At 57.3% G+C, this 66314-nt stretch overlaps 6 protein-coding genes and 1 long non-coding RNA gene across 12 annotated transcripts; 2 read left to right on the forward strand and 5 right to left on the reverse strand.

Moving 5' to 3' along the window:
• Positions 1 to 815: 815 nt before the first annotated feature.
• On the forward strand, positions 816 to 6120 carry LOC113244473 (cytochrome b-245 chaperone 1). Of its 2 annotated transcripts, XM_026483818.4 has the most exons (7): positions 816 to 917; positions 1724 to 1849; positions 2646 to 2687; positions 3290 to 3363; positions 3983 to 4079; positions 4513 to 4657; positions 5047 to 6120. In XM_026483818.4, exons 2-7 carry the CDS (start codon positions 1765 to 1767, stop codon positions 5165 to 5167), a joined length of 564 nt encoding a protein of 187 aa, XP_026339603.1. In that variant the 5' UTR covers positions 816 to 917; positions 1724 to 1764; the 3' UTR covers positions 5168 to 6120. The 2 variants fall into 2 exon arrangements, with proteins under 2 accessions (XP_026339603.1, XP_026339604.1); XM_026483819.4 differs by lacking the exons at positions 816 to 917; positions 1724 to 1849; positions 2646 to 2687 and adding an exon at positions 2890 to 3168.
• Positions 6121 to 6291: 171 nt separating this feature from the next.
• HEXD (hexosaminidase D) lies at positions 6292 to 23426 on the reverse strand. 5 transcript variants are annotated; one of them, XM_048211744.2, is made up of 16 exons: positions 23304 to 23423; positions 22729 to 22838; positions 22492 to 22553; positions 21248 to 21386; positions 16869 to 17348; positions 16627 to 16736; positions 14681 to 14768; positions 11070 to 11234; positions 10298 to 10481; positions 9348 to 9419; positions 8759 to 8954; positions 7984 to 8066; positions 7744 to 7822; positions 7567 to 7668; positions 7267 to 7356; positions 6292 to 6713 (listed from the first exon to the last, which is right to left on the reverse strand). In XM_048211744.2, the coding sequence occupies exons 6-16, from the start codon at positions 16677 to 16679 to the stop codon at positions 6527 to 6529; spliced, it is 1299 nt and encodes a 432-aa protein (XP_048067701.1). In that variant the 5' UTR covers positions 16680 to 16736; positions 16869 to 17348; positions 21248 to 21386; positions 22492 to 22553; positions 22729 to 22838; positions 23304 to 23423; the 3' UTR covers positions 6292 to 6526. The 5 variants fall into 5 exon arrangements, with proteins under 5 accessions (XP_048067701.1, XP_048067698.1, XP_048067696.1 ...); XM_048211741.2 differs by having other exon boundaries at positions 16869 to 17415; XM_048211739.2 differs by lacking the exon at positions 16869 to 17348 and having other exon boundaries at positions 23205 to 23426.
• A 58-nt stretch (positions 23427 to 23484) lies between these two features.
• On the forward strand, positions 23485 to 44086 carry OGFOD3 (2-oxoglutarate and iron dependent oxygenase domain containing 3). The gene is made up of 9 exons (XM_026483817.4): positions 23485 to 23667; positions 25388 to 25605; positions 28918 to 28993; positions 30362 to 30404; positions 31731 to 31795; positions 32281 to 32337; positions 36746 to 36899; positions 40167 to 40290; positions 43772 to 44086. The coding sequence occupies exons 1-9, from the start codon at positions 23594 to 23596 to the stop codon at positions 43906 to 43908; spliced, it is 948 nt and encodes a 315-aa protein (XP_026339602.1). The 5' UTR covers positions 23485 to 23593; the 3' UTR covers positions 43909 to 44086.
• Positions 31084 to 43930, reverse strand: LOC130544717 (uncharacterized). Its single transcript, XR_008961234.1, has 3 exons — positions 43653 to 43930; positions 34553 to 43450; positions 31084 to 34448 (listed from the first exon to the last, which is right to left on the reverse strand). It is a non-coding gene; the product is annotated as an uncharacterized LOC130544717 (long non-coding RNA).
• A 17-nt stretch (positions 44087 to 44103) lies between the features above and the next one.
• Positions 44104 to 47940, reverse strand: LOC123000282 (uncharacterized). Its single transcript, XM_057318199.1, has 7 exons — positions 47875 to 47940; positions 47192 to 47290; positions 46862 to 47011; positions 46466 to 46636; positions 45002 to 45168; positions 44507 to 44629; positions 44104 to 44179 (listed from the first exon to the last, which is right to left on the reverse strand). Exons 1-7 carry the CDS (start codon positions 47938 to 47940, stop codon positions 44104 to 44106), a joined length of 852 nt encoding a protein of 283 aa, XP_057174182.1.
• Positions 47941 to 51974: 4034 nt separating this feature from the next.
• On the reverse strand, positions 51975 to 55751 carry UTS2R (urotensin 2 receptor). The gene is made up of 2 exons (XM_026484231.4): positions 55587 to 55751; positions 51975 to 53668 (listed from the first exon to the last, which is right to left on the reverse strand). The coding sequence occupies exon 2, from the start codon at positions 53593 to 53595 to the stop codon at positions 52459 to 52461; it is 1137 nt and encodes a 378-aa protein (XP_026340016.1). The 5' UTR covers positions 53596 to 53668; positions 55587 to 55751; the 3' UTR covers positions 51975 to 52458.
• A 5775-nt stretch (positions 55752 to 61526) lies between these two features.
• On the reverse strand, positions 61527 to 63202 carry TEX19 (testis expressed 19). Its single transcript, XM_048211733.2, has one exon. It carries the CDS (start codon positions 63162 to 63164, stop codon positions 62073 to 62075), a length of 1092 nt encoding a protein of 363 aa, XP_048067690.1. The 5' UTR covers positions 63165 to 63202; the 3' UTR covers positions 61527 to 62072.
• Between the last annotated feature and the right edge of the window lie 3112 nt (positions 63203 to 66314).

Genomic DNA, 66314 nt, shown 5'->3' on the forward strand with positions numbered 1-66314 from the left:
CTGCCTGCATCCTTGTGGAGTCCTTAGTGTAGCTTTGTTCTCTGAATCACCAGTAAAGAGTGGTTAGAATGTTCTCATGCCTTGATCCCAGGTTAAATATTTGGGCAAGACTAGTTCATAGATGTTGTGTAATTCCATCAGGAGGTTACACGAACTCCTTTCTGTGACATTAATTAGCGCCCATTGATAAAAATGTATAGATCCATTCATTCATGATAGCAACGTTTTAATCTTACTATTTGTTCTGAATTACCAGCACGAATATATTTTTTTAAGATTTTATTTATTTATTTGAGACAGAGAGCAAGCACAAGCAGGGGGAGAGGGAGAAGCAGACTCCCCGCTGAGCAGGGAGCCTGTGGATCCCAGTACCCTGGGATCATAACCTGAGCTGAAGGAAGACGCCTAACCGACTGAGCCACCCAGGCGCCCTTCTACCAACATTTTAAGCGGGAGTTTTTTGAGACGTAATTAACCTTTACAGACTTTCTAGGGTTGTTAACCGCAGACGTTCTCAGGTGGCGGCCGTCACCAGCACAGCGCACCTGCTTCCTGCCCGCATTTGCTAGCTGACGCCCCCACAACGCCCAGTATACTCAGGAGCCACTAACTCTCCCGCCTTGAGGTCCCGCCCCAGCCCCGCCCCAGCCCCGCCCCAGCCCCGCCCCAGCCCCGCCCCAGCCCCGCCCCAGCCCCGGAAGTTGGCCCCGCTCGCCCCCTGGAGCCCGGAAGTCAGCCACGGCTCCGCCCTAACCCCCCGGAAGTCGGCCCCGCCCACCCCGCAGAGCCCGGAAGTCAGCCGTCCCGCCCCCGGTAGTCCGGAAGTCAGCCGTCCCGCCCCCAACCCCGGAAGTCGGCGGCCGGCCGCCTGCCACAGGTACCGGCTCTGCGCCCGCGTCCGCCGGATCGAGTGCTCGGTAGGCGCGGGGTCGGGGCTCCGTCGCGGATGGGCGGCGGGTGGCCCGGGCGGACGACGCGTCGGTGGCGGGGCGTCCCAGAGCCGCGGGAAGCGGGCCGGGCGCGCGGGGCCTGGCTGAGGGGTCGGGCGGGTCCAGCCGCCGCGGAGCCGCTCATCTGCGTGACCCCGCCCGCCTCCGTCGGGGGTAGCCGGGTGGTGGACCAAGACCCGGGACTCGTGTGTATCAATGGAACCCGCCCTTTATTGTCATCCGTTTGCTTTGACTGCACGGCAGTATCTGAGAGCTCCCCAGAGCTGGGTGCCCCCGCCGCGTTCTGCGTGTGCTGCTGTCCGTGGGGCAGCGTGCGTTCGGCAGGTGCTGTGCGCCCCCGGACCCTCCGCCGCGCGTAGCCTGTTGTCCCAGCGGCGGGAGGAGACTCAAACCACGATGAAACTTTCAGTTCCTTTTCTTGGTGGAGGCCAGCACAAGGAAATGAGGGCATTGTGATAGGTTCTGCTAGGGTGTCGGAAGCTTGAATGCCGCTGAGGGCTAACGGCTTCCGAGGACTGCGGTTTCCAGGTAGGAGGGGACAGTTGATGGTCAAGTGCTCGTTGACGCTTTGCGAGTACTGAGCTGGGCAAGTAGCCCCCGTGCAATCAGCATAACTGAGCAGAGAAGGGCCTTGCAGAGGAAAGGGCCCCGGGGGGACTGCAGACACCCCGGTGGACACAAGCTGCCTGGCTCGCAGGATGGTGAGGAGCTGGGCGCTTGTGTGCAGGCACTGGCGTGAGGACTCCATTGTGGTGTGTTCTGCCCTTCCTCAGCCCCTGTCTCTCGCGGAGAGTGGTGCACGCTCAGTCCAGGGATGTACATGCAGGTGGAGTCACGCACCAGCTCCTGCCTCCATCTGAAGAGGGCTCCGGGCATCAGGTCCTGGTCTTTGCTTGTTGGTAAGGATTTCCATATTTCCCCCCAGATTAGAAATCTAATTCAAAAGAAGATGAAAATGAAACTGTTCTCTGTTCTGTTACCCCCAAGTATAGCAATTGTTTTGTTACTTTGTATCGTTTTGGTTTTTATCCTATCTGCACAGCTTTTGCTCTACCTGCGTGTTTTTACAGAGGATCTGTCCTTTTTTTCACTATTTAACATCTTGACATTAATATTGTGCACGTTCTTCTGAGGTCCTGGTATTCCCCTTTTACTTGCTCTCATACACCTGGTTGCAGGTGGATGTTAGCAGCTCACGTGATGGGCCACAGTTCATTCACATTTTTCCTCTGTCCCTTTCACTGCCCATCGGAGGGTCCTGCACTGGAGGGGCAGAGGTGCTGATGGGATCGGACGAGTGAAGAGTGGTGTGGCTGTGCCTTCAGCAGCCCGTCTCTGGTCCATCTTTCCAGTGACCCTGCACGTGGCCGCCTGCCTGTTCTGCCACGTTGTGATTCTTTACGTACCTCTTGTGTTCATGCCACACCACGTGCTGTTGGGAGTAAAACCCTTGCTGTCTGGCTCCCCAGTCAGCTCTGGAGCCTTGGGTAGAGGAACATATTCAGGGAATCCTGTGAATGGTTTGCCATGTTTCTGAGTGCACTTGCTGGCGGTTTCCCCCTTCTCTGAGCCTGGTGGTTTTCTGTCCCCTGCTCCCCGCCCCCAGCCATCCCTGGCACCGGGAAGGGCCTGCTGGCCTGTGGCTCCTGGGAGGAAGGGCCCAATAGGGAGGCACTTGCTCTTTTGTCTTTGCAGGAATCTTGTCGATCGGCCTGGCTGCTGCCTACTACAGTGGAGGTGAGGTGCACCATCTCCTCCCCCCACAGTAACTTCCTGGGCCGCTTGGGAAATAGAGAAGAGAGGGAACCTGCCGTTTGTGGAGCTCACCGAGGCCCAACCTGTGGGGCCACAGGTGCCTCTGCCTCTTGGCTTGTGGGTGCAGCCCCAGCTCCGTGCACTGGTGTGTCCTTTCTAATATGCCTGTCCCATGCAGCCTGTTCTTTTCCCTGCTTGTATCTGAGGCACTTTCCCATGTCAGGACACATTCTTCAAAAAGGTGCTCTCTTGTATTTGCCTGAGACTCTGTTGCAGGCTGAGCCACACTTCCAGACACCCCTGCAAGTTCCTCCCCGTTCACTGTCACAGGGTCAGCCCTGACTCCTGTCTCCAACAGACACTGGAGGAAGAACAGAGGGCATGCAGAGCTGGCCGGGCATTTCACACATGGTTCTGCGTGACAGGCAGGGCCAGCAGTGTTGGGTGGCCCCTCCGAGCCAGGGTCAGCCAGCCCCAGAGGCCACCCTGCCCAGGGTCAGTGGGGAGGGCGCCCCCATGGCATGTCGTCCTTTGCCCCTCTGCTGCTGACCCTCACCTGGCTGCATGCTGTGTTTGCTCTTCAGATAGTCTGGGCTGGAAGCTCTTCTACGTCACGGGCTGCCTGTTCGTGGCCGTGCAGAACCTGGAGGACTGGGAGGTAAGGCAGCACAGGCGAGGACGTGAGGGTGCAGTGGGAATCAGAATCATGTGAGGCTCTGGGGCCTCACATGCCCCTTGTCCTAAACTTTAGCTTAGTGGTTTCTGGGCAGAGGAATCTTCTGAAGCTGTTTTTCTCCTGGAAACTCTTCATGACTGTTTCCACTAAAATTTTTTACTCCCTAGTGTTGCCATAGCACAGAATAGAATGAGGGCCAGTCTGTCTCGCTTGGTGACCAGCACTCCTCCCTGTGCATTGGTCGCCCTCATGGTGCTCCCGCAGGACCCTGGTGCTCTCTGACCTGCCAACTCTTGACCTCCATTCCTGTTTGATGACCTTAGCTGCCGTACTTCTCTTTTGCTTGGGGAGACCACCTGCTTTGCCGCTCCTCTTTCTCTCTATACCCCCTGGCCCCGTGCTCCCAACAGACAGGAGCCTGAGAGGGTCAGACGGCTGTAGTTGTTTGGCTCTGGCAGAGCAGCACTTGGCCGTCAGGGCTGGGGGTCTTCCAGAGTGTCTGCTCTGGCGAGTCCCGGCCCCCCTCTGGAAGTTCCGTGTGTGGCTGGCTTGCACACACAGAGGCCGGCAGCCGGGTGATCCCCTCTGGCCGGTTTTCTAGGAAGCTGTCTTCAACAAGAGCACCGGACAGGTTGTTCTGAAGACGTTCAGCTTGTACAGGAAGCTGCTGACTCTTTTCAGAGCTGGCCACGACCAAGGTGAGGTGTGCAGTGTACGGGACATAGGGTGTGGCAGGAGGCTGGTCATTCCAGACTTGGTGGAGGGTGGTGAGTGAGACTGCAGAGACCAGGCCTGAGGCCTAGAAATGCGGTGGGTCCGAGCTGGCCCCTGGGTGACACAGGGTGCCCCTTGGACACTGCCAGGCAGCCTCTAGCTCAGTGTCCAGCCATTAGGCACCAGGAAGCAGAAAGAGCTGAGAGCACGGGTAGGCCTTCCAAGGTGACCACGGGTGTGCCGGAGGCCCCTCCTCACCCAGACGGCGCTCCCTGCACCAGCCTGTGCTGTGGTAACTGACCCGTGATGCCGTCCTCTGGAGAGTGGCCCCAACGTGGCTGTGCCCAGCACGTAGGCGGGAGGGGCAGGCAAGGAGTGGGGGTGGGGCGGGCACCACTGACCAGCCCCCACCTGCAGTGGTGGTCCTGCTGAATGACATCCGGGATGTGAATGTGGAGGAGGAGAAAATCCGGTATTTCGGGAAGGGCTACGTGGTGGTGCTGCGGTTTGTGACCGGCTTCTCCCATCCCCTCACCCAGAATGGTGTCATGGGCCACCGCAGGTAAGCTCGGGCAGGTGACTTGATTGGCACAGCTGGCTGTGCCCCGCACCCCCCATCAGGCGGCCTCCACAGTGGGCTGCATGGCTGGGCCCAGGGAGGACTTGGGAGGAATGTGGCTGACTCCTTCCGCTAGGGGAATGTTGGGCGTCCCCACAGGGACAGAGGGGATGGGGACATGAGAGGTCTCCGTGAGGACAGAGGGCCGGGCAAGGGTCAGGTGAGGTGGGGACCAGAACAGGAGGCACTGTGTCCTGGAGGGGAACCCTGGGGGTGCTGGAGGTGGGTGGGTGGTCCAGCAGGAGAATGGTGTGGTCTTTCTGGCTGCCTCAGGGCAGCGGGCACCTCTTCCATGGTAACCTGCCCTTCCTCCTATTGTCGGCCTGGCCCAGTGACGTGGAAGCCATCGCCAAGCTTATTGCCACCTTCCTGGAACTGCACGGCTTGGAGAGTCCCGTGGAGCTGTCTCAGAGCAGTGACAGCGAGGCTGATGGCCCAGGAAGCCAGAGCTAATGCCCACAGAGCCCATGGCGCCCTGGTGGGCCTGATGGACCACCAGCAAATCTTCCTGCAGCACCTGGCTATGTCCGTGGCAGCCCCAGGGTGGGACCCTCAGCTATGCCGGCTGCTTACTTCCGCCCTCCGAGCAAAACCACAGGCTGGACCTTCTCTGCAGGCTCTGAGTGGCTTCCTCCTGGCATCAGATGGTTGGCCCCAGACTGGGCAGTGTGGGTGGGATGTGAAGACACACGCACCCCACTGCCCACCAGCTGTGTAGGGATTAGGTCTCTGAAATGGAAGGGATGCCCAGGTTCCCCAGGATGGGCAGCGATGGAAGGGATGGCCAGGTTCCTCCTGCAGTTGGACACCCCAGTGAGAGCAAGGCTTCAGCACGTATGTGCAGGGCCAGCAGCTGGGTCAGGCTCCAAGGATGCCAGAAGGATGCCCACACTGGTGTGTTGTCCCTGGGAATCCCAGTGGGCCCCGCCCCACATGCTGCAGCCCTTCCCTGGCTCAGCGTCCTCAGTGGTTAGAGTGTGGTGCTTGTCCAGGGTCTGCAGGGCCCAGGGTGGATGCTGAGGGTCCCACCTGGTCTGTGAACTGCAGCCACTCCCAAGGCCTCCCCAACCCACAGATAGCCCCTGTCCAGCTGGGCCTGCAGCTGGGCTTTCACGGGGTGGGGGAGGCCTCATGCAGGGCCTAGACCAGGGCGGCTCTCTTAGGAACCCAGGCAGGCTGTGGGGCCCAGGGCTGCTGCAGCAGCCCCCACACAGGTGGGGCAGCGAGGGTACCTCTGAGCGGGTGCTCAGGAGCTGTGCCTAGGAATGGCTGGGGAGCAGGGAGCACTGCGTGAGGAGGGCAGCCCCCTTCTTAGCAGAGGGGGATGCAGTCATCTACACATGCCAAAGTTGGGTTTTTAAGTGGTAAAATCTGAACCTTTTTCTAAAATAAAGTATGAAATGCTGTAACTGGTTCCTGGGGTGATCATTCCGACTGGAGGATGCCCTGGGTTGTGGAGGGATTGGTTTGGCCGGTTCCCCTCCACCTTTGCTGGGCCCCCAGGGTGAGGAGTGTCTCGAGACCACAATGTGGGCCTGACTGTTGCTGGCTGGACCCACGGTAGTAGCAACGTCTGATTCCCACTAGCATGAGCTCTAGCTCCCACTCTCCTTTTTATTTCAAGCCAACAAGTTCTACGTGCGGGTCAGTAAGCAGGCCTCGGTGTGTGTCTTCCTTGGACATTTCCCACTCGTCTTTCCCAGCGAGAACCGTCTGCCCCGTGGGTGCGGCCTGTAGCAGGTGGTGCCAGGTACAGTGGGAGGCAGGCACTGGGCCGGACGCAGCTGGACAGGGGTGTCTGGCCACCCCTGCTCAGGGGTCCTGACCCACGTATGGGCTGGGGCTGGCTGCCTCTCTCAGGTCCTGCAGCAAACCCTGTAGCCGCCTCAGGCTGGGCTGCACATTCTCCTCCAGCCACTCCTCCACGGCGTCGGGGTAGAAGACGCGATGCAGGGCGGCCTCCAGCTCCTGCACCACGGTGCTCCACCTGGCCAGGAGGCTGAGCACCACAGCCAGCGGTGAGCCCGGCGGGTGGGCACCCCTGGGTGGCAGCTCACAGCCTAGGCACTACACTCATATCCTGAACGACCCCACGGGTAGTACGGTTCTGTGCCTCAGTTTACCCATGCATAAAACAGGGCTGTGCGTGCCCACCTCACAGGATGGCTGGGAATAAGTGGGTCATTATGTTTTAACATCTGAAACTGGAGTGTTCTTTACAACTGGCTGGCAGGGTTTGTCTTTGTGCGTGAAGCTGTCACTGTCTGACAGCGTCTTCCACTCAGTGGGGAGCTGTGAGCCAGGAGAGCAGCAGGGAGGGCCGGCCAGCCAGGATGAGCCCCGGGCCCTGCCCGAGGCATTCGGTGACCCCTCACACTTTTAGGCTAGGAATGGCCTGGCTTCTCTAATGCTTACAGCTCAACTGATTCAGTGAAGTTGATCACCTAGGAATTCATGGCTGCACTACCTAGAAAGCTTGTCTGGGTTCAAAGCCAGTAGCCACAGAGAACGTACGGCCCCGGGGTTGGCACCGCCAGGAGGGGCCAACTAACCTGAGCGCCTGGGGCTGGATGTGCTGGACCATGACCGGGTGGATGAGCCTCCGCCTGCGGTGGTAGGGGCTGAACCAGCCGGTCACGTACCTGGGGCGGGGGGAGACCACGCACACGGTGGGCCCACTGCTGCTAGCAGGGCAGCCTCCGCGTGGTTTTAAGACGATGCCTTTGAAAAAACTTAGTCTGGTAGAAATTTTTAAAAGTTGGTTCCCCCCAGAAAGTCTTTGTATAGGACAGGCCACCCTCACCCTGTCCTGTTGGGAGTGCGGGGTGGGGCGCAGCCCCGTGCCCACTCACCTGTCCCTCTCCAGCAGCGCGTCCACGGAGCTGCGCAGGTGGAGGCCGACGTGAGTGACGAGGGCCAGGATGTCGCTGCCAGGGAAGGTGCCGGCCCCCTCACTGCACAGAGAGCCGCTGTGCTGAGATGGGGGTCCAAATGTGAGGGGAGAGGCAGGGCTGGGGGTGGGGAGTTACCTTATGAAATCAGTTATTTCTAGGTTTGAAATCCCGAGAAAGTTCTCCACTTTTGCTTTAACATCTTCAGCAAAACCTCCTGCAACCAAACGCAGACGGAGGTGGTCAGAGGGCCTCTGGAGAGAGAGGCCTGGTGAGCAAGACCAGCGTCCAGCTTCAAGGAGGTGCCGTCGGGGGCATCAGGTGCTCGGCTCCGTGCCGCCTGCCCTCCTGCCGCCTGAGAAGAGCAGGGGACCGTACCGTGTAGGAGTGACTGCAGGCAGACGGCCAGGGACGGGATTCCCACGGGCAGCAACTCGCACAGCACGGAGAAGTGGTCGTACCTAAGTCCACGGGAGAGGGCCACTCAGCTCCGTGCACAGCAGATGCTCGCACGCTCTCCCGGGTACACAGGACAGGCCTCGACACACTCCTGCAGAGCTGGCTGCTGCCGCTGGAAATGTCCCACCCAGAGGCCCTGCCTGGGGCTTACTGCTCTGTGCTCGGCACCGTGAAATCCTTAGTAAGTTCTCTGACTCTGCTTTGGGAGACCTGAGGGTCAGCAGGGCCTGGGCAGGGGCTTCCAGCTGCCTTCCCCTCTGCTCTCCCAATCGCAGGCATGGACCTGTGGCTAGGACTTGGCCAGGAGCAGGGGTTCACTTGCAGCTCTACTTTTCAAATGGTGTGAAATCCCAACAGACGAAATCTGTCCTCATGACCGCCGTACGTGAGACAAGTTATCTGTGGCTCTGCAGGCGAGGCTGCTGACGGTGCAGAGGTGCACGGGGGCCGGGAGGACCAGAGTGTGTCGTGGCCCTGGACACCCTGAGTGGCGTCCCCTCTGCAGAGTTTGGGGGACGGGGATGTTAGGAACCCAGGCTCTTCCCCTCTTAGGAGCACCGGCCCCTTCCCAGGGAGGGCTGAGGCCCAGAGTGGACAAACCAAGGAGGGGTGGTCTGTCCCGGACAGCCAGAGCTGCTGGGACACTCCTGGGCCGGTCGGCCCGAGAGCTGCCCCGGGGCCTGCGTGGCCTTACCTCTGCCAGCCAGTGAGGACGATGCCCTGCAGCATGTCCGAGGGCCCGCTGGCCGCCACCCGCAGCCACTGCATGTTGTTTCTGAGGTGGTGCTCAGTGGGGGTCAGGGCCTGGCTCGCCCCTGTGGCCCCCTTGAAGGCGCTGGCAGCCCACAGACGGAGAAAACCACACTTCCGGTACTTTTCCATGAGAAGAGCTAGGCAAGAAAGTGAGCGGTGTGATGGGCCTGGGTTGTCCCAGACGGACACTGCGCTTGTCCAGACAAGACAGCAGGGGCCCACAGCCGCTGGGGCTAGTCCGGGCAGACTGAAATCCCAGGAGAGAAGGGATGCCTGCCGTGTGCAGGTGGCCCGTAGCCCACCTGCTCGTTACGAAACTAGCAGACAGAACGGGACATCTCGTGAGTGACCCGGGACAGGATGTGTGCTGGGGGGCTCCGCGGTTGGCCACGGCTCACTCAGGGAGGGGCCTACAGGGAAGCTGAGGCAGCCGGCAGGATCCTGATGAACCAAGGGACTGAGACCCCTGCACACCTCCAGCTGCGCAGTCAGGGCTCCAGGGTCTCAGGGGCCGTGGCCAGGGTACTGACCTTTGCCGTGGATGTCCAGGTCGGCCCCGTAGTCCCAGAGCACAGGCTCCACCAGCTGCGGCACCCCCGATGCTGGGGGCGGAGAGCGGCTGTGAGCCGAGAGCCGTCTGGACACCCCCCCGCAGCCCCCAGTCCTGGCGTTACGACAGAGCGCGGCTGACTTGTTTAGGGCGCCTGGGCTTTAAGTACAGACTCGACACAGCTGTGTTTTTGATGGTAATGTTGCAACCATGAAATCGGCCAACTTTGAGAGTGCTGTGAAAAGTGAGCCCCCAGGCCAGGGGTCTCAGCGCTTCCCGTGAGGGGAAACGCTCTGCATGCCTGCTGCGGTGGGACTGCCGGGGCCGCGTGTGGCAGGGGCACACTACTACTTGTATTTGATTCTAACTAATCTTAGGAGAACCAAATGGCCACATGTGGGTTGGGGCTGCCTCGAGGACACCCCAGCCTTGCAGAGGCTGGGACAGTGGCCAGACTCTGGGCTGGGGCTCTGAGTGGACCATGGGGTATGTCTCTGGTCTCACCCCAGAGCCTCAGACAGGGTGAGCCCTGGGGGAGGCTAGAGGGGCTACTACTTTCCTTGGCCAGCAGCCAGCATGAGCTTCAGCCACGGCCCCTGCAGGACTGGCCACAGGGTCCTGTGGGGCCAAGGCGGCCAGAAGCACCGACACTCAAGGCCCGGTAAGACCCTTTCACCCCCATCCCCCTCCTCCTGCTGGCCATCACGGTCCCGTGGCTACTCTCGGGTTCAGACCTACCACTTTGCGCTCCTCTAAGACTCACAAATGCCTTCTGGGGGAATGGCGTTTTTGTGTGAGAAAGTTTGGAGACTGGCTCTAAGGGGGTAGCTTGGAGTGAGAGCTCTGGGGCAGGGATCCCAGGGTCTGCCCCCAGCAGCCGCTCGCCTCCTCACTCCCGGCACCAGAGGCCTGGGGGGTGCACCTGCCGACCTGAGAGCTGGTCCTCGGGGATGGCCCGCAGCATGTCATCCCACACCAGGGGCCTCGTGGTGGGGTGCCGGGCCAGCACGTGGCAGGCCACCGCCTTTATGTGGGACAGACACAGCCTTGCTTTGGTGTTATGCTCCTGCTGCAGCCACTGTCTTGAGGCCTCGCCCTCTCCAAGGTAATAGACCTGGAAGAAAGCACAGGACAGGTTTGCCCCTGGATTGCCCGGCCTCACCGTGGACACACTTGGGAGAGACCTGGCTCCGGCCGTGTCCGCCAGGATGTCAGTGGCAGCTGCCCGTGCGGAGGAGCTGGTGAAGGGGGTCTGCCTTCTTCACCGGGACCTAACTTCCACTCCAGGCTTCCTTTGAGGGTTCACAGCAGCCCAAGGGCAGAAATAACCAAGGTGTCCACCAGCCAGCGAGCAGATAAACAATGTGGGAGCTGGCTCTGCTGCTGCTGGGGTGAGGACAGCACGGCCATCTGGGTCACAGCCCAGCCCTCATCCGTCCCGCAGGGTGCGCCTTGCTGTGCTAGGCCCCATGGCTTTGCCCGGACGAGGTCACGGGTCAGCTGGGACGGACGCCCTCACTGGGGGACGTCTCCTCGGCCAGCTCTTCTCTACCCTTTGGCACATGAACTATTTTTCTATGTAAGAAAATACCCCACAAGGTGGGACAAGGAACCTTGATGTGAGGAAGAGGGGCTGCTGCAGCACAGGGAGGGACACCAGCTAGGCGAGGCTCAGGGGTGGACGCGTCATCGAAGGACCCACCTCGTCACAGCCGACGTGGAGCCACCGGGCGCCCGGGTGCAGCTCCATGACCTGGCTGATCATGGCTCCCACCAGCGCCAGGGACTCCGCCTCATGGGGGTTCAGGGTGTTAGGGAAGAGTGCCACTTCTCGGAGGTGAGCGAGAGCCTTGTGCTTCAGCACGAACTGTGGAGAGACGGGAGGTGACACTGGGAGACAGAGCCTGCAGTTGAACCGAAGCAAGGGCTGGTTCGGGCTCCAGGTCACCCCAGAGGGCGCTGGTGGGCCGGGCCGAGCCAGTAGCCGGCTCATGGCCCTTCTTTCCATCAGGTCTACCGGGGGCCCAGTGAGAAAAGTAAAAGCCAGGCTCACTCACATTCCAACCGAGCTGCCACCAGCTGGAAATGTGATGGGTGACTGTGGAAAGGAGAGCCACAGAGGCGACACACCCTCTCCTCACACCCCGCTGACTGAGGGCCACACACACACACATAGCCAAGGCAGACCAGGGACTGGCTGAACTCCCAGTGCCCCCTGCCCCTGTGGCACAGCACACCGCTGCCCAGATGCTGGCTGACAACCAGCCATGGAGACAGGCATGGCCCCTAGGAAGCTGGGCCAAAAATACAAATATGAATAAAACACTAACAGAGGTATCACACAGCTGGGGGGACAGATTGCAGATTGAATGCAGGCAATTCACAATGACCGCAGGGGAAAAAGTCAGATTCTCAATAGGATCTGAAATGTCCAACTTTCAACCAAAAACCATGAGAGATGCAAATAAACTGGAAAGTGGAACCCAGACTCAGGGAAAAAGCCCGATATCAGATTTATCAGATGATTACTGCAAAAAAACTATCATGAAAATATTCCCAGAATTACAGGAAACTATAATACTGAAAAATGGGCTCCATAGCAGATGTGACATGTCAGAAGGAACAGTGATTGGGACGACAGACGGACAGGAATGACCAGTCGGAACAACAGAGAGTAAAGGCAGGAGAGAACCAAGAGCCTCAGAGACCTGGGGGTGACATGAGGCACAGCAACGTGTGTGAAGGGAACCCTGGTGGAGGGGAGAGAAGGAGCACAGAAGCACTTGAGGACATGACCCAAAACTTCATGAAAGTGAAAATAATCTACGGTTCCAAGAAGCTCAACAAAACCCAAGCAGGATAAATGGAAAGAAACTCAAACCCAGAAGTCATAACCAAACTGCTACAAGGCAAACGCAAACAGGAAGTCTTGAAAGCATCAAGGGAAGAAAGACTTAGGGAAATAATATCATAATTAAAGGCTGACATACCCTGTCCCTGGATTGGAAAATCCAACCGGATAGAGTAGATTTTTCCCAAACTGATTTACAGATTTAATATAATTTCAATCAAAATCCCACTAAGGTTTCTTTCTTTTTTTAAGATTTTATTTATTTGAGAGAGAGCAAGCATGAGCTGGGGGGAGGGGCAGAGGGAGAGAATCTCAGGCAGGCTCCCCGCTGAGCAGGGAGCCCGACATGGGGCTCAACCTCAGAACCCTGAGATCATGACCTGAGCCGGACAGATGCTTAACCAACTGAGCCACCCAGACGCCTCAATCCCAGCAAGCTTTCTTATATACGTATAAACAAACTGAGTCTAAAATATATAGAGAAAAGCAAAGGGAGCAGAATAGACAAAGAAACTCTGAAAAAGAAAAAGTTGGAGGAATCTTATTACCTGATTTTATTTAAGATTCACAGTAAAGCTGCATAATCAAGATAAGGTGGTACCAACAAAGACACAGATGCATAGGTCAACGGAACGGAGTAATTCAGAAACAGACCCTCACAAATAAGGTCAACTGAGTTTTGACAAAGGTACAAAAGCAATTCCAAATTCTAAAGAAAGGATCATCTTCCGGTAAGTGGTGTTGGCACGACTGGCCATCTCAAGCAGTCACGTACTAGACGCAAAAAACAAGGAACCTCAGTCTAAACCTCACACCTTACACAGAAATTAACTCGCCGTGGACCACAACAGCAAGTGGAAGTGTGTACGTGTAAAACTTTAGAAGGAAACAGGAAAAATCTTCGTGACCTGGTGACTGGCAGCGTTCTTAGAAATGACACCAAAAGCACAATCTATCAAAGCAAAACTGAGAAACCAGACTCATCAAAATTAGAGACTTTTGCTCTTTGAGAGACACTAAAAGAATGAAACAAAGTACAGATGGGGAGCAAATATTTGCAAACCATACATCTAACAAAAGACTTGTATCCAGAACGTCAAAAGAACTTAAGAACTCAACAGCTCAGAAGATGAAAGACGCAAAATACTTGTACAGTTGTTTCATCAAAGAGGACATCCTCATGGCGAGGAAATGCATGTAGCGATCTTCCTCCAGAAAGAACCAACCCTGAGGACACCTCGCCCTTGGCCTTCTAGCCCCCAGAACTGTCAAGACAGCATGTTTCTGTAGTTTCAAGTCACCTGGTTGAGGTCCTTTGCTGCAGTGGCTCCAGGAAACAAACCCACTCTGAAAGCAGATGGGCCCCTTGAGGAGCAGGAGTGGGGGGTTGACTGGGAGAAAGGGCCGGAGCGGCACCGTTAGGGGGACCTTCCTGCAGGTCAGGTGGTAGTTCACACAAGGCTGGAAGCAGAGGGTTGGTGGGTGCTGACCCGAGACAGAGGAGCAAAAGCAGCAGGACCACACGATGGCCCGAGGCACAGGGGTGTGAGGGGTGCAGGAACAGGGCAGAGAAGCCAGGGTCTGGGGGTCGTGGAGGACGAAGGGGAAGCAGGAGTGGACACGGCATTGTCTAGAGAGGGAGCGTGACATGAGGAGGGAGGATCCCGAGAGGAGCCATGGGGACCACCGCCATGTCCAGCGGCAGCAATGGGATGGCACGCTGCTAGAAGTGGCAGCACGCCCAGGAGTGGGGGCCGGGAGAGTGCGGGGTTTGGGAGGGAGCTGCTGGGGCTGTGGAAAGCCCAAGTCAAGTAAGACAGACCAGAACCTGTCGCTACGTCTAGTGACTGGGAGGACAGCGGGGCCCTGGAGGGACGCTCTGTGGGCTGAAGCCCATGGTGGCAGGACATGAGGAGCCCAGAGAGCACAGTAGGGCATGTCAACCAGGAAAGCTGGAGGCCTGAGCGTGGCAGACACGGCGTGGCAGGGGAAGGGGTGTGTGACTGGATGTGAAGACAGCTCCTCTGATGGAATCTGTGCTTGAACACCTGGGGGAAGGGCTGCAGACGGGCTAGCAGGTATCCCTTAGAGGAAAACACGGAACCTGCAGCCATGAAATGTTGTGTTTAATCTGCTTCCCATCTTTAGATGCAGATGTGAAAAATATTTCTGAGGATCACATAGCAGCTTGGGAAAATATTTTCAGTATTAAGTGATGAATACAAGCTAGAAAGGAAAACAACTTGACCCTCAAGGCTCCATGGGAATCAGGCATCCCCCCCACGGGCTCCTTCCCTCTGTTTCTTGGACAAGGTTGTTCTGACCTAGAGCTCCGAGCTCTTCGGCCATTTGCAAGGCAGGGGCTTCTGAGACAGAGCTGTTCCCACCTGTGGCTGGCTACTGCCTGTGTACCCCCAAGCCCCACACCTGGGCACCAGGTAACTACTGTTCCTCACACTTACCTCCATGTGTCCAAATGTCTGCACCAATGGAATGACCTCTAGCTCGTTCAGTGTAGCCAGACGTAGGATCTCTTTGATTTCAGGGGGGCTAGGACACAAAATTCACCCAAAGGTTCACACCAGCCACAGTTCACACCAGCTCCTGTTCACATACCAGTCCTGTTCACACCAGCCCAATCATACTCCAGCCTGTTCACACCAGCCCCTGTTCACTCCAGCTCCTGTTCACATTCCAGCCACTGTTCACACTCCGGCCCCTGTTCATACTCCAGCCCCTGTTCACACCAGCTCCTGTTCACACTCCGGCCCCTGTTCACGCCAGCTCCTGTTCACACTCTGGCCCCTGTTCACACTTGCACTCCTATTCATGCTCCCCCTCCCTTGTCAGGTTCTAGGGGGGACTCTCCTGGGGAAACTAGTACGGTCACTATTTCCAAAAGGCTCAAAAGATATTCCTAAGGCTTCACAGTGGGCTCCTACCCTAGAATTTGGGGAAATGATGCTCTGTTATGCCCTCAAGTAACAGTTTGCTTTTTACCAGCTATTCTTACCTAAACTCCAGAAGAAGCTGAAGTCATTTTACAAGAAACTGGGCCATACAAGAAATCATATTCTAGAACAGAAGTTGGCAGATGGGCCCAAGGACAAATTCACCTGCCTGTTTTCTTATAACCATTCTTATAAGAATGGTTTCTACCGTTTAACATGGTTGAGAAAAATCAAAAGTAGAAAAATGTTTTATGACATGTGAAACTTACATGAAATCCCTATTTCAGGGCCCACAAGTAGTTTTATTGGCACTCAGCCATGGCCACTCATTGTCATTGCCATCCAAGTCTGGCTGCTCACGCCCCCCACCCGACCCCCCGACTGCTGTAACAGAGACCAGGCGGGCTGCACAGCCAACACTGACTGGCCCTTTACAGAGAAGCTAGTGACCCCTTCAACAGAGGAAATTTAAAAGAGCGGACTCATCCCTGTGGGGGTTAGTGACCTCCGTGAGTGTGCCTGAAGGTGGGAACGCTCTGGGGGGCGCGGATGGCACCCGGGAAGGGCTGGCGGCCTGCCCCCGCACCAGTTTTCGAACATGAATTTATCTCAAGAAGAAAGTGAGTTCCAGTTTCTGTGTGATTGTCTGAACGTCTCCTAACCAGTGCTGTGAGTGCATGGACTTCAAATAGACCTTTTCCAGCTTCACAGGAACCCTGGCACTTGCTTCCACTTAAGAACAAACAAATGAACCAAATACGCTCCCCGTAAGAAGAAAAACAGAGCAGCATGAAAAGAACAGACGCTCCGGCAACCTCACCGCAGCATTAACACTGTGGACGCACACGTGGGGCACGAACCCCTCACGCGGTTCGGACACAGAGCCGAGCCGCCCTCCAGAGCGGCCCACCAGCCGGACGTATGCTTTTTCTCACCCTCGTGAACACAGAGCATTAGAACCTTTTGAAAACCCTCCCCAATCTGACAGCCAAGATGGCCTTTCACTTGTTATAGTTCACTTTATTACTATTACAATATGCTTATTGGCCTTTTTATTTGGGGGGAATCAGCCCAAATGTCCTTTGCTCATTTTCCTTTTAGGCAGCTATTGCTTTACATGGACACCGTAACTCTGAAGCCAACTGGGGTGCACCCGTGGCCGCCACCCCTGCTTTTACTGATTCTGACCCCCCCTTTAATCTCTGCTCTCCTCGTGTGGGTCCCAACTGTAGCCTTAAAGAGCACCGTCCCCTTCCCCTTACTGCCCCTCACCTCCTCCCATCCTGCTCCCTCCCCCAAATGTTTTCAAATTCTCTCCAGTAGACGTATTTTATTTTTGTAACGAAGACATGAGTTTAAAAGCCAGAAGACGGCTGCCCCAGCACTGCCAAACCCTCGCCTCCCTGCCCACACCTCCGGGGGCCCCGCGCATCTGCTTTCTCTGTGGCTGGGGATACCTGTATGCGTGCTTGGCTCTCAGCAGCCTGAGGTGGCCCTCGTAGGGAAACATGTCTTCATACTCGAGGAGGAGCCCATTGGCGCCCAGGGCATGGAACAGAGGAAAGACCTGGGGGAACAGGGATGCTATGAGGAGGCGGTTATGTGAAGGAAGGCGACAGACGTGCCCCGTGTGGGCTGTCTTCCCGCCTGTAGACGTGGGTTGTACTTGATATTCACATTTCTCCTGGAAACACTTAACCTGGCACGCGTTGTGTGGCACCAAATCTAACCCTCAACGCCGCGAGCCAGTCACTCGGCACAGGGCGGGTCTGCACCAGTGGAGCGCCGCGGCTCAGTCTCCTGGTTCAGCGGGAGGCGGCGAGGGCTGAGGCGTGGCGGGGACTGGGCTGTTCCTGGCTGCGTTCTCGGGGCCTCCCCGCGCTCACCCCCACTTCCTCCTCTACCTTTGTTTCAAAGGATATGAGTTCCGATCCTCAAGGGTTTTCAGGACTGGTTCATGTCTACCATACAGAATTGAGAGTTTCTTCCAGTCTGATGGCAAGGCTGGGGTGGAAAAGAGACACTCTGGGTGCCACCGGAGGGGCTTCCTGCACGTATCTGAAACAGCAACCTCTCCCCGGACAAGGGTCACTGCAGGTTCCACAAGATTTTCACACTCCTGTTGATGTGTCTGTCGAAGCTTTCCTTCCCCAGGAATGTGGGGGCGTTCTGAAGCAAGCTGGATGGAAGGAGGGAAACAGCCTGGGGCTAAAGCTTCCCGTAGACAATTCATAATCCGTAGTTGACTGCAAATTACAAAAAGAGGCAGACAGACTGGGGAGGAGTGAGCTAACACAGGTCAGGCATACAGATAATGCAACATAACGGTCTTGGCATTTTCCCATTTCCTCAGCATTTTTACTTCTGGTTTGCGTCTCAGCCTCTTGTGGCTCTGACCACTGCAGCCTGTTTGGCACTTTGGCCGTTGGGGTCGATGGCGATCCTTTGTGCCATGGGTGGTGGGGAGGCTTTGGGGCCGGGCGGCCCGGGTGTCCCCAACACACACTCCAGCCCAGTGCTGGGCACGGGGCTGGGACGGAGAAGGTCCTCGCTGCAAATCCGCACAAGCGTGCTCACACACACGTGGGGCGTGATGCACTGAGCCTCCTGCATCTGTTGTCGAGACTCAACATCGTTTCACCTAATTTCTGCTTTTCCAGAATATTTCTAAGCAAATCCCAGTCAACACAACTGTTCACACATAAATACTTCAAAATATATCCCCGATGAAGATTTTTTACAAAAACACAACCACAGCACCATTATCCCACCCAACCAAATCTTTAATATCATCCATGCTCAAATTTTTCTGTGTCCAAAATCTTTTCATGTGCAGCTTGTTTGAACCCAGTCAAGGTCCATACACTGCATTGTTTGAATGGATCTTTTAAGGTTCTCTGATTTAACAGCCCCCTCTGCTTTTTTTTTTTATAAGCTTTTTTTTTTTTAAAGATTTTTTATTTATTTATTTGACAGAGAAGAGAGACAGCCAGCGAGAGAGGGAACACAAGCAGGGGGAGTGGGAGAGGAGGAAGCAGGCTCCCAGCGGAGGAGCCCGATGTGGGGCTTGATCCCATAACGCCGGGATCACGCCCTGAGCCGAAGGCAGACGCTTAACCGCTGGGCCACCCAGGCGCCGCCCCCCCCCTGCTTTTTTAACTTGGAATTTATTTGTTGAAGAAACCAAGTCGCTTGTTTTGTATATTTTCCAAATTCTGGATTTGATGGGTGGTATTCTCAAGATGTCCTGTAGCATTGGCCTATTTCCTATTCTTGTGCGTGCTGGTGGTTAGACACGAGGTGTGATTAGATCCAGGGGTCATTCCTTTGGCAAGAATACTTCCCAGATGGTTCTAGAAATCACAAGTCTGGCTGCCTCACCGAAGTGACGTCAGGCTGGTCAGTGGGCTCAGGGGCATCAGCCAGAACCACGCCTTGAACTGCCGCCTAACGGTCTCGGCCGCCGCTGACAGTACGACCCAGTGCAAGGACAGGAGCCGTGCGGTGGTGACCTTCCCATCGTGTCATTTCTGCGCTGTGCTGGAAGGACTTCCTCTCGGCGACTGTTTGGTTCCTCCAGCTCTGATGCTGCTGCGCCCTGAGCTTGTTCCAGAGTAAATTCACTCCTTGCACACTCACGAGAGCAGGCCTGTGGCTTTCACCTGAAGATCAGTTTGGTTGTACACAAAATGCTTGAGTATCTTAAATGTTGCTCCCTTGTCTTCTGTCACAAAACGCTGCTGTCAAAGTACCTGACGCGGACCTGATTACCCTTCCCTCATACGGAACTCGTACCTTGCTCCTGTGTGCAAAAGAGTTGTTCACTTTCATTTTCTTTAAAGTTGGATATATTTACTAAAAGATGCCTTAGTGTCTATCATCCTCGGTATATGGTATGCCCCCCCCCATTTTAAAAGATTTATTATTTGAGAGAGTGAGAGAGTGCATGAGTGGGGGGAGGGGCAGAGGGAGAGAGTCTCAAGCAACCTCCCCACCCAGAGCTTGGAGACTGAGTCCAGGCTCGATCCCATGACCCACGAGATCACGATCTCAGCCAAAACCAAGACCCAGGCACCTCAGGTATGCCCTTTCAATATGCAGACCCAAGAATGCTTAAATTTCAGGAACGTGTTTCTACAGTTTCTGAGCATTTGTCCTACAGCACTGCTTTTGTTCTCTTCTTTGGCGACTGCTGCAAACTGAAAACATGGCTACAATACAGGGCCTTCCTCATCAAGAGGCGGTGTCTGTTCCCAGTCTTGAATCTGGGCTGACTTTAGACTTGCTTTCCAAGAGTAACACGAGGCCCAGGAAGGCTTGCAACTTTGGCTTCCACGCTCTCAAGCACTGCCCTGCGACCGCCTATGAGAGGACAGGTGCCCAGTGGACAGCCAGCACCAACTGCTGGGCGTATGAGGCCATCTTGGACCATCAGGTGTCCTAGTTGTCAGGGGACTGCCAACACAGGAGGAAGTCCGGGGCGGACCAGCAGAACCACCCACCAGCCCACGGAAACAAAGAACGGCAAACTGTTGTCTTAAGCCTCGAGGTTTGGGGTGGTTGGCCACCCAGGAGCAGATAACTGAGGGGCTCCAGTGGCAGGTGAGCTGGACCTTCTTTGCTTATCTTCTGTATCCTTCAATTGGTCGGAATGCTTTTTATCTCTTCACATGTGACATTCTCTTTTTCTTTATTTATTTCCCAACGGTATGCGTTCCACAGTGTCTGCTCACTTCCGTTCTTCTGCTCTAGTCTGCCTTTCGGCCAGAGGCTGCCTCTGCCTCCTCTACATTCCTGCTCCCCGTGTTTGAACCCGTTCTCTGCTTTACTGTCAACGTTCCTGTCCAGCTCCCCAGGGATTCTCTCCTCAACACTGTGTTCTTAATGTGGGGCTCTGTCTTTCTAGAAGTTTCTGCAAGGTACTTCTGAGAGCCTCAGGCCTCTCCAGCATCATCTTCTGAGTCTTTTTGCACTCACTCTCGAACTGCAGCCAGTGAAACCTCTCCCCCTTTCCTCTCTTGACGGAGGACCTGTACCTACCTGTTTTCTGGGTCCTCTGGTCTTAGACCTGTCAGAATTCCTTCCTCTTTCCTCCATCACCTCCTGCAGGTTCCTAATCCCACATGGGTGATATGTCATACCACTCGCACTTTGGGACTCATGGGGATACCCTCATACCGATTTTTGTGAAGAGTGTATTAGTCTTCTTGGACTGTTTTAACAAATTGCCACAAACTGGGTGGCTAAATACAAAGAGAATTTATTCTCTTCCAGTACTAGGGTTAGAAATAAAAAATCAGGGTGTGGGCAGGGTACTGTTCTCTCTGAAGGCTCCAGGAAAGAACCCTTCCTTGCCTCCCACAGCTTCTGGTGTCGCTGGCAGTCCCGGCTTGTGGACACATCCCTCCAATCTCTGCCTCTGTCTTCACATGCTGCCCCACTGTGTCTAAAATTCTCTCTTCTTTTAAGATTATATTTATTTGACAGAGAGAGAGAGAGAGCGAGCGCACACAAGTAGGGGAAGCAGCGGCAGGCAGAGGGAGAAGCAGACTCCCGCTGAGCAGGGAGCCCGACATGGGGCTCAATCTCAGGACTCTGGGATCATGACCTGAGCCGAAGGCAGCTGCTTAACGACTGAGCCACCCAGGTGTCCCTAAAATTCCCTCTTTTTATAAGGACATCACTCATCGGATTAGGGCTACTCTACTCCAGTATGGCCTCATCTCACGTCGATTATAATCGCAAAAACCCTATTTCTAACTGAGGTTACATTCACAGGTAGGAGTAGTTCAGATCTGAACATTATCTTTTTGGGAGACACAATTCAGCCCAGAACAAAGAGGCTGTAGGTCTCCTTTGTTGTGTTCCCCCTCTCCCCTGCCCCCCTCTGCTATTCCAGCTGCTCTGTTTTATGAAGGGATTTGGGGGAAACTTAGAATCTACGCTGCTGCCAACATCGTCCCCTGTGTAGAACCCCACGGTTGCACTCTAAGCCTGCATTTCTGCAGAACACTGTTCACGCCTTTGAAGACCAAACCCAAGGCAAGGGAGATCATTTAGAGGGAAAGGTGCTCTTACCTCAGAGAGGTAGGAAACCTTTGGTGGAGCTCCTTTAAGGTCCAAATGAACTAATCGCATCTTAAATGGTGAAGAACCTGACATTTCACTATTTTTCATGAAGTCGTATAACGAAAGTCTCTTGTCTGGACACTTCTTCCTAGTGGGGAAATGCAAAGTTATAAACGGGCAGAAGCCCCTGTAAGCCCTTGCCCTTCCACTCCGTGCTTCCAGTCCCACACGCCCAGTTTTGCTTTATTCACTGGGAGGAAGCTCCTTTCACCAACATGAAAACGAATCAAGAAGTCTACCTCATGTCCAAATAAAGGGACTTCTGACATTTAATTACGATTGGCCCCTAAAATAGCACTGGTTTCCTCATAAGATGGCTGTGATCTATAATAACACAAATGACTGCAAATTAATTTTGTCTTAAAGACCGTCTCAAGTTGTACACACTGTGCCAGTGAACACAGTCAGGCAGACACATCGAAACGTCTTTCGCGTCCTACAATATGCTGTTTCTGTAGAAAATGTCCCTTGATTTTGTTTTACTTTCAAGAGCGTTAAAAATAATTTACATTTCTAGAGCTCAACTCTGCTTGGTTGTATGGAAGAAGAAAACTATAAAAATTTAGTTTAGGTCAGAGAAAACTGTCTAGGATTTAAAATAGACCACGATAATTTGAAAAGCAAATGAGCCACGAGTACGTCAGGGCTGACTAGCTTCTATTACAGTAAAGGAAGTGTCTGGATGACAATGAAGTAGCTGGGAAAGAGGGCAATCCCCCCCCCCCCAGCTATTATAAAAACATAAAGGATTAGATGAGAAAAGTGAAAGAAAATCTTTGCATATTGGTCACGTTTACAGCTCAGTAATTCAAACTACTCATTCTGTGCAAGGACTCATAAATCCCTGACCTTAAGAAGTCTATTATAAAGCAGGGAAGATAAAATAGACACACAGAAACCAGTTTGAATTAAAAAAAATTATACTCAAAACAATCTCAATGACAAAATTCTCAAGGCAATTACCTAAATTACCAGCCGATGGGTGGATGAGTTTTGTGAAAACACATTCTGAAAACTGCTTTTAAAGCTGAATTGTTTAAAAATCTTACAAACCAAATCTATTTTCCAGGGACTAGACTCACACGCTTTCAAGCTGAGAAGTGTGCACTGGAGGTGTGAACACCCCCTCATATTCAGAGAGAAACCCCGCTCCCGCTCCCGCATGGTGGCTAAGGGGAGTGCTGACATCTCACCTGGCGGTCAGTCAGTGTTTCACTTGGCGTGAGCGTGCTGCTCTCTCTGCTCTGATCCTTTCCTGCACGAAGTATACAGAGAGGAGCTTACTCCCAACACCTGGGTGGACACCCCCACGACCCCTGAAGGCGTCCGGCCCGCACTGTCTCCCCAGTGCCAGGAATGCTGGCCAGAGCTCTTCAGTCCGATGAGCGCACGAACATATCTTTTCCCCGTTTCATCAGTAAGTTACTCACCCTCTCCAGACCTACTCCTCACGATGCACCTCACCGTTCACCCCTTCGGAGGCGCAGGGAACCTGAACGGCCGGTTCAGATTTTACTGGTCATGCGCTGGACGGACAGCTCTGCAGGGAAATGGAAAGCCATCAGCCGGCAGCGGGGCCTTCGGGAGACAGGCGTGTACTGAGCACCAGCTGGTCCCGGCACCCCCAGGCGTGCGGCAGACCCCAGGGAAGGAAATGGAGACCCTGGGATAAGGGCTTGGAGACCGCAGAGAAGGCCGCAGAGACCTCGGGACCAGGGTGCGGAGGCTCCAGGAGAGGAGCTTGGCGACCCCCCAAGAAGAGCCCTGTGACCCTGGGAGGAGGACCCTGAGACCCCAAGGGAAGGGCTTGGCGATCCCTGACAAGGGCCTGGAAACCTGGGGATGGGGTCCCTGAGAGCTCCGGAGCGGGGCTTGGAGACTAGGGGAGGAGAGCGCGACGACCCACCCTCTCGGGAAAAGGGCTCGGAGACCCCGGGAGGAGGGCGCTGAGGAGGAGAGCCCAGAGACCCGGTGAAGAGCGCGCGCACTGCGGGAGAGGACGCACTTCAGACCGCAGGTTGCGAGGCTCGGCGAGTTCCGAGCGCAGAGCGGCGGGCGAGGGGCGCGCGGGCGGCGGGGTGCCCTGCGGCGTGCGCGCCCAGCTCCCCGCTCCGCCCCGCCCTGCTCGGCGTTCGGCCTCCGATTGCTCGGGCCTGGCCGCCAGACCCGGGGTCGACGGTCGAGCGCGTCGCTCTGCGTCCCCGGCCGCGCCGGCCTCGCGCAACCTCTCGCGGCGCTCGTCCCGAGCTTGGGGCGGTTCTCGCGTTCGGCTCGGTTCAGCAGCGGCCTGACCCGATGGCGCCTCAGCGGAGGGGTGCGCCCAAGGCGCCCGAGGGCAGCGAAGCGGCCGAGCGCCGGCGCCGGAGCAGGTACCCGGCACCGCGGGGAGGGGCGAGCTGCGGTGGTGGGCGTGGTCAGATCAGAGGGCGTGGCCTATCGGGGCGTGGCCTGCAGTGTCGCGGCGAGGCGGCCTCGCAAGCTCGTGCTGCGCGGCCGGGGCGCGGGGTTCGGACTCCCGACGGAAACTCGGGTCGGGAAACCTTCCCTGGCCCGGAGCCTGTGTGCAGAGGCTCCACGCCCGGCCTCCCGACGCGGACGGGTTCCGAGGCCCCGTCGTCCCGTCCCGGTGTGCGTCCTTAGGGCTGTGGACCAGGAGGGCAGTCGGATGGACGCCCGATGGACGAATGAGTGACCGTCTCGTCACGCAGCCTTCCAGGGGGTTCTCCCCAAAGCGTTCAGAGCCGGGGCGTGTTTTAATCGCTCCAGGACAAATCACTGAGCCCCAGTCGTGGCCCAGACGCCACGGACCTTGCTAGGAGTCTTGGAAAGCAGCCGCCTTCTGTTTTGGCGGGATTCTCTGGGTGCAGCTCTCGCCAGCTTACTCCAAACAGGGGTGCTCACCTTGAACAGACCCCGAGGGGGTATTGCATCTGAATCTGGCCCAAGATGCAGTTTCTTCTTCTTTTGTGTCTCTGTGCATCCCCTCTGCCCCTTTCAGAGTCAGCAGCCACGCTGTGGGAGAGGAGTCGCCAGCAGCTCTGCCTCCAGGCTCGGGCTCCAGTCACTTGCTGCTGAGATGGCCTGGCCATCTCCCTGCCTTATCTGGAATTTTGGGGGAAGAGAAATGATGGGCCTACCGGTGTCAGGTGTCCACCCCGGTCTAATTAGAGAAGGCTGGGTGGCATGGAGGCTGGACAGCAGTAGTGGTGGGGAATGTTTTTGAGGTGGGCAGACCCGCCTCTTCCCCTTCAGATGTCTATGATCCCTGTTTAAAAGGATCATGCTGTGTCCTCCTTGGGGTTTATTTATTGGAATTTGTTTTATTCATAAAGCAGTGCAAGGGGTTGAGGGACATATAAAAATAGAAGTCAGACTCCTTGCTTTTCAGGAATTAATTACATACTTGAAGAAACAGGCACACCTCCTTAAAGGGGTGGCTGATCTTTTCTGTTTTTTGTGAGTTCTTTGAGGCCTGTAGTCACCAAGTCTTTCCTAAACAATAGAGTACACAACTTCCCAGTTACACATGTGCACACACACAGACACACCCATGGGCACATACGTGGATACACGTGTGCATACACACACGTGCATGCAACTTCTGCATGGCAGTGAGGGGTGTAGTTAACCCAGTTGTGCAAAAAAGTGTCTTAATTGTGAATCATTTTCATTGTGCTTGGCTGGCTTGTGGTTTTAGTGAAGTGGGCTTGGCTCACACTTAACTCCGTTTGTGTCCCGTATGTGGGCATGTGCCCTGGCACATGGTTTGGGCAGTCTGTTTCGGTTGCAGACAATGTGATTGGCAACACAGATTGGGTTCTCCGTGGGCCTGGCTGGGTTAGGAGGGACGCTGGCTGGCAGCTCATCTTGTTGCCAGCACAGGTCAGATGGGGCTGGGGGCCGCATTCCCCACCACATCCTCTCAGGCTGGCGAGTGCCCCTGGATTGGCTGAGAGTAGCTCTCACCTCCGTTAATACAGAACAGTTTAAGGCTTGCTGTAACTAAGTGTGCGGTTCCTGGCCATCATGGTCCATCTTTTCAGCACACACGGGTGCCTTTGGGTGATGGCTGTTGTGTTCTGTCCTCAGCGCGAAGAGTGTCCGGGCCCCGCGGGAGGTGCAGAGGAAGTGGCTGAAAACCACCATCCTGGGGGCCTGTGCCGTGCTTGCTGGGCCACTGCTCTGGAGCAGTCTGGGGGGTGATGATGGCGTCACTGAGGTCCTGGCTCACCGTGGCGAGATCCTGCCAGGCAGGTTCATCGAGGTGCCCTGCTCGGAGGATTATGACAGTCACCGAAGGTTTGAAGGTAGGTGATGCTGCTGCAGTCTGGGAAAGAGCAGCATGTCGACAGGGAATGCGCTGCGTTTGAGATGCGTCGGTCTTTTGCTGCAGTGAATTGGTGGGAATCAGACTGAAAGTGGTGTGGGGGCCCAGGGTACAGGCAAACTTTCCCTCCTTCAGTGCGCTAACCCACACCTGGACTGGGAAATGCAGAGGCAGGCCTGCCGGTCACTGAGGCTAGCATTTTACCAAGGTGCCCCACACTCTGACGGAGAGATGGTTTGCCTGGAGGGACATAACAGAATTGGAAAGGTAAGGATGAGAAAGTTGAAACCAGAAAAGGCATTGGGCATAGACTGTCATAGAGTGTCATCGCTGCAGAAAATGTCGCAACAAGAAAGGTCACTACCGGGGGCGCCTGGGTGGCTCAGTTGGTTAAGCGTCTGCCTTGGGCTGAGGTCACGATCTCAGGGTCCTGGGATCAAGCCCTGGGTTGGGCTCCCTGATCCGCGGGGATCCTGGTTCTCTCTCTCCCTCTGCTGCTCCCCCTGCTTGTGTGCTCACTTTCCCTCAAATAAATAAATAAAATCTTCAAAAAAAAAAAAAAAAAAGAAAGAAAGAAAGAAAAAGAAACGTCACTACCAGAAGCCCTTCCCCAGCTTGAGTGTCCCATCCCGGTAAGGGTGGGGGGGCTGCCGAGAGGTACCCATGGGGTTCAGTACCCCGGAGAGCGCACGGCCCCTGGTGCCAGTAGGCTTCATTTCCTGCACATTTCTTGCTACTGGGAGCTTTCTCCGGTTTAAAAACCTAGCCTGCGTGACTGGGTCTTAAAGATAGAATTCTGTTAATTTTTTCATTGAGAGCAGTGCCGTGGACCTGAACTGGGAGAAGACTGCTGAGTGCTTCTACCAAGTGGTGCCCGTGAGCCGGGGCTCCTCCTACCTCACCTGTGTGGGTGCCCTCCCTGTCTCCCTCAGCCTTTCCCTCTCCCATCCCAGCTTCCAAGAAGGTATTTCTTGGCAGTTGGAACTGAAGTTTTTCTTCTCACTCGCTTAATAATTTAGCAGCACTAAAAGTTTGCACGAAGGCGGGGGGGCGGAATGGGGAGTCACTATTATTTAACAGTGCAGTGTTCCATTTCGGGAAGCAGAAAAAATTCTGGAGATGGACAGTGATGATGTTGGCACAACACTATGAATGCAAAATGGTAAATTTTGTATTATGTGTATTTGCCACAATACCAAAGAATAGTTGAGGTGTATTTAAAGCCTCTGGACTTCCCTGCTGTGCATCAGGCTGGGGGGGGACTCCCGATGAGACAGAGGCTCCGGCCCCTGGGGGCTGTCTGGACAGAACGCTGCACTGTGTGTTAGTGCAGTGTATGCTCAGGCACGTGCACTGATGAGTCAACTTTGGTTGACTTGGGTGAATTTTCCACCCAAATTATGCTCTTGACCCTTACGTTGAACACGCTGTGTCACTGCTGGGTTTTAGCATTTCAGAATTCGTGGGGTTTTGGTTCTCTCTTTAAAAAAATCGATTTCTAACCTAACCTCATTGTAGTTCGATAATATAATCTGTATGATGTAGGTCCTGTGATATTGGCTCGGACTTTCTTTTTTTAAAAGACTTACTCATTTCAGAGAGAGAGAGAACATGTGTGCACATGCTCACAAGGGGTGGGGGGGGCAGGGGGCAGGGGGAGAGGGAGAGAGAATTGCAAGCAGACTCCGAGCTGAGCCTGGAGCCGGTTGTGGCTCGATGTCACGACCCTGCGATCATGACCCGAGCTGAACTCAAGAGTCAGACACTCAGCCGACTGAGTCACCCAGGCACCCCTCAGACTTTCTCTCTGACATGTTTTTGTTAATGTTTTACATGTACCTGGAAAAATGTTTTCTGATGGTTGCATGCAAAGTTCTGCGTGATTCTCCTCATCTCCTAGTCAGGTGTACAAACCCTCGACATCCTCATGGATTTCTGTCTCCTTTGTCCATCAATTACTGAGAGAGGCGTGCAGGAATCCCCACCATGACAGTGGGTCCGTCACCTTCTCCTGACTGGCTCCGTGCCGGCTGTTTCACAGCTGAGATGATACGATCTGGTGTTGTTTGTCCTATCTTCATCCTCCTGGTGAATTGTTCTGTCACCTCTAAACATGACCCTATTTTTTCCCTGTAATGACTCTTTTGTCTTAAAGCACAGTAGTTCTACAGATACCACTCTCCAAGCTTTCCTTTGGTTATCACTGCATTTGCTTTTATTCTTTCCCTTTCGGGGTCATTACGTTTAGGGAGTAACCCTTACAAAAAGCATGCATGTGGCTTTTGTTTATAATGAAAACACCTGTATCAGTGGGATTGTATTTGGCCTCCTGGAACCGAGGCACCCCTCCCCTGACGACCGCCAAGGAGAATTTTGTTTTTCCCACACCACAAGGTGCAGAGAAAGGCCCCCCAGGCTGGCCTGGTGCTCTGTGAGCCCCGCAGCACTTACACTCAGTGTGTGGGTCACATGGTCCCGGGACAGTCACTCCACCTCCAGGCACCAGGCTCACGTTCCAGACAGGAAGGGGGAAAGAAGGATGAAAAGCTAAAGGTCAGCCAGCCCAGCCTGTCCTGAGAGTGTCCCCCAGCTCCATCTCATCGGCCAGGACCGCAGGAGGGAGCTGGCCCGCCCCGTGTGCCGGAACACCAGGGGTTTGCTCAGCCCGTCTGTCTCGGATGCTTCGCCTCATTCCGGCCCCACCGCCTGAGCCTGGCCTTGGCGCCGTCCGAGCTTCTCTACCCTCCCACCCCTCAGTAGCTGCACATCCCGGTTGAGAGAGACAGAGGGAGTGCTGGGTGGGACACATGGTGGGCACCTTTGGTGGCAGCATTTGCCGGGTCCTGGGACAGGACAGTGACTAGAATTGCAAGCAGCTTCAGTTGTCCCCGAAGGGCTTTCTCACGGGGGCTTAGGAAGGCTGGACCTGTGGTCCCAGACTGTCGTGGATACTGCCTCTGGGCTTCGCAAGGGTCAGCAGAGTGCTTCCTGAGTGTCCCGTCTGGTGTGGGGCCACCAGGAACGTGCTGTGTCCAGCCAGCCATCGGTATGTCCCGCAGAGGCTGCACTTACACCAAAACAGTCACTGTTGCTTCTCTGACATTCACACCTACGTGGGTGTCCTGTATTTTATTTACCAAATCTGGCCCCCTAATCCTGTGGAAGGCACGGCCCTGCCCCACAAAATTCCCCTGGGGAGGGCCGCCTACAGGTAAGTCCTCAACGAATGCAAGTGGTTTTGTCGTTGGGATTCAGCATAGGGTCAACATCTCATTCTGGCTTCTCTCTCCAGGCTGCTCCCCTAGGAAGTGTGGCCGGGGCATCACCGACACCGTCATCACCAGGGACGAAGCCCAGCGGATTCGCAGGTATCCAAGCCTCTTCTGTCCTGGACAAGCAGGAAAGTGGGGCTTTCCGGGAAGCAGACAATTACTAAAAAAACAATTTAAAGAAATGCATTTAGAATTCTGTAAGAATTTCCTCGTGTGCTTCCAAGGGCAAAAGTAGGCTTTTCCAGGTCCCAGGAGCAAAGGCTGTTGCCCTCAGTGATGCTGTTGCCGAGGCCTAACCCCTCGTCAGGAGACGTGGTTCTGACCTGGATAGGAGGTCTAGGGAGATGCTGCCTTCTCAGCTGTTCGGGGAGCCCGGTGGGCACCTATGTAGACACTCCCCCTGCAGCAGGGGGTCGAGAGAGCAGTTCAGTCTCTGTGCCAGAACTGGCTGGGGATTAGCCCTTAGGCCAACCAGCTGTGACTCGGGACAGGGCAGGGAGTCTTACTCAGATGCAGTTGATTTTTCTTTGTTGGGGTTTTTGAAAACAAGATCTTAAAGCTTTGATTTTGCAACAAATTGTTCAGACACAAGAGCTGTTCAGACCCATGTGCGAGGTGGAGCGGCGTCTGGCCCTCAAGCTGCCTTCGGCCTATGTGCCCAGCTGCCCGTCCCAGCAGGGAGACATTCCTCCTGTTTCTAGATAATAGTGTAGGGGCTCGTTGGGCCAGAGTCACTGGAATCAGGGGTTGATCCGTCCCCAGGTCAGTTTTCCGGTTGGTTGTGATTTGTCTGGTAACGGTGCTAGAAGCTCTCGGGTCTTCGGTGAGGCGGGTGATCCTGTCAGGTCCAGCACAGGCTACCATGGCGCCTCTGCCCCCCGAGCTGGTGATTGCAAAGGTTTCGTCTGCAGCCCGTGATGGCCAGGACGGGGACCCAGTGGGAGTGGCTCAGCCCATTTGGGCGGGCACCAGCTCTCGGTGCTAAAGATGGAAATTAAGCCTAGTTGTTTCTAAATCTTTTTCTTTTTAATTTTAATTTTTTTTAAAGATTTTATTTATTTATTCGACAGAGAGAGAGACAGCCAGCGAGAGAGGGAACACAAGCAGGGGGAGTGGGAGAGGAAGAAGCAGGCTCATAGCGGAAGAGCCTGATGTGGGGCTCGATCCCGTAACGCCGGGATCACGCCCTGAACCGAAGGCAGACACTTAACCGCTGTGCCACCCAGGCGCCCCAAGCCTAGTTGTTTCTAAACTGCTGTATTTAATTAACAAGGTGGTAAGGAAGTGTTGCCATTTACTCATTTAGCTTTGAAAATTGAGTCCTTTGGTCTAAACATGTGTTTATATCATAAATACTAAATAATCTATTAACATTACATGAATCATGCTGGTTGTTATTTGCCTAGATATATCACAGACAATTCTACTAACTAAATCCTGATTTTTAATGACCTTCCCCCACAGCATAGCCGAGAAGGGGCTGTCCCTGGGAGGATCTGATGGAGGGGTGAGTCCCTACTTCAGTTTTCTTTCTCCCCCTTTAACCTGCTGTCTGTCCAAGGGCAAAGCGGTGCTGGCTGTGCAGGGCCCTTGGGTGTCCCCCGCCTCCCCCCACATCACCAGCGTGGACTGCCATTACGTGGACCCGGATCAGTCCACATGTTTGAAAGTCCTGGGAAGATTAGTTTACGAACTTTGCTAGAATTTCTAAGTATTTCTATGATTAGCTACATGACTTTATTTTATTCTGCAAAATTTTCCCTGGAGTTCCGAAAATTAAACTCCTTTTATTTCAGTTTGGTGTAATTCAGGGGTAGCATTTATTAAAGACCCACTTGTGTGCGGACTCATCTCATTCTTTGTTCGGCACTCCCTCAGGAAGTTGTCTTGCAGCAAAGGAGCCAGATTTGATGCCTTTAAGTTCCGTGAACATTTATTAAGCTCAAATTATGTTCAAACCCCTGGGCTGGTCATTGTACCAATGAGGAGAGACATAGTAGCTTCCAGATAGTGTAAAAATGATCCATGCTGGTGACCTCTTTTCCCGGACATGGGGAAGGACCCGCAGAGGTGGGGTGGGCAGGGCTGCAGAACACTTTGACGGCCCTTTAGAAAGGGAGGACCCAGCAATTCCACTTCTGGGGATTTACCCAAGAGAATGAAAGCATCTGTGCACCAGACTTGTCTGCCAGTGTTCAGGGCAGCTTTATTTGTAATAGCCCCAAACGGGAAACAACCCACATGGTTGTGTTACCCCAAACCATGGTGTGTCCTCAGCAGTAAGGCGGGGTGGATGTCTGAGGACACAATGGCGTGAGCAAACCAGAGTGGTTATGCTGAGTAGAAGGAGCCAGAGCCAAAAAGTGCATCCCACATGATTACACTCACGTATAATTTTAGAAAATGTGCATCAGTCTGTGATGGCAGGAAGCACATCAGTGTTTGCCTGGGTGGGGAGGGGTGGGGGGAGAGAGGCAGGAGGCAGGATGGCAGAGGGGCACAAGGACGTTCTGGGATGTGGTTGTTATCTTGATGGTGACGGTGGCTCACGGGTATGTGATATCAAAGCTTATCAAATTGTGCGGCTCATCTGTCGTTGCACCTGCACAGGGCTGAAGGAGGGAGGGTGGGTGGTGTGTGACTCGGCTGGCGGAGTTCACAGGTCTGTGGACTGTTTTCAGAAAATCAGACTGGGCGAGAGAGAAGGAGATCTGTCCTGCATATACCCTGGGTCCGCTGTCTTGAAACCTAGCATCGCCTGCCTGACCCACGGTGAGGGTGGGATGGATCTCAAAACCCCTGCTACCCTGTGCTCTCTGCACATCTTTTCCAGGCGTCCATCCTGGACTTGCACTCAGGAGCCCTGTCTGTCGGGAAGCACTTTGTGAACCTGTACAGGTGAGAGCCCAGCAGGGGCTGCAACCCTCACTGCGCAGCTGTGCATTTCTAAGCGGGAGCTGGGGAGCGTGGCCCTGCTTAGCGGGGGGTGGGGGGGCGTGGCCATTCAGGGATAGGGGCGTGGTCTCCCTTAGCGGGGAGCTGGGGGCGTGGCCATCCTTAGCTGGGGGCGTGGCCCTTCTCGGGCACGATCCTTGTTCACCAGCTGCAGGGAACAGTCTGGAGCTCCATCGGGGGCTTCTCAGGGGCCTTGCCGAGGCCGAGGGACAGCTCGAGGAGGAGGTGGGAGGGGCGAGAGGAGGGCCAGGCTCTCGGGCCAGGCGGAGCTGGAAAGAGTCCATGGGACCCCGATCGTCCCTGAGGCCGGAGAAGCAGAGATTCTCCCGACCTTGGTGCTCGCAGTGAAGATTCAAATGCTATAATAAAGCGTTGACAACAGACATCCAGTGAAACGTTCCATTTGTTAACAGCCTATTTTTTCACAGATACTTTGGAGATAAAATACAAACCGTCTTCTCAGAAGAGGACTTCCAGTTGTACCGGTGAGGAGGAAGGCGGTGGCGAGGTCAGCCGTGGAGGCCGGAGGCCGAGTGGGGAGGGCGGAGGGTCGGTGCCGCGGGAGCCCCGCCCAGCCAGGGGCGGAACCCAGGCGCAAAGCGGCCACGCCCACCCAGCTGCACGGGCCACGCCCATGCAATCACCACCTGTGCCTCGCCCAGCGACCACGCCTGCTCAAGGGCCTAGGCCACGCCCCTTGCTAGGCCACACCCACCCTCGCTCACCACGCCCACCACCCCACGCCACGCCCCCGGGCAACCCCGCTTGTCCACATCCACCCTGATCATGCCTCCCCCGCCCCATCTGGCCACAGCACCCAGTCCATGCCCACTGACCACGCCCACCCAGCCCTTTGCCGTCAAAGGCCACCACCCCCCAGACCACGCACACCCGTGTCCGCCCCAGCCTAGCTGGTCCTGCCCTTGCCCAGGCCAGGAGCTGCACATACTCTGGGGATGTGACACAGCCCCTGGCTTGTCTGGGGCACGTTGTGAGCAGAGGGTCTCACGAAGGCTGAAATGCACAGTTAACTTTATCAGAGTCGGGGCAGGTGGACGCAGGGTGGTACCTCTGTGCCTGAGGCCAGGGACCCCACGGAGCGCGTGAGCATCAGCAGAGGTGCTGACAGGAGGGGGCCTGTCGGGATTGGCCTCTTCCCCTGGCTCTGGTTTTCTCCTTCCCTGGCACTCCGTGCAGTCAGGGCGGACTGGCGGAATGTACTAGAACAGCTGTGGGTGCTACAGTCCGCACTAGCATACAGAGCACTTTGTGCTAGTGGGTGGTGCACAGGGAGCACCGGCCTCAGTAGCTGCAGGTCCAGCCAGGCCAGTGAGCCCACAGGACCCCGTGGAAGGAGCAGGCCAGTGGAGGCCCCGTGCGTCCCCTGTCTGCCTAGGGCTGTTCTCTGCCGCTCACCACAGTTCACGTGGGGGGAGGAAGAACCAGCCTCAGGTGGGCCCAGCAGCTCTTGCAACAGCCCCATGAGCGGCCCAGGCTGCTACAGGGGGCCGTGCCCACTCACAGGTCATACCACACATGCCAGCTGCCAGGCATGGCCCACCTGCCCTGGCAGCTCCCCCGCTGGGGAGTGGTTTTCTTTCATTAAAACTTCTAATTTTTAGATAATCAAGACTCATAGACTGTTTTGGGAAATAATACAGGGCGATCCCATGTACCCTTCACCCAGTTTCCCCCGATGGCAACAAGTTGGTGTAAGCAGAGCAGGGCATCGCTCCCAGGAACCGGCACTAGTGCCGTCCCCCCACCGTCTTGCTCAGAATCCCTAGCTCTACCTTACTTGTGTGAGTGTGTGCAATTCTGTGCCCTGAGTAGGTCACGAAAGGGCTGCCAGTCACGGTACCGAGTGTCTCGTCACCGCGCGGACCCCACATTGCCCTTTTATCCCCTCAGCCCCAGCACCCATCCCTGACCAGCAGCCAGTGGGGCCCGTCGCTACCGTAGCCTCATGGCCTGGAAACTGCTGCTGCTTCCCCTTGCTGATGTTTCCAGGGAGACTGCTGGAAAGCGAAGCCGGGCTCCCGGTCCAGAGAGAAGCGAAGGTCGGGTGAACTTGACATGCAGATAGTAGTGGCAGTGAGCAGTGCCCTTGACCCCTGCCCCACGCTTGTGACTTCACTGGGTCGGCCCTGAAGTCTGGGCGAGGCGGGGTTTAGTAGCGCAAAGGGCCAGGTGACAAGTGGTGCAGGAGCCTGGTCTGCGATCACCCCGTGACTAGTTTCTTTACCGTGGTTACTGTTAAGTGAACAGCATGGGTCAGTATTTTAATGTTCATAAGTTCAAGGCTCTAAGAAACGTAAAAACGATCACCGCAAATGAAGGGAAAACAGCAGATTCGTGTCTCATTCAAGTGCGAACTGCAGAGAGGAAGGGATGTCGCTCCAGCTGCGGTTGGCCGTGGCTGTGGTCGCGCAGGGAACCCAGGGAGAGGCGCACGAATGGAACAGAGTTTCTGTTTCTGGAGTGAAACCCAGTCGGCTGTTGAACCAAGAAGGATGAGTGCGTCGTTGGGCACATGGGTGCCGGAGGAGGCACTGAACGCAGGCTTCGTCAGGACGTCCGTTGTGTTCGGTCAGAGCTGAGGGTTTAACAAATGAGGTTGGTAGTTATCAATGAGGAAAAATGGAAGGAACCAATTATTTTCACACAATAAAACAATTATTAAAATAATAACTGGGGCACCTGGGTGGCTCAGACGGTTAAGTGTCCGACTCGGTTTCAGCTCAGGTCGGGATCTCAGGGTCATGGGATCGAGCCCCGCGATGGTCTCCGTGTGCAGCAGGGAGTCTGCTTGAGATTTTCTTTCCCTCTGTCCCTCCCCCTGCTCACACCAGCTCTCTCTTTCTTAAAATAAATTAGTGAAATCTTTAAAAAATAATCATAATAATAACCCAATCATTACAACTTCTCAAAATATATTCTCAAATAGTGTTGTCAAGTAAGTGGCAGTGTTTAGAGGCTGCCATCGAAATCCTTCTTCTAACCTTGTCTGTTCTGTGGTTTGAGCGTTCTGGGACACGACAAGAGTATTAGCAGCATGAGATCTCGGCCTGGTCTCATTTATGGTCTGGATCGTCACAGAACACATCTGCTGGAACAAGAGAGCAAGGTTTGGGGACGCTCAAGGCCATGACATCACCACGGTCAGAGGAGCTGCTGCTGTCTCCCACAAAAGGATTCTGATGATTCACACAAAATGCTCCGCTCCGCGTGTCTTGTGAGCTGGAAGGAAAGCTGTGTCCAAGGTTGGCTTTATGGTTAACGTTCAGGGTGAGAAATTCCCGGACTCCCCCTCAGCTTGTTACAGAGCCGGTCAGTGTGCGGAGCCGAGCTCCTGCCGCTCTCAGCGCCACCTCCACGGGGTTTCGTCGGACTCTGGTCACCGAACCCGCCATCTCCGGACGTGCTGAAGGTAAAACCGTCCAGTGGCTTCCCGTCGTTTCTGGGCTGTCCTCTGTCCGCTGACCTCGGGGAGAGTGCGCACGTGACGTGCGGAAGCAGTCTGTGAAAATCAGAGGAGTGGCCGGGGCGGTCCCCCGGAGCCGGCCCCGCGGCGGGAGCTGAGAACAGAGGCCTGCGCGCCCCGCGCGGAGCACGGATCCCGGGAGGAGCACCAGCACCTCATCGGTGCGCTCTGCGGAGCGCCTGGTTTGATGACAGAGTGGAGGAGCGCCGGGAGCCTCTAGTTCCTTCAGTTCGTGAACTGTTGGCAGAGCTTTGTGCCTTGAAGGTGAACAAAGACGAAGACGACGCAGCGCTGAGTAAATGGTGCCTAAGTCGTTTCTGTGACGTGGCCGATAGGAGTCGAGTGCGCACGTTTCCCCTCCCTCGTTGAAGGGTTACGAGCATTCTGAGTGTGATCGCTGGCCCCACAGGAGTCCCGTGAACACCACTGAATTTAGGGTGATTGCTCTACTTACAGAAGTGAGTGTAAGGGGGTCCCAGGAAAAGTCTGCTGCACCCCAGTCGGTGCCCTGCCTGACGGGGGCCAGCGCTGCGCGTGCTGAGGCGCCAGCCAGCGGTCCGGAGATGTTGGAACGGTACCCTGTTGTGTTCAGCTGTGTCGGCTGCGGTGCTAGACCTAGTTTACCGTCTGTTCCGTACGTGCGCAGGCAGGTGCGCGTGTGTGTCGTCGTGTCTCACAGACGTGTACTGGGCGCGTGTAGGGTGTAAGTTTGTGTGGTGTGTGTAGGCGTGTAGGTAGGTGGGTAGGCAGGAGCTGTTGTGTGTCCACCTGCCAGATGTGGGGCAGCCCGTCTAGCACTGCCACCCTGCATTCTGGCCTCCCGGAAGGAGGCGGCTCCCTGGAGCTCGGCTGTGCAGGTCAGCGGCGGTCCAGGCAGGGCTGGTGCCCCCGCCGTGGATGTCAATGGGGGGGGGCACACTGCACCTCGCCACACAGCTGCGTGTGCAAGGCTTGCAGCCCAGCCCCCTGGACGTGGCAGGGAGGGGCTGGTGTCTGCACGGGGTGTCACCCCTCTGCTGTGGCAGGCGGCGTCCCCGGCCCCTGACCACGCACACTGTAGCCCTCGGTGAGGGCTGAGGTCCTCCTCCAGGCCTCTTTGCCCTGCTCAGGAACACATGCACCCTGTGCAGAGGGCTGCTCGCCCCCCTGCTGCTTCTGCGTGTCCCCAGCGGGCCTTGTGCCGTGGCCATTCCTACAAGGAACTGGTCCTCAGTTCCTGGTCTGGCACGTAGCGTCCCTTCACACAGGTGCAGGCTGCCCTGTGTGTGTGTCTATGTCTGTCTGTCTGTCCGTCTGGCGGCTATCCGTGTCTTTTTGTAGTGTGGCACTGTGTGGGCTCTGTGGGACCTGTGGAGAATTCTCTCCTGAGGCCACACTGCTCCTGGGTGACGCATGTGTCCTCCCGACAGGGACGTGCGACGGAAGGTCCAGCTCACAATCGCCCAGGCTTTTGGCATCAGTGCGTCTTCGCTGTACCTGACAAAGCCCACGTTCTTCTCCCGCATCAACAGCACCCAGGCCCGGACGGCTCACGATGAGTATTGGCACGCACACGTGGACAAGGTGAGCACCCGCTCTCTGGCACGGGCACAGGGGGCTTGTCTGTGGCTGCCCGAGCTAGCTCTGCCTGGGTTCCTCAGCATCAACCCCGTGGCGTTTCTGTGGTTGGGATCTTAGACGTCTTCCTCTCTGACGTTCCCCTAAACCCTGCGGAACCCCGTGGATGTCGTCGAGGAGGTAAAACCTATCCCGTGTGATGGTGAAATGTGCACTAGGAAGTGGTGGGCACCGTGGCACGCTGTCCTCCGTGGCTGCCTCCACCTGAGCCGAGAGCTCTACCGTGTGCCACCCAGGCAGCCTCTGTTGCCCCCAAAGCCGCAGGTGGCCTCCCCTCGGGCCTGCCCTCTGCCCACATCCCGCCTCTTCACGGGAGGATCTCTCGACCACTCGGGATCCTCTGGATCTCCCGTCCTTGAGCTGTTGTTCTTCAGACACGGTCCCAGCTGATCAGTGATCTCGACCCGCTGGACTGGAGCCCATCCCCGTCTGTACTGCAGCCACGTCCTCCCGTGTTGTCAGCGTGCCGCCGCGGGACACCCGAGGGTTGCGGGTGGGCTCAGCTGACCCAGGACCGTCCCTCGTGTCCCCTGAGGCAGGACGAAAGAAGCAAGTGAAAAATACCCAGAAAGCTTGGGATGAGTGATGAGGGCAGGCTGGGGCGCACACTTGCAAATGGGCTTCGGCTCTGAAATGTAGCCAGATGCCCAGCCTTTGTTTAATCTCGACTGAGCTGACGGAGGCAGCACCATGTGTAGCCGTGAGCACAAGAGTGTGGTTAGTGAACTGAGGACCTCCATATGTAATCAGTTCAAGCCAGCTCACATGGAAGTGGCATCTGTGGCCCTCTGACGCCAGTCCGGTCCAGCTGAGATCCAGCCCCGTCCCCTTGCCCCTCATGGCTTCAGCAGCTGTTGGTCTGTTGGTACGCACGGCCAGATCGTTACTGCGCTAGGGGACAGGTGAGACCCCGGCTGTGAGATAATCACAGACACTGCAGAGGCAGGAGCGGTGGTTACGGTGCTGACGGCAAAGACGACGTGTGGAGGACAGACAGGTATGTCCAGCATACGGAGGAGGGAGCATCAGATGTGGGCCGGAGCCCAGCAGCACTTCCTGCACGAAGGAAGAACAGCCCTCCACCACCAGGAAGAATTGGTTCAGGAGAGATAACACCGAGCGCGGCCCAGCTGCGTTCTCGAACTTCGAAGGTAATACTCTGCAGGCGGGAAGACACTGGCCGCCAGGAGCTCGTGGGCAGCCTCAGGCTCTCCAGAGTGATGCTTAGAGCCAGGAGGCCACAGAAGGGTCTGCAGGATCCAGGGTGGCATGAGCAGCCACGCACCGCTCACGTGTGGATGTGGCAAAAAGATGTCCTCGGACACAAGAGGACTCCGGAACGTGGCGTCTGCCCCTCCTCCACAAGGCTCTCGTCTCCAGCTCAGGAACAGACACCCCGCAGAACGCCACTCCTACTGCCTCCTCACCCAGGTCCCTGGTTTTCACGCGAGCTCCGAGGGTTCCTTTGCAGTATCTGGGGGTGGGCGGGTAGGAGAGGGTCGGCTCCGGGACTCCCCTCCTGCTGCAGCTGGGTCTCTCTTATGTTTTATGCGGTTCGTGTATGGTTTTGATGGACGTGGGGTTCACGGCGGAAGCTGCTCGAGAGGCACGGCCCCGGGAGATTTGCAGGCAGGTCCCTCTGGCGTTTGTTTGGTGAAGGGATTCTGGACAAGGGGAACCTGAGACGGGATCTTGTGGGGGATGTGGAGCTGAGCCCAGGTACGTAGGATCCAGCCTCTTGTTGCTGGTGCCAAGTTTAGGAGAAGTGACGTTGCTCCTGGTCACCGTGGCAGCCTCGCCGGTCCGGAGCACCTGCCGTCAGGAGGCGGCTGTTGTCATGGTGATGGGGCAATAGATGGTTGCAGGGGGAGGAGGCTTTTTGAGGCTTGATCAACTCTGTCATGTGAGCTTGCCCTGGGGCTTCTGAGTCGTTCCAGGAGGCCTACAGACATCAACAAAATCACCTACGACTGGCTGTCCACCCGGGAGCTTAGAGGCGGGAGTCGGGCTGTGCACCAGGCCTGGGGGGTGACGGTTCGGACTGTACTTCTTAGACCTTCTGTTTATCTCTTACGCCAGACTTGCTAATTGAATAATTCATCAGCCTGCAAAATGTTATTATGTGATTAAAATTCCTCGTTTGTTGCACGTCACCGTCTTTGCGTGAGAAAGATACGTATCTCAGTTGTTCCCATATTAACCAGACCCTGATTTGTGTGAGCCCTTGGAGACGACCCCTTTGCGTAGTGCAGACGGTCAGTCCCTCCTCAGCAGCCTGAGGTTTTACCAAACCCTGCAGACATCACACTGACGGCGTCTCCACATGGCGCCCCTTGTCTGCACGGGCCGCGAACCGCGCCTTGCCTCCCCGACGTCAGGGCGTCTGAGGAAACAGATGAGAGCCACCTCCTGTTTACGTGCCTCCGTCCAGGCCAGGGGTGAGCGTTGGTTATCAGAGGGTCCGTGCTCAGACGAGCCGCCACCCGGACCTCGTCCTTCCCCGTCTGCACTGCCTGCGCGGTCTCCCCAAAGAGCGTCTGCACATAGGGGCTCACACACGAAAGGGCAGATACTGTCGGGTTCCACCAGAACGAGGTCCCTGGGGTCGTCAGAGTCAGAGACAGACAGCGGGTGGGTGCCAGGGGGTGGGAGTGGGAGCGAGTGTTTAACGGGGACGGTTTCAGTTTGGGAAGACGCCGGGCGAATGTCTGGGGACGGACGGTGGGGGTGGCTGCGTGACTGGGAACGTGCCTCGTGCTCCTGGGCTGCAGTGAAGGTGGTTAAAATGGCAAATTTGTGGACGTGTATTTTACTCCTGTGGAAAAGGTTGGGGTTGCCCCACATGCGAAGAAAGAGCGAAAGCACCTGTCATTGCCGCATTTGTCCCGTGTGTGGACGCGGGAGGTCGGACCTGCCGGTTAGTGGGTGACACGGCCGCCGTCCCGGGAATCGCTGTGGCGTGGGCTTGTCTGCCACGCGTCGCCTTTGCCAGGGGACAGCTGCCCGGGCATCTGAGCTGTGTGGGATCCCGGGCAAAAACGCATGACGGTGGGCCTGACCGAGGTGCCTCTGCGGTCAGAAAGGCAGCGGGCGGCCTCGTTTAGGAAGCAGACACAGGCTGTTTACCGACCTCGAGGCACACGCGGGGCGTCCTGGGCCGGTTGCCGCACGAGCACCCGGATGCTGACGTGCTCCCTCGCGCTCTGCCCGCAGGTGACCTACGGCTCCTTCGACTACACCTCGCTGCTGTATCTCTCTGACTACCTGGACGACTTCGGCGGGGGCAGGTTTGTGTTCGTGGAGGAGGGAGCCAACAAGACGGTGGAGCCGAGAGCAGGTAGGACCCTCAGGCGGCAGCCCCGGGCTTGCGGGCAGGTGGGCAAGTGGTCCATCTGCTGGTCCTCGACATGCCCCACTGCCCCAGGTCACTGCTGCCACTGCACCGCGGTCCCCAGAGCCCCCCTCTCCCTGCGGTGCGTTCCCACTCTGTCCCTCCCCAAAGGCAAAATTCCTGACCTAATCATGTTGGTGATGGCACTGAGCACCGGGACCTCCTCCCCAGACCAGGTAGTCCTGGAGCCCCCAGGGCTCCCAACACAGCACGGACACTCAGAGCTGCCCTGTGAGCGTGTGCTGCGCCGATGGACTGTCCCCTCCCTTCTGGCACTCGCGGGGAAGGGTGGGGTCGCAGCCCCGGGCAGGACTCCCAGAGACCCACAGGCAGAGCCCTGCCACTTGGTCCAGGCCCCTGGGACCATGCCAGTGCCGTCCTCCTGCTGCCACGTCTCACCTGTTCCTACGACATCGCCCTCACCTGCTCACTGGGCTTCCGTCTGGGGAGTGCAGTCAGACCAGTGAGGCTGCCTACCTGGGTTGGCCCAGAACGTTCCTGCCGGCCATGGGACGGTCCTCCAAGCCAGCGGGTCCAAACTGCTCCCTGCTGAAGCTCTGAATGGGACACGAAGTAGCTTGGAAATCAAGGGCGTAAAAAGGAAATTGAGCAGGTCAGGGTTTGCTCTCCCCACTCTGTGGGCGAGCACAGGAAGAGGTGCAGACCTGGGCTCAGTCACGGGCAGGGGGGCCCTCCAGACACCCCACAGCCCCAGCAATTTAATGGATTAAGAGGCAGAGCAGTTTCTGGCACTAAGGCTGGGTGTCACATGTCATTGCTTCCGAGAGGCGCCCTTGCGGCCCAAGAGGAAAAGAACACGAAGGATTACAAAAACAGATTTTTTTCACATTTTTGGTTACTCAGTTGCTGAGCTTAAATCTTACTTTAAGTCATTTACTGAAGAGTGTAAAAAGCCAGAAAGTACCTTTTTCTGAATTCTGAAATGTTTCATGCTTCTAGAATTAGGTGAGCAGTATTGTTCAAACAACTTGCACCCCTAGGGGACACGGCCCTGGGAGACTCGGCCTGGGGGGTGAGGCCCTGGCAGACTCGGCCTGGGGGACGCGGTTCTGGGAGACTCGGCCTGGGGGACGCGGTTCTGGGAGACTCGGCCTGGGGGACCCGGTTCTGGCAGACTCGGCCTGGGGGACGCGGTTCTGGCAGACTCGGCCTGGGGGACGCGGTTCTGGCAGACTCGGCCTGGGGGACGCGGTTCTGGGAGACCCGCCCTCCGGTGTCAGGGTCACGGCTGTGTTTGCTTTTCGCCTCGTGTGCTGTTAGTGGTGCTGGCCTGCTGGTCACCCACAGATGGTGACTTCCTCCTCCTCCGGTGATTTCCTCCTGGTTCTGGTGACAAGTCGCTGCCATTGGGCTCGTGCAGAGCGCCTCTGTAGTGCCTGCACTTAACCACTGCGGGCTCTCCGGCTGTCAGAACCAAGTACAGGGCTTCGTTGCTGGGCCGTCAGAAAGCAGAGAGGGGCTCCGGCAGGACCGCACCGCCCGTGTCGCACTTTGCTCCACAGGTCGTCACACCGGCGTCTGAGGGGGTCCGAGAATCTCTTTCCAGGCGGACAAGATGGGAGTCAGCCACCTTATTTTGAAACACTCCCTCTGTCCTGTGTCCGCCTGGGGCTCCGTGAGGCTCGTCCGTCCCCACAGACGTCACGGGAGCCAGCGTTAGCCCCGCAACACAAGCAGCGCGGTTTGCCCGCGAACGAGGCCCTATGAAAAGTTTGCGTTCGTTCCTTACACGCTGTCCTCTGTCTCACGGAAATCCACAGGAAAACAGACACAGCGCCTCACGCTTTCCACTTACTCACTCTTTCCAGGACCCTCTCTGTAGATCGGTTGTCCAGTGGGGACGTTTCTCTTCGGCCTTCACACTTCCCGCCATGCAGGAACCCCCGGCAGAGGCCCTTCTGCGAATGTCCTTGTCTTACCCTTTCTCACAGATATTTTCACTGGCTGTGAAATTCAGGACGGATAGAATTTTCCTTTCTCTTTATAAACATCATTATTGGGTTCCTTTCTTGCTGAGAGAGTCGCCGTCACCAGGTCACGGCCTTTTTTGTCAGCTGTTTCCAAGATTTCCTGGAATCTCTCATTTCGTCCGATCCACTGTGTTGGGCCTCGGCGTGGACCTATTTGTGTAACCCGCTTGGCGTTTGCTATGCTCGTTGGAGTAAAAGCCACAGGTTTTCACCGTGTTGGGGAGAGTTTGGGTCATCATTTCAAGTCCTCCTTTTCTGCCCCGATATTACTTTCTTCTTCTGAAGCTCCAGCAGCATGAGTGGTAGGAGGCTTCGCACCGTCCCAAGGTCTCTGTTTGCACACTGTGCGGACGCGCTGGGAGGGACGCAGAGACCCCCACTCTTACTGCGTGTCAGCGGCCGCTCGAGTGCCGTGTCCTTCTGCCCAGGGGCAGACAGAGTGGACGGCCGTGGGAGGCCGGCGGCCCGCCGTGCACACGGCTGCTTGTCCGGAGTCTCAGGTTTGAATCAAAGTTCAAGAGACTGAGGACAAGATGTCTTTTTAAAATGTGAGCCTCGGAAAGCGTTGTGCGTCTGGATTGCTCTGGGGAAATGTTTCCCTCGCGGGGACGGCGCCGTGTGTGAGCTCCGGGAGCCCCCAGGCTCACACCCCCGGGGTTTCCCGTGTCCACGATTTCTTTTGCTCTGTTGTTCCCAAGCAGAGCACAGTTCTCCGTTCACAACGAGGAAGCAGCGCGTGTCTGAGGTGGACTTTTCTGTCCTTCGCGAAGGTTACAGGCGAGTTGCGAGTGTGAAGGAAGCAGTGGTGTTTCCAGCACTAACTTTGAAGGGAAACGCAGTTACCACAGCGCCTGCCGAATCCCGGCTTCCTCCCTTCGGCTCCGTAATGGCCACTCACGTGTAGGAAAATCGACAGCGCTGTGAGCAAGGCCAGCCAAAGACGGAAGCCGATGACCGTGGAATTGTCCGTTGACGGTTGGAGTCGACTCAGAAGCTGCCTTTCCCCACGTCTTCGCCTTCTGTCTCCACTCGAAGGGAGCTGGCGAGGCGAGGCGCTGGGTGTTTTTCTTGACGTCTTTCCCAGTTCTGTTCAAGCTTTGCCCTTGCTCTCCAGGCTTTGGTTTTGTTTGATGTGGGATTGGAAATAAGACCTAAGTGTCAGAGCTGAAAGGCCGTGAGGGGTGGGCCTGGGGAGGTCCCGTGGCCTGTTGGGGCGCCCTGGGCAGCACAGGACCTCGCCCCCAAGTCTGGGCCCACCCACCACAAAGAGGGCCTGGACGGGGGCTGGGGTGCCCCTCACTCCCCCGGGGGCCTCACCTGCTTTGCCTCCTGCCACGGCCGTTCCGTGGCGGGTGGGCCTGTCCTGTTCTCCTGGTTTGCTGTGTCTGGGCTGGCCGTATGTGTGGCCTCCCGGTCACTTCTCTCTTCTGTCCCAGGTCGGGTGTCCTTCTTCACCTCGGGGTCCGAGAACCTGCACCGTGTGGAGAAGGTCCACTGGGGCACCCGTTATGCTGTCACCATCGCCTTTACCTGCAACCCTGACCACGGCATCGCAGACCCCGTGTTCACGTAGCCCTGGCCACGGTGCCCTGCCCAGGGAGCAGCCACAATGAACTTACGCCCCCTCCCACTGTTTCAGCCCATTTCCATTGAACAAGGTGCCTTATGAATCACCCGGATTTTAATTTGCTGCTGTACTGGTCATTTTCCGTCTATAAGTAAATTGGGGGAAGCGGCTCTTCACCTCCCGAGCACCTGTGTGTTTGATTCAGCTGTCGACGTCGGGCCCAGAAATTGGCAGTGAGCCGACATAGCCTCCTGCCTCAAGAAGGGATCCCTGGGCCCTGGGTGGAAATTCCTGTTTGTGAATAGATAGTCATTCACCTGGGCCTCATCCAGATTCAGAAACCACCCCGGCCCATTGAAGACCGACTTTGGAATATGGACAAGGCCATGGCCTGTAGAGAAGGTCCAGTGCGTGGGCAGCTCTGGGAGACAGGTGCGGGCCGAGGACTAAGACACCAGTGATGTGAGTCCCGCCTGACACAACACCCTCCCCAAGCCAAGCCGGTCACACCGCACGCGGGCGCCCCACACGCGCCCTGGCAGTGCTCTGTGTGGGAAGGGTTAGGGTGTGGGGGCCCGGGGGGGGGGCAGACCGTGTGTCTAACCTGGGGACACAGCGGCAAGGACCAGGCAGTAGGACAGACAAGTAGCAATAGCAGATGGAAGCCAAGCAGGGGAGCACCAGTGGGCTGCGGTCTGTTAACCTCAGGCCCCCAGGCCCCGGGCGGCTGAGGGGGAAGAGGGGAGCGTCGCCGTGGCACGTCCAGTCCCTTTTGGGCTGACTGACACCGTAAATACCAGTTCTTCACTTGATCTTGAACCCCAGGACAAGCAAGCGTAGACTGCCAGCCCTGAATCCACCTCGAAGGGCCCCCGCTCCCCCCCAGGAAGGGCTCTGCGGGCCCTTGTTTACCATCCCAGCCTCCTGCCTGCCCCTCCGTTCCCCACTTCGCCCTCGGAGGCCTGAACCTGCCCGCCGGCGGCATGCGGAGCCCCTCGGAGTGGCAGGGGAGGGTTTGCACCCGGCGGCCAGACGGATGCCTGAGCCCTGTCCCCCCACAGATCTGTGGCCCCGCCTTGACGTCCCTTCGTCTCAGCACCTTTGAGGCCGGGTAGATCCCAGCGGAGCCGGGATGCGGGCAATCCCTCCTCCTGAGAAGGCCGCGCTGTGGGCGTCCCAGCTGCCATCCCCATCCCCGTGGACACACAAGGGAGGGCTCATGATCTCTCTGCAGTCACACAGCTCGGCTTGAGCTCTCTGGTCTCCCTTGATGAAGAGGACAGATCTGAGGGGGTGGGGCAGCCAGGAGGGGCCCCGTTCCTGGGGAATTCCTTTGAGCGGTAAGGAGGAGGGAAGAGAGGGGAAGCTACAGGAGGGTGGGCGCCATCCGGGGTCTCCACACGCCCAGGGTGGGTTACTGGACCGAGGATTTGTCCCCAGGAAAAGGTGGGCCACTCCCCTTCCCAGGTCCCCAGGACCCAGAACAGACCCTCCCAAACCACCCCACACCACCGAGATCCGCCTTGCCGGTGGGCACTGCCAGGGGCTAGCAGGGCTTTTGGGGTGGGGGGACATGGCAGTGAGGTGCTGGCTGTGCAGTGGACCCTCTCCTGTGCCCGTCTGAGGCCAGGGCAGGGCTGGGGTTGGCAGTCTGCACCCCCGCCCTTCAGAGCCCCGGCTGAGGCCTCGTGTCCAGGGTGCGTGGGTCTCACCTCAGACACACTGTGTTCAGGGTCTTGGGGCACATATCCTCTCAGAGGGGAGCCCAGACCTCCCAGCCTGGATCAGGTCGCACCTGAGACCCCAGCTGGTGCCCCAGCCTCCCTCCCGGCCCAACACAGGTGGGCACACCTGTTCACACCATTCATCAGTGCCTCCCCCACCCCTAAAATCACCCACCCCAGGGCCACCTCCTGGCGGTCTTGAAGGCTCCTGGCTGCCAGCGCCGTGCTGCCCAACCTGGCATGCAGTGGGGCACACACTGTCCACTGCCGCTCTGCCCAGTGGCCATGGGCGTGGGTAGGGAGGGGGCAGAACAGGAAGGAGGCAGGGGTGGGTTTGTTAGGCAGAGGGCAGAAATGGAAGTACTGTCTCCGCAGGCCCCCATGGGAATACACACATGGAAACAGGGCAGGGAGGGGGCTTGACCGCTGGGCAAGAGCTCCCCAGGCCACGGACCGCCTGAGGCTGCTTTCCCGCTTTGACCCCACTCGGCATCCAGACCTCGCCTCCACCGCCAGGGGGAGAAGAGGGCAGGTCAGAGCTGTCCAGCCTGTGGGCCTGCCCCGGGCAGCTCAGGATGGGGTTCTCCTGGGGGAGAACTGGTCCCTCGCCCCCCACGTGGGGGTGGGCCCTCGGCCAGCCTGGAAAAAGCAAGTCTGGAGCTCCTGGCTGTTGGTGTTGGCAGCCCCACTTCCTGCTCAAGCATCATCCATCTGGAATTCCAATGGAAAAGTCCGCCCTGGCACTGGGGCTCTGGGTTTGGCGGTTTGTGGGTGTTTGGGGGCCTAGACTGGACTCTGGCCACCCCTGCCTCCCCTTACATGGGGATGGGGGCACCCACCTTCTGCTGGCCGAGCTCTTCTCCTTTCTCATGCCTGGGGAGTGGTTGAGGGAAGGTGGCCTGGCCGCTGGGGATGAGCTCTGGGTGATTTCTCCAGGGGACAAAGGAGCCCCAGCGTCCTGTCCCCCGAGGCTGGCCCTTCAGGGGACGCAGATCGGGAGCACCTGTCAGCTGGGTGTGCACAGATGTAGGACAGGTGGGTTCAGGCCTCTCGAAACCGCTCGGGATGCCCTCCCAGACAGGGCCACACGCATCACCCCACAAGCACTGTGTGGCCACCCAGACAAGCGCTGACCCCCACCCCTGCGGAGGTCCATCTGGGGAGCACGGTCTCCACAAGCAGAGAGCTCCCTGGGCAGGGAAACAGTGATGGCTGCTGGTTTGGGTACGACTCACTTCCCAAAGAATGCGTTCCTGGAAAGACAAGGAGTCTGGGGAACTTTGAAGCGTGGGTTTCTGGTTGATAAATACCGTCCACAGCGCAGCTCCTCTGGGCGTGCGGCCCGGTGACCCGGACTCCGTGGGTCTGCGCACCGGCCACGCTCCCTGCAGAGGGTGGGACAGCTGCAGGCCGCCCTCGGGGGGGCTGGGGGTGCCTGAAAAAACCCCGTCGGGCCCTGTGGCCCCGCCGCGGTGGTCATCAAAAACCCGTCCCCGCCAAGCCCGAGCCGCCTGGAGCCCGAGGGGCGAGAGTGTGCCTGTCCCTGGTAAACCCATCATCCCCACCTGGCTCCGGAGCCTCTGGGGAAGCGAAACAGCTGCTTGGCTCTGAAACCTCCCAGCTTCTGGCTCCTTCCCACCTTCCAGCAGCCCCTCCACCAGCTCCTGGAACAGAGGACAAATGAAATAGGAGGGGCAGCGGGTCAAGAACCCAGTTCATCCTCTCACTCACTCGTTCATTCACTCCCCACTGGGTGCCCTCCACGGGGTGGGGGCCCCACAGCCTGCCCGGGACACTGGCTGGGGTGGGGGTGGGCGCTGGGGGACGGGGAATACGGGCGAATGAGACAGGGCAGGGAAAGTGCCCTGAGGCCTGGCATTGGGCCCCTCTTCTGGTGCGGCAGGGCACCCCAGCCCAGCCAGTCCTTGTCCCAGTGGCTCTGCTGCCCGGGGTCTTCCAGAGGGACATGTGCCCCCACCTGCAAAGGCCTCTCCTGCCCCAGCCCCAAGCCCTCACCGTAACCCAGCTCCAAGCCAGCCCTGCAGACCAAAGTCGGAATTCATGATACGTTCAATCGAGAGCAGTCGGTGCCTCGCAGAGCGATTCCAGGAGCCTTCTATGAAAAGAAATCCGTCTCCGAATGCACCCAAAATACAATGAATTCCAGGTGGAAGCAGACACAGGACCACTCGTACCTGCTGGTTGTCACGGTGATTTGGTGCCTGGGTCCCCAACATCCATGCCTCACCTTCTCCGGGGCTTTGGTCCCCGGATGAGTCTGGAGATTTCTGGGGCCACTGGGACCCTGACACATGCAGCCTGAAGCATGACCAGAAGCTCCTTCACACCCAGGAAGAGCAGAAACATCTGTAGAAAAGCTGTGTTGACTGTGGCCAAGTCTGCAGCCCAAGGACAGCTCGTTAACCCTTGGCTCCAGGGACAGAACCCCGCACCCCTAGGCACCACATGTCCACCCCTCAGCACCCAGCCCTCAGGCCCTGCTGGCTGCACTCCACTCCCTCTGGCAGACGGCCTGTGCCCTCCCTCCCTGTGAGTCTCTCTGTCTCTTTGGCTCAAGGGCCCATGGTGGGGAGATGAGCTATGCCCCTCCCTGGTTCTGCCCCTCCTGCCGCAGCGGAAGCCTCGCGACCCACCCGGAGCCCCTGCCCAAGCCCCTGCTCACCCAGGAGACTCCCATGACCAGAACCCTTCTCTCTAAATTAAACTTCCCTGCAAGAGGGGAAAACATCATGTTTCAGCTGACAATCACCACCCCCCCAAAGGGCACAGTCCCCTGTGTCCCCAGAAGCTGGCCGAGGAGCCAGCAGACGGACCCCAGAGCCTGCGGAGGCTGTGAGCCCCCATCAGCCTGAGTCGAGAGAGCTGTCCAGCAAAGCCCTGTGACCTTAAGCTCCAGGTGACATGAGGGGGTTCACTGAGAAGGCCCTTGGGTGCTGAGCCTCCCTCCCTCCCTCCCTGGGAGCTGGGAACTGTTGGAACCGCCCTCCAGCCTCCCAGCCTGATCTGAGGCCAGCTAGGCTCATGGACATGCCCGGTCAGAGCCTTCCTTGGGTCAGGGGATGGGGGACCTAGTCATTGTCTTCCCAAGGACGGGGGATGAGGGGTCCTGGTCAACGTCTTCTAGGAAACAGAACTGGCCAAAAGGGGTTCAGATGGTCCACAGAGCCAAGACGATCTGCGGTGATGGTGGCCATGACGCCGTCCCTGTCTCCTGAGGGGCCCTGCTGGCCGCCCCCCCCCCCCCCGGTGGCTGTGACCAGGTGGGGAAGCCCGGACTCCCTTTGCTCGGGGGCTGAGGTGCCATGGCTTGGGAAGGGAGTGGTCCAGCCTCGGTCACCCACCTCTCCGTGAGCCCCTGAGCAGCACTGTCCTGACAGCAAGCTCCGCTGGTCTGAGTAAGGCCTGTGCAGACGCTTGCCTCTGCGACACGTCAAGGTCACAAAGCTGCCAGTTACGAATCCAAGTCTACCCGGAGCAGCTGGTCTCTTATTACAAAAGCGGTGCAAGCCCAGAGGGAGGACAATGGTAGGAGGCCGGGGGGGCCGGGGGCCTCATGCCCTGCTGCAGGGGGCATAGGACGTGAAGCCACTGTGGAGTGCAGTCCGGAAATTCCATAGGAACCTCCCCAAGAGCATGCAAACATGTTTGCACAGAGACGTGCACACGCGTGTGCAGAGCAGCTCCACGCCGGCACGGGAAGAAGTGGCGGCAGCTCAAGGCCCATCACCCAAGGCCGCTGGGCCCCTCCGACGGTCACCCAGACCCCGCCTCCTGAACAGGACACTGGGCCTGGCACCCGTGGAGGGTCTCCCTGGTTGTCACGGTGATAACTGAGGGACAGATACACAACGCCGGGTGATCCCACGAGGGGGACTCAGCTCTAAGAAGGAACGGGGTGCTGACCCCCAGTACAGTGTGGATGGACATCGACAGTCGGCTGACTTCTAGCAAAGAAGACTGTTCTCCATCACGTGGGGGTGGGCCTCACCCGTCCCACTGAAAGCCTGAAGAGCAAAAAACAGAGCTTTCCCAGAGCAGAAGGGATTCCACCCCAAGGCTGCAGCTTCAACTCCTGCCTGAGTGTCCAGCCCGTCGGCCCGTCCCATGGGCGTCCCCCTTGCCAGGCCCCTCACTGCGTGAGTCAGTTCCTTAAAGAAATCCTTTATACGTTATGTCCTATTGGTTTGGCCTCCCTGACCCATGTGCTGACGTTGGGCTGGACGACGCTCGCCCAACTCTGTAAACGGACTGAAAATTAGTAGTTGCACTTCAAGGGGGTGAATGTTACGGTGGGTAAGTGTGCCTCAGGGTAAGTGTGCTGAAACCGAACAAGGACAGCCCTGACGGTCAGAGCTTGGTTCTAGCCGCCGCATGCTGAGGCCCTGGCGACCCCTCACCCCGGGGCCCTCTACCGGCTCCTGCCCGGCTCGCACCACCTGGAACCCTCAGCAGCCTGAGTCCTGGGTGCCCTGCAGGCAGGGGGGCCCCTTGCAGGAGCCAGCCTGGCCTCTGAGCAGGCAGAGCGGCCTGGCGAGGCCAGAAAGCTGGGCACTGTGCCTGACAGGCTGTCTTGTGCCGGAGGAGGGCTCCATAAATGACCTGACCCACTGGACAGGGCTGTGGGCAGTGGGCCCAGGGAGGCCAGCGAAGCCACAGCGAGCCTGTGGGGTCTCCACGTGGCAGTGTGGGGCTGAGTGCACAGGCACAGAACGGGCACAAGTGTGTGAGTTGAGTGTGTCCGTGTGTGAGCACCTGCCTAACATTCTGAACTCTGAAGCACACTGGATGGGGGGTCAGCCAGGCGGGAGGTGGGGGCAGGAGTGGGGGGACAAGGGACAGGGGTGGGGGGTCAGCCAAGGGAGGCCACGCTGAGACTGGGGACTGAAGAGAGTTGTCACCAGGGAGGGATGACGGATGGACACTGTGGGTGGGGTCTCTCGGGGAGGCAGTGAGGGGGCTGCTGCAGGCAGGACCTTGATTTCATTTCTGACCAGACCTAAGCCCGTGGGTGTGAGGCCTGTGAAGCCGGCAGCCTTGGGCTCTCCCTTTCTGCCCCTGAAGCCTTGGCCCTTGCCAGGTCGTCCCTCCCTCCCAGATTCCGCCACCTTGGGAGCCTGCCCTGCTGACCCTGCCGTGTCTCAGTCGAGGCTGGGCCATCTGAGGTCCCAGTGTCCCAGGGTTTGGAGGCCTGGATGGAACAGAGTGTCCTGGGGCAGCCGACCCAGGCGACCGGTGCTCAAGGATCTATGCCGTGAGGCTGGCAGCACAGGCTTGGCCCTAAGTGATGGGAGAGACAGACAGACACACAGACAGGAGTCCCTTTGGAAAAAAAAGACGGAGGTCCTGGACCTGTGCAGACAAGCTTTGCATCTGCCCAGATGGGCTTGGGGTAAAAATGTAACGTCCTGGGGCGCCTGGGTGGCTCAGTTGGCTGGGCGTCTGGCTCATGATCTCAGCTCAGGTCTTGGTTTCAAGATCATGGGTTCAAGTTCTGCATTGGGTTCCACGCTGGGCATGGAGCCTACTTAAAAATGATAAAAATTTTTTAAAAAATTTCAAAATGTAACTTCCTCAGCATCACTCTAAGAAATGGTGCAAAACCATTGGGGACGCTTTGGGGGGTGTCTGGTCTCCAAGGCTGGGGCTTCTTGGCACACCCTAAAATCAGGACTTGGGAAGCAGAGACCTGGGGGCTCGGTCAAGGTGCAAACTTCGGGCCATTCTCTTCTGAAAGCATTTGGGGTCTTAAGTGGGGCGCAGACCCCACCATTAGGGGCTGCGGCAGGGGGAGCAGTTCTCTGCCTGCCCTCACGTCAGAATCCTGGCAGGACCTTGAAGGGGCCCGGGGCCCGGATGGCACAGAGATCGGCCTGCGGGGTGGGAGCCGGGCCACAGTGCAGGGCGTACAGGCTGCTGGGGGTGGGGAGAGGTCTAAAACCCTTCCCCATGGGCTCTCTGTGGGCAGAGCCTGGTGGCCTCAGTGTCCCCAGGAGGCATGAGGTAAATCCCCAGGCTGAGAAGGGGTGTGATCTGAAACCCCCCCCCCGCCCCGTTCCTGGCCTGCGATACTATCAACCCAGTTGCCCTCTCCTCCCTCAGCAAGCTGAGGCCGGTCCTTTGCTCCCTTGCCGCAGGATCTCAGGGCCTGGCTCGGGCTGGGTGGCACCTGCCCGCCATGTCAGGACAGCTGGACCAGCCACCAGCAAAGCTCGAGGGAAGACACGCATCTTCCCCAGCCAGGCGGACAGGCTCCTCGCGCTGTGGGCCGCATCCTGAGAGGTCTTCCCACCCTCAACATGCCATCCCCACGCCGAGGCAGGACAGGCGTGCAGCGCTCAGGGTTTATTGTTCCAATGCTGACACTGTGTAGAAGGGTCGGGAACACAGGCAGGGACAGGGACGGGGCTGGTGCCATAGGGACCACACTGCAGCTAGGAGAGGAGAGTGCCGTCACGGCTCACGGCAGGCACTGGCCGGCACCCACGTCCACTGCTGTGGGTGGTGGAGACTCGACTTGCTGTGATCTTCAGAGGCTGGTTCTGGGCCTGAGCCTCCCACAGACCCTCCTAGGTGGTCTGGGTGTGGAGCCTTCTGGGCATCACGAGGAAGGTGGCTGGGCTGATGAGGCTGAACTGAGCCATGCAGAAGGGCGAACAGGGAGCTTTCTGGAAGAAGACTAAGTCACGGGGGCGGTGGGGGCCTAGGAGGGGCTCGGGGGGGGGGGGGCAGCCTGCATTCTGGGGCCCTTCCCTGCAGCACTCAGGCCACCTCCCGCCCTCGACCCCAGGGTTCATGTGGGGCCGCAGGACACTCAGGTGCAGACCACTCTGGAGGCCTCCCGGGTTGCCGGGGCAGTCTCGGTGGCCTGCTGGCCACTGGAGGACAGCGGGCGGCCGGAGCCACGCTGCAAACGGACGCGGCACGGCGGGAAGTGGCCGGCTCTCCGGGCGCGACGCGAGCGCTGGCGGCGCTCTCGGTAGCTCCGGGTGAGCAGCGTGTAGAGGAAGGGGTCGACGCAGCTGTTGCCGTAGGTGAGGCAAGTGGTCAGGTAGTTGACGACGCGCGCGGCGCGGGGCGTGAGCGGCTGAGCCCCCCGGTACTGGGCGAGGAGCTGCCACAGCCAGAAGGGCAGGAAGCAGGCCCAGAAGAGCAGCACGATGCCCAGGATGAGGTGGAGCACCCTGGGGTTGGGCAGCCGCCGCGCCTGCGGGAAGGAGGCCCGCTGCGACAGCCAGTAGGCCCGGGCCAGGCGCGCGTACAGCAGCCCGATGACCACGCCGGGGCCCACGATGCTCGTCCCGAAGAGCAGCGTCAGGTAGGCGCGGTGGGCGCGCTGGCCCCAGACGGGCAGGCAGAGGCTCTTGTGGCCCCTGTGGACCAGCCGGACGGCCAGCGTCATGGGCAGCGCCAGCAGCAGCGCCAGCAGCCACGTGCCCAGAGCCAGGACCTTGCGGCGGCCCTGGGAGCGCTGCGCCGTGTCCAGCGGCCGCAGCACCGCGGCGCAGCGCTCGCTGCTCATGACGGTCAGGGTGAAGGCGCTGGCGTGCATGGTCAGGAGGTCCAGGCTGAAGAGGACGCGGCAGCCCGTGGCGCCGAAGTGCCACTCCTTGGTGACGTAGGTGGCCACGATGAAGGGGACGCTGAGCAGGTAGAGCAGGTCGGCCAGCGCCAGGTTGATGACGTAGACGGACATGGAGGCGCAGGCGCGCGGGAAGCGGCACGTGACCACCAGCACGTACACGTTGCCCGCCACACCCACCGCGCCCATGGCCGACAGCACTGCCCCGATGGCGCCGGTGGCCGCCAGGTCGTCCAGGGAGCCGGGCTCCGGTGGGCCGGCCCATGAGCCGTTGACGGACGCATTGGGGGCACCGGACGGCTCGGGCCCAGGGCTGCCCGGCGGAGCCAGGGCGGGGACACTGCCCTCTGGCGCGGGGCTCAGCGCCATCTCTGCTGCCTCACGCGCGGCTTGGCGCTGGGCCCTGCTGCTCCCTGGGACGCGGCGGAGGCATCCGTGGGGTCTGCAGGAGAAGATGCTCATCAGAGATCAGTCAGGCTCCCCTCTCGCTCCCAGGAGGCTGTGAAGGCCCAGTTCCCCCCAGGTTGGGAGACCTGCAGAGGGCTGGGCTTACCGCAGTTCTTTCTCCCAACTTATTTCTGCATGTTTTTAAAAAATATGTCTTGTTTAGATTGCAAAAGTAATATCCACTGATTTTAAAAGTTCAAATAGAAAAAAAAAATGTGTGGTGAAGAGGAGAAGTGTTTGTAATCTCTCTCTGTCCACAGGGGGAAATGAGCCTGGGTCCACACACAAAAATAATTCAAGATGGACTGTGGACCTGCATATAATAGGTTAAACCAATCAATCAGCCAAGCTTCTGGAAGAAACACAGAATACCTGCATGACCATGGGCAGGCAAAGATTTCTCACAAAAGAACAGGAAACACTTGCAGTAAAAGAAAAGACCAGTCAAACGGACTTCATTAAAATTAGCGACCTCACCAAGAGAGTAAAAATATAAACTGTGGACTGGGAAAAGATTATTAGAAGACAAAGAACTAGTAACCAAAATATACGAAATAACTATAAATCCATACAGTCTAATGACTCTCTTGGAGGAGAAAAAAGAGATCTGAACAGGAATTTCTCAAAAGAGATTTCCAGATGCTTGAGAAGGAAGCCATGCTCAACATCATGGTCGTCAGGGAGACAAAGGTCAAAACCACTGCATGCCCATCGCAATGCCAGAGCCAGAAATGCAGGTGCCGGGTGTTGGGACGCACACGGAGGAGCTGGGGGCAGGTGCGGGGTGTCGGGGCACGCACGGAGGAGCTTGGGGGCAGGTGTGGGGTGTTGGGATGCACGGAGGAGCTGGGGGGCAGGTGCGGGGTGTCGGGGTGCACACGGAGGAGCTAGAGGGACTTTGAAATGGTGCAGCGCCTTCGGAAAGCAACCCTGCGCTAATAGACAGGACCTCTTCCCCAGCAGTCCCTCTCTCCGTCTGCCCCCAGGAGAAACGAGTGCGATTGTCCACAAAAAGACAAGAGGGAGAACATTGACAAGCAGCCTAGTCCTGATATCCAGGAGCTGGAAACAAGCCAAACGTCCGGGATAAGCAAACTCGGACAGCTCCCTAAAAATGCCCTGAAGCAACGACGCCAATGCCGTCTACCGACTGCAGTCAGTACCAGGGATGACTGTGTTGAGTGAGGGCAGTCCCACAAGAGTTCGGCTGTGGGGCTCCCTTAGGTGAAGTTCCCGCACAGGCAAGGTGGTCTGTGACAGTGGTTACTGGGGAGTCCTTGGGAGTGGGGACACGGACACCTGTACTTAAGGTCTGTGCTTCCTTCATGAGGATTATCCTCACAAGGAAAAAAGAAAGAAAAAAAAGGGGGAAAAAAGACCAAAAAGGTGGGCTACTTAACCGCAGAGGAAAGGCCCCTGTCACCCCACCTCCCAGTGTCCAGGGATAATAATGGCTTCAGGCTTCCTCCCTCTGCACGTCCTGTATCTATAGTAACAACGATAAAGTCTGGACCATCCCACCCTGCGTGACCAGAGCCCTGCGGGCAGACAGGACCTGGTCCAGCCTCTGGTCTGGTGCCCGGCCAGGGGTCCTCCTCCGGGCAGGAGCCCCTCTCCCCTGCTCCCCGAGGGCTGCAAGCCTTGAGGAAGGGACGACTGACCGGGAGGGATGAGAAGGCGGCAGACCCCACCCTGCTCACCTGCGGCTTCCAAGTGGGCCCAGCACCTGCAGGGGAGTAGCCGAAGGGCGCCCCGACACCCCATCGCCCTGACATCCCGATGCCTGGACACCCTGTTGCCCCAACACCCTGTCACCCTTTTGCCTCGACACTCCTGTCCTGCTCCCTGACACACAAACCCCCCCTCGACGCCCCCAGCCCAGGCCGCGGTGCTCGAGCTGGCGCCCTGCTCACCTCGCTCACCGAGGGTGGGGTCCACCTCCACCCTGAGCCTCGGGTCGCTGTGCACGTCCCCGAGAGCTGGGCGGGGCGCGAGGGCTCCTGGGGTCGGCAGCGGGACACCCGCTACAGGTCCCGCCAGGAAAGCTGCGCTCCGCGTCTGGACCCGGGTTGGCGCTGCCACCTGCCCAGCCGCCAGCTGAGAATGTGTGGCGCGGGTATTAATAACCCAGGGCCGAGGGGGGCGCTGGAGGGAGGGGACTTGGCTTGGCGGGGCGCGTGGCAGGGAAGTGAGGGGCGGTGCTGCACCCAGCAGGGATGAGGGGGCGGGGCAGGTGGCGTTGGAGAGGGGAGGGTCCAGCGAAGGGAGGGCTCCAGGCTGGGAGAGAGGCGGCGGGGGCTGGGGCGGGGGTGGGGGTGGGGCAAGAGGAGAGAGAGTTGGGGTTTGGGGGCGACCACCCGGGGGGAGGGGAGAAGGCAGGCCCTGGAATGTTAGGGCTTAGGGCCGCAGGTTGCGGAGGGCCACCAGCAGCCCAAGTGGGAGTCTGAGCGGTGCTCACGCTGGGTGGGACGAGGCGTCTGTTTCCTGCCATCACCCCTCTGCCTGCTCAGCTCAGTTTCCTGAGCTCCTTGGACTTCTGGTTGTCAGTCAAGCCCTGGACCTGCGCACATGCCGCAGGGGGACAGTGGAGGTGGGGGGTCGAGAGACTGGAAGGGCGATGACCCAGTGGCAATAATGACATTCACATTGTGAACCATCACTATTTCCAAAGGTGTTTTACCTTCCCAAACGGAAAATCTGCCCCAGCCCGTCTCCATGCCTGCATCTCCTGTCTGTCTCTATGGCTGTCAGTCCTCTGAGGACCTCACACGAGGGCAGTCACATAGAATTTGTCCTTTAGTGTCTGGCTTCTTTCCCTTAGGACAACGTCCTCCAGGTTCATCCCTGGTGTAACTCGTGTCTGAATTCCCTTCCTTTTCACTGCTGACTAATATTCCGTCGTGTGTACGTTCCACATTCTGTCCTTTGTCTGTGACCCTCCGGCCGTTCCACCTCTTGGAGCTGTGACTGGTTTGTTTAATAATTTCCCGTTCTTTCTATGGGTGCTATTCTTTTCTTTATCTTTGAAAAATCCTAACCATCCTTATTGTCAGGTCTTTTTCAGATGGCTCCATCATTCTCAGGGAGTCTGGGACCCTCTGAGCACTGCTCCCCACTCCTCACTGACAGGGGGAGACCCCGAGCCCGCCATCTCCATACAGACGACCTCTGCGTCACTCCCACCACAGCTCTGGGCCAAGGAGACTCACAAACTGGTCTTATTCTCACCTCCATGGGCAGGTGATTCCGTCCATGGGTCTCATCATGTTTGGGCTTATCTGCTGCCTTTGGTCCAAACACTCCCGTCATCCCAGGCATGTCTGGGTCACAGAGAGAAGCCTCCAAGAACACAGTCCTTGGCCAGCTGCCAGGGTGGCTGAGCAGCCAGGCCTGAGGCCGGAGCCCTAAGGCCCCAGGTCCACAGACTGGGATGTACAAATGACCAAGCACAGTTATCGCCATGATCATGGGTCAGCTCCTTGCCCTTCCAGGAGCAGCCTTGGTCCCCCATCTCCTGGTCAGGACGTCCTGCAGAGCCGCCGGCCACACAGTCCACGGGCCTTTCTTCATCTGCTTCATGAGGGAAGGACAGATACACATCCAACCTGCATGCTGGACACACTCTGCAGACGGTGGGGAAGGGGCTGGGTGGTCCTGAGTGTGGGCGACAGGGACCAAGGATGGGGAGACGGAGGGAGGGAGAGGCCTGAAGATGCTGGTGGCCAGGGGTAGCCCCTTGTGGGTGGGGGACACCGAGAACCTTCCTCTTCCACATGGTGACCAGGAGAACCTTCCTCTTCAGCACAGTGACCTTGGCCTGGGCCCAAGAGGACCTGGGTGTCCACAGAGGGGGCTCACTGCTCAGTCCAGAGCCAGGGGAGGGGGCATGGGGCCAGGGCTCCTGCAGGAAACAGGAATGCAGGGGCTGCTGCTGCCCTCAAGGGGTGTGGGGGCCCCACCCCTAAAACCTGTTGTGCTCTGTGCAAAAGTAACTCTGCACGCACGTGATTCACTTTTTGGACCATTAAACCATAAATTATAATCATAAAACCTCCACTTTCCACTAATGTGACTTTAGTTTTGCTTTTGGGTTCATCATGTTTTGAAATAATAATTTTTCTGTAAGAGTTCATTTCCAGTTACATTACTACATTGCATGAAAAATGAGGTTCCATAGACAGAAATCTGGCGTTGTGAGTCTCTTTATAGGTGCCCATCCAGCTGGACCACAGACTTGTCAAAGAGGCTCATTCTGTCATCCCCCCCCCCCCAATCCTGCCTGGAAAAGATAAAGGGGAGGGAGCAGGACTAGGGGATGGGGGAAGTGAACCCCTGACAGAGTCCAGGCAAAGGCTGTCTGAGGAGGTTCACCTTGGGCAGAAATTTCCAGGCTGTAGCCCCACCCAGAACTCAGGGCCATGGGCTCCCGGTGCTGCCCACAGCTCAGGGCACCTGTCCAGGAGGAGGGTGCCAGCAGGGATGCACCTCCCTGGCTGCCCCACCGCCTCCCCAGGACCCTTCTGTAGTCCGTGGCTCACTGTATTTTTCCAGGAGACCCTTTCCTCGGTGCTACTGCTAACGTCATTCCTTGCTTTCCATTCCAGAAGCTGCCATTTTCCCAGTCCTGGTTCCAGACAACTAAAACATACAAGGTCTCCAGTTGGGGGCAACCCCAGTTAATCAGTGGAGAGGCGGCAGCCTCTGGGCAAGGACTTCAGCTGGCACGAAGCAGTGTAAGGTGCAGAGTGCTCCCCCGGTTTTAAATGGCCAAGGCTGGGAAGGCTGAAGTGCAAGGAGAGTAGGGGGATATTTCAAGTACACAAAACACTGTCTTCTCTCAGAACTGACCCTTGGGGGCCCCTAGGGAAGGCACATGGGCCCCCTCCTCCTGGAGAAGTGCTGGGGGTCTGAACATTTCAGCCTTCCGCTGGGGGAGGCTGTCCCAGTGGGGCCACTCAGGCTTGGTGACCTGTGGGAAAGGGCCTGGTTCAGTGTCTACGAAACCTCCGTTCTGAGTAACGAGGCTGGTTACAGAGCCCTCGAGAACCGTTCCGGGATCTGCAAAGGCGGGATTGATGCGCAGTGAGCGTAGAAAGTGCAGGTGCTCCGGATTTCTCCTGCAAGCGGTTTAACCAAGGCCAGTGTTCTCGTTGCATCCATGGAGTGTAGCTCCTGACAATGTCTGGGCAGCAGACAGAGGGTCCTTTCCCTCAGCATGGCTGCCCCGCTCCTCCCAACCTCCCTGGGAAACAAGGAGGTCAGGAGCCCCACCTCCTTCCTGAAGCCCATCAGCCCCATCCATGAACACAGCAGCGGGGGCCCCAGCTTTAAAACTAACGAGGGAGCCTCTGCGGCAGCCAAAATTCAAGCGGGTGGGAGTCTTGTCCCTGCAGGTCTCTCCTGGGGACGTCCTCCATCATCACCATCACCATGGTCACTGTAACCACCGCCTGCATCCCCATCCCCATCCCCTCCATCACCACCATCCGCAGCAACACCACCGCCATCATCATTTTTGCTTTCTCTCAGTATATAACGACACCTGGGCACCGCCGTCTAGGTCGTGTGACAATACTTTTAGTACTTGCCTTAGAGTACTGTTTTAGGAAGTACTGTATCGCTAGTCCTCATTGCCATTCTCTTCCCTTCCTGGAGGCACCACTGCCCTGACTTCGGGGCAACTCCCAAACTGTTTTTTTGACCTTGTATTTCCCACGTGCAATTAATAATGTGCTTTACAATTTTCATAAGTGGGACTGTACCGTACTATCCTTTTGTGATTTTCTGTCTTCTCTCAGTCTGAAAAATAAGAGCTCACTCACCCCTCTGAAAGGCTCCGTGGTATTCCACTGCACACACCCCAGCTAATTTCCAGTAACAGCCAGAACTGACTGCAGAGTGGAATAATTCACATTGGAGCCGTGTCTGGGGGTGTGGGGGTGTTCCTCACAGGTCCTCTGGGGAGAAAACACAGTTATCTCTGCTCTGGACCAATGTGCTACAACTTTTACATTTGATTTTTTAAATTTGAGGTGAAATTCACATAACATAAAATTAACTGTTGTGCAACGGTCACCTCCAGCCAGTTCCAGAACATTGCCATTGTCTCCAAAGGAGACCCAACACCCGCTGAGCAATTACTGCCCATTCCCCTTTCCCTCAGGCCCTGGCAACCACTTATCACCACGGCCTATTCCAGACATTTCTTGTAAGCGGAATCCTACCCCATGGAGCCTCCTGTGACAGGCTTCTTTCACTGAGCCTGACGGTTCCAAGCTCATCCACACCAAAGCATGTGCCAATTCTTCATTCCTGTTGATGGAGAACCACATTCCATCGCACGGACAGGCCACATTTCGTTTATGCCTTCATCTGGACGTGTGGACTGTGCACAGTGCTGTTACATGAGTGTGTTCCTACATGTTTTGAATTCATTTGGGTACCGAATTCATATGGTAATTATAGATGTAATTGTTTGAGGATATATTTTATCTTTTTTTCATTTTCACCATAACCTCGTGAGTTGGTATTTTCTCTATTTTCGGACGAGAACTGCTGAGTCTCCATCTGCAGTCTCCTGGTCCAGAGCTGAGCTTTCACCCGGGCCCTGCCATCCCCGAAGTTCTGCAAAGAAGCCTGGTCATTAAGGAAAAAAAGTTGCGCGACAAGAGTTTCCTGGAATACTGAATAAGTGGACTGTTTAATCTGGGGGGATGGAGAGGGGAAGGGATGAGGTAAGACCAGGCCAGGCTGGTTTGGGAGACAAGGCAGGTACACACTCTAACAGACTCCAACTCACTAAATGCGTGTGGAATTATCAAGGGGCGTTGAAGGCGGTTTCGAACTGCTACCGCATTAGAGCTTTTTCTCACGTAATTAGCATCAGAAGCCTTCATGATTTTTAAGACCAGGACTGCTTTTGAAAGATACACGGGAGGAAGACTGCCCTCAAATTTGGTAGGGGTAAACCTAATGCACAGTTAAACCCTCCGGAATGGACCCTTAGACCTGTGTTTGTCACTGAAAGGGAAACAGCCCATCCTTGAATCACGTGTCAGCCAGAGACCACCAACGTAGGGCTATAGAAACCTCCAGATCAGTCATTTGCGACAAGAAAAACCTGCTAAGACCATCTTCCCGGATTAAGAGTACCTCCCCTGGCAGGAAACCTGGGTGGCTCAGCCGTTAAGCGTCTGCCTTTGACTCAGGTCGTGATCCCAGGGTCCTGGGATTGAGCCCCGCATCCAGCCCCGCATCCAGCCCCGCATCAGGCTCCCTGCGCGGCAGGAAGCCTGCTTCTCCCTCTCTCAGTCCCCTAGCTTGCGTTCCTCTCTCGCTGTCGCTCGCTGTCAAATAAATAAATAAAATCTTAAAAAAAAAAAAAAAAAGTACCTCCCCTGCCGATGGCACCTGGTGCCCAGAACGCCAGAGCACCCACTCCAGAGAGTGAGCAGCTCACCGGGATGCTGTTCCCTGCCCCTGCTCTGCCTCCTGAATATATTAACATTCTTTACACATGTTCTGCCTGAAACTTTTTTTTAACCGGGACACAGATTTGGATTGATTAAAACCTGTCTGATGTACACTCATTATTGCTCACAACATGGCCCTAAGCGTGCATGTGTTTGTTTATAAATCATGGGATAAACTAATGTGAAACGAACTCTTACCATGAGCCAGAACACTGACTCCACTGCCCTGTGCTGCCCCCGCTCCTGTCTCCTGCTCCTAGGACACTGAGACCTGTCAAGGCGGCTCATCCAAGATGCTGAGATGACAAGGCCAGTCCACAAGGACGACCCGCAAGATGACTCAGCCCAGGGACTCGATGCAAAACTCTTCTGACTTTATTTAGTTGAAAAACAACACACAAAGAAACGGGTACTAAACGGTCAACCTGCATAAAATAGCCAACATTTGAAGCGAGGTCTCTCCCAGTGCAGACCACAGTCCCCACTGCTGCTGACAGGGTCCCCGGGGCCCCAGACACCATCCAGGCAAAGGAAGCACCCAGAGCCCTGTTGCCCCCACCTCCATGTGCTCCGGGAGCACGGGCCCCACTTGAGACGTCCCTGCGTGTGGCCAGGGCAGGGCTGGTGCACACAGACGTGTCCTGCACCCACTTCACAAGCTGCGCCGCAGCCATTCGCGCAGCACGTCCCGGAGAGCGTCACAGTCCGAGCTCCGTGACACTTGCCGGAGAAGAACTTCTCGCCCGGGTACAGGCCTTTGGGTCCCTTCCACGGAGCCAGTGACGGGTCCCATTTCTCAGTCCCTAGGCAGCTCCCCATTCTTCCTCCCCAGGCACAAGTCCCCTATTCTTTACCCATCGCCGCTCCCCCGACTGTTGTGGGGAGGGGGGCAGCCAGGACAACGGTGGCCACTTGGGCCTCGGTCCCTCAGTTCTGGGGCCCCGGGCGGAAGTGCTGGAAAGAGGGCAGCTCCCCCAGGGCCGAGGCTCCCATGGCAGCCGGGCTCTCCCCAGGCCCCCTGGGCCCACTGGGCCCACTGGGCCCGAGGCTCCAGGGCTCAGTGGTGCCGGGATCCTGTCCCCGGGAGGATGAGGACTGTGGCCTGGATGCGGAGGCCCCCTCCTCTGCCTCCCTTTTGGCCCAGGGTGAATAAGAGAGGATGGTGAATCCCCTCTTAAGCAGGGCCGAGTCCGCAGGGACCAGCTCTTCGGTCTGCCCCGGAGGGCAGGACTCCAGAATGCTCAGCTTCCACCGGTGCAGGTCCTGCTCCTGGGGCGCGTCCTGCAGTCTCACCACCCACACCTCATCGGGCTCCAGCAGCAGCTTCCAGCCCTGGCCCGGGGTCCTCCGGGCCCAACCTGGCGTCATCTTCCGCAGGTAGATGGCATCGTAGCAGCCCACCATGGAGATGACCTGCAGGTCCCTTAACCAGGCCTCGGCCTCGGCAGGGTCCACGGCCCGGGTGGTGCCCAGCTCCAGCACCATGGGCTCCCCCGGGGGCAGGTCCACTTTGAGAAACCCCTGCCACGGAGGAGGGAGACTCGGCCAGTGCGAGCAGGTGGGGGGCCCCCCGAGTCTCCAGGGGAGGCTCTGGGTCCAGTCGGCATCCTCAGGACCCAGGCCCAGGGGTGCTGCGTTCTGAGGCTCCAGCTCCGTGGGCACAAAGTGGTGGTCCAGGCCCACCTCCTCAGACCCCGCAGGGGCTGCCGCCAGGGTGCCTGGCCCCCAGTCCACAGTGCCCCCCTGTGCGGGGTGACCCGGGCCCTGCTCCCAGCCGAGCCCCATCTCCGGGGACCCCCCCTGCTCAGGCCCCGCCTGGGCATGGTCCATCAGCTCAGGGTCCCAGTCTTCATCTTCCCAGTCTTCCAACTCCAGCAAGTCTCTGAGTTCCAGAAAGGCAGTCTTGAAGCAAGTGAAGCAAAGCCCCAGCTGGTCGCCATGCTGAAGCTGGTACATCCAGGACGCGTGGAGGTAGGACATGCCCTCGGCCCCGTGCCGCACGCTCACCGGGGGGCACATGGCCACGCCGCCTGCCTCCGGCCGGGGTGGGCAGCGAGACTGGGACGTGCGGGGGGGGGGGGGGGGTTCGGGTGGTCTGGCCCACGGGCGGGGCCGGGGCTGGGGGCGGGGGCGGGAGGGCTGAAGGAGAAGGACCTGGAGGAGGAGCAGGAAGGGCGAGGATGCGGGGACCGGGGACAGAAAGAAAGGGGTTCCTTGTGCGGGTATTTGGGGTGCAGTGGAGGAGCCGGGTCCCAATTCAACAGGGACCCGCAGAGGTCGGGAGGGTCGGACTTCTGGAAAACTCTTCAGCTCATGCGATGGCTCTGTTCTCCGGGAAGCTGCAAAGGACAAGCAAGTGCGGGTAGGTGTCCCCCAGCCGGCAGGGTGGACGGTCACGGTCACTCACCGTCACTCACGGTCACTCACGGTCACTCACCGTCACCGGAAGGGGCAGGGGCAGGGGCTGATGGGTTGAGGCCTGGCCCTTCCAGCCCTGCCCTGCTCCGTGTAGCTGCTCCCAGGCTCATGGGGACTGTGGGGCACACGGGCGCTCCCCACCCAGCCTCCCCGAGGCCCCGACACCCAGTCAGCCTCCGCGGCAGAAGCTGAGACAACCTGGCGGGAGCTGGTGGAAGCCGACGAGGGAAGCTGACGGAAGCTGAGGGAACCTGAGGGAAGCTGACTGACTGAAGCTGAGGGAACCTGAGGGAAGCTGACTGAAGCTGAGGGAACCTGAGGGAAGCTGACTGACTGAAGCTGAGGGAACCTGAGGGAAGCTGACTGAAGCTGAGGGAACCTGAGGGAAGCTGACTGAAGAAGCTGAGGGAACCTGAGGGAAGCTGACTGAAGAAGCTGAGGGAACCTGAGGGAAGCTGACTGAAGAAGCTGAGGGAACCTGAGGGAAGCTGACTGAAGAAGCTGAGGGAACCTGAGGGAAGCTGACTGACTGAAGCTGAGGGAACCTGAGGGAAGCTGACTGAAGCTGAGGGAACCTGAGGGAAGCTGACTGACTGAAGCTGAGGGAACCTGAGGGAAGCTGACTGAAGCTGAGGGAACCTGAGGGATCCTGACTGAAGCTGAGGGAAACTGAGGGAAGCTGACTGAAGAAGCTGAGGGAAACTGAGGGAAGCTGACTGAAGAAGCTGAGGGAACCTGAGGGAAGCTGACTGAAGAAGCTGAGGGAACCTGAGGGAAGCTGACTGAAGAAGCTGAGGGAACCTGAGGGAAGCTGACTGAAGAAGCTGAGGGAACCTGAGGGAAGCTGACTGAAGAAGCTGAGGGAAGCTCATGGAACCGCCCCCGCCCCCAGAGCCCCACCCCCCCCACCGAGCTGACCACCTGGCCTGAGGCCACACTGGACCACCTGGGCGTGTCAGCCTCTCACCCCTCCCCGCCCCCCAGCCCGTGTCCCCCAGACCCTCTCCTCAGCCCAAGGGGTTCTCACCCTGCCTGGCACCCTCCTGCGGGCGCCCCCCAGAAAGGAGGGGAAGCAGCCCACCTGGGAATATAAAGGGCCCTTTCCCATGGTGCTCTGGGCTCATCTGCATATCTCCCATGAGCCTCAGCCCACCAGGAAATGAAACTGCTGAGTCACCACCTCCCTCCCAGGAGAGCCCTGTGTGGCCCCCCAGGGGGGGCAGCCTGTCCCCCTCTGCCCCCCCAGCACCATCGTGCCTTCCCCTGTGTGCCTCCGCCCCCCGCAAACCTGTCCTCAGGGTGCTTCCCATCTGCAGGTTTCTGAAAGTGTCTCTCTGATGGCCCTTGTCCCTTCGTGGGGGACCTGCCTGGTCACGGGTCCCGTCCTGCGGCTGAAAGTGGATTCTTTCTTGTTGTCTTTTGACTAAAGTTTCTTTATGAATTCTGGAAACTGATGGAGTCTCAGTTGCTTACGTTTTAAACACATTTCCCCCTTTTGTGGCTCTTCTTTTCACTTTCAAAATAAGACTATTTGTACTCTTTTTTGAGCATAGACTTTATTTTTAGAGCATTTTGGGTACAGAGCAAAATTAAGCAGAAGCTACAGAGTCGCCATATACGCCTGCCCCTCACGTGTGTAGCGTCCCCACTATCAACACCTGCACCAGTGGTACGTTTGTCGTAAGTGGTGAGCTGGACTGAGCAGGGCCTGCAGGAGAAGACACAGCTAGTCTGGAACAGATGAAGGCAAAGGTCCTTGGATCAATGGTTCTCAAATTTTGCTGCACATTAAAATTTTCTTGGGAATTTGAAGAGTCCCACTGCTCTTGTCACAGCATGTGGCAGACACACCCGAGGTGACCCCCAGTGGTCATGCCCTCCCTATGATTGGAGGTAGAGCCTGCTACTTGTTTCCAACCAAGAAGTGGCACTGAGGGGTCGATGCTAGTGCCTGAAATCACATTATGTGGCAAAGGGGTGTCCCTCCTGCAATGACATTACGATGAATGCACATAAGACCCCAAGTCAGCTCTTGCTGTCTCCCCCTGGCCTTGAAGAGGCAAACAGCCATGCTGTGAACTGTGCGGGAAACTGGTCAGCCTCTGGGACCTGAAAGTGCATCCAGCTGAGCCAGTAAAGCTGAGGCCCTTAGTCCTAAAACCACAAGGATAGGAATTCTGTGAGCTGAGAGCACAGTCCGTCCAACATTTTGGTTGCAGCTGTGTGAGACCCTGAGCAAGGAGCCTAGCCAAGGCATATCCCAACTCCTAATCCATGGAAACTAGAAAATAAATGTCTGCTGTTTTAAGCCTAAATTTGGTCATTTGTTACGAATCAACAGAAAACTAACATTTGCCCATACCAGTTGTATCAGAATTCTCCCATGGAATCCAGGCTTCAGTCAGTGTCTTAAATTCTCCAGCTGTTTTCAATATGCTGTACAATTCCAGGACCAGTGCCTCGACACCTGGGTGAGCTTAAAAGTTGTCATAGATACTGGGCCATTAATCCTCCACCCTCCCCTGGTCTTAGTCTAACTGATACTCAAGCCAGGCCCTGCATGGACCCCAAATAGCTATGGTCCACCCAACCACCCTGTGACTAAGACGCCTTATCATGACCTGCCAGAAACTGGAAAGTACGTGATTGGACCTGTCTCACAGCCCTTACCGGGCCAAAGTCATGACCTGGAGGCCAGCAGGGACCAGAATCTGGCCCCCAGACCTGCCCACATTCCAAAGCCCCATCTCC

This window comes from Ursus arctos, unplaced genomic scaffold (genome assembly GCF_023065955.2).
Source record: "Ursus arctos isolate Adak ecotype North America unplaced genomic scaffold, UrsArc2.0 scaffold_24, whole genome shotgun sequence".
NCBI lineage: Eukaryota > Metazoa > Chordata > Mammalia > Carnivora > Ursidae > Ursus > Ursus arctos.

Bases quoted from the DNA above. Each gene is read 5' to 3' on its own strand.
- OGFOD3 (XM_026483817.4), top strand. From the start codon at position 23,594: ATGGCGCCTCAGCGGAGGGGTGCGCCCAAGGCGCCCGAGGGCAGCGAA. The intron at 30,405-31,730 runs GTGAGTCCCTAC...CATCTTTTCCAG, and splicing joins TGGGAGGATCTGATGGAGGG to GCGTCCATCCTGGACTTGCA. The intron at 40,291-43,771 runs GTAGGACCCTCA...CTTCTGTCCCAG, and splicing joins GACGGTGGAGCCGAGAGCAG to GTCGGGTGTCCTTCTTCACC.
- UTS2R (XM_026484231.4), bottom strand. From the start codon at position 53,595: ATGGCGCTGAGCCCCGCGCCAGAGGGCAGTGTCCCCGCCCTGGCTCCG.
- HEXD (XM_048211739.2), bottom strand. From the start codon at position 21,346: ATGAAAAATAGTGAAATGTCAGGTTCTTCACCATTTAAGATGCGATTA. The intron at 16,737-21,247 runs GTAAGAGCACCT...CTGTTCCCCCAG, and splicing joins AGGTTTCCTACCTCTCTGAG to GTCTTTCCTCTGTTCCATGC. The intron at 14,769-16,626 runs GTATCCCCAGCC...TTTGTGTCCTAG, and splicing joins AGAGCCAAGCACGCATACAG to CCCCCCTGAAATCAAAGAGA.
- LOC113244473 (XM_026483818.4), top strand. From the start codon at position 1,765: ATGTACATGCAGGTGGAGTCACGCACCAGCTCCTGCCTCCATCTGAAG. The intron at 2,688-3,289 runs GTGAGGTGCACC...TTTGCTCTTCAG, and splicing joins TGCTGCCTACTACAGTGGAG to ATAGTCTGGGCTGGAAGCTC. The intron at 4,080-4,512 runs GTGAGGTGTGCA...CCCCACCTGCAG, and splicing joins CAGAGCTGGCCACGACCAAG to TGGTGGTCCTGCTGAATGAC.
- TEX19 (XM_048211733.2), bottom strand. From the start codon at position 63,164: ATGTGCCCCCCGGTGAGCGTGCGGCACGGGGCCGAGGGCATGTCCTAC.
- LOC123000282 (XM_057318199.1), bottom strand. From the start codon at position 47,940: ATGTGTCAGGGTCCCAGTGGCCCCAGAAATCTCCAGACTCATCCGGGG. The intron at 47,012-47,191 runs GTGGGGATGATG...CACCCTCTGCAG, and splicing joins CCCAGAGGCTCCGGAGCCAG to GGAGCGTGGCCGGTGCGCAG. The intron at 44,630-45,001 runs GTGCTGAGACGA...CTTCCCCCTCAG, and splicing joins GGATCTACCCGGCCTCAAAG to CCGCCCGGGGCCTGGGGGCC.